Genomic DNA, 72,089 nt, shown 5'->3' on the forward strand with positions numbered 1-72,089 from the left:
CAATGTATTTCAGGGGTTCATCCCCTCCTTGCCAAGGAGTACTAAAATGAGACTCACACAGCCCTTATTTGTTAAAAATATAAAGCAAATATTGGGGGGAAGGGGGGTGTTAGTGTTGTAGGGTCTATTTTTAGGGAGGGGTAATTTTTTTGCTAGGGCTTTTTTTTCCGGGTGCATAATATACACCTGACACAGGCAAAGCTGCCCTTTGTGTGGTTTGCAGCACATTACTGCATACACAGTGTGTACAACAAAGCAGTACATATTTATTTCCTCTATAGCCATTGAGCCATTAAAGCATTTCTAAAGGCATTTTTTTTTATTATACAAACATGTTATACTTACCTGCTCTGTGCAATGGTATTGTACAGAGTGGTCACAAATGTCCCCACTTTCAGGGGCTACCAAACACCCACTGCAGATGTTACAAATAAAATCAATACATTTATTTTTTATAAGTTAGGGTAAGGAAAAATCAAACACTTTATCTTGCCATTTTTGCTGTTGCTGCTGACATTCCTTCCTTCTGGCAGTTCGCCTCCATCTTCTCTTTCCCTTCCTCTTTGCCAAAAAATAACTGACCTCTCAAGTTAAAAAAAAGAGCCAAAGCTCTTATTTTTAGAGAGAACTCGCTGTGCCTTTGTCTCAACATTTGGCCCTGTACTCACTGTGTTGTGTCTGTACATTTAGGCCTGTACTTGCTGACTTGAAAATATGGTGCCAGTGGTTAATTTACCCAAGACCAAAGATGAAGCAAATAAGGAGCCATCAATAAGGAGCCTCCCACAAAAAGTGAAGGACTGCTGCAGAATTGATCCCAGCTTGCGGTCCTCAGTTACTGTACATCGTGTCACTGTACAGTGAGGTGATACAATTAAAGGTCCCTTTTGAAAGGACTGTCAGCAACAACTACCTGATGAGATCTAATCCTTCAAAGCTAAAAGTTTTAGTCTTATACTATAAAAAAAAATGAAAAGACCAAACGTAATGGAAAAAGTAGCTAATGTGTTGACAATTGAAGAACTAGCTATCAGTCAGTTGTTGCAGACAGATATTGGCCCTTAAAGAGGAAGTAAATTTCCTTTATTGCCTTTTACCTATAGGTAAGCCTATAATAAGGCTTACCTATAGGTACTGTAAATATCTACTAAATGTACACCGTTTAGGAGTTATTTACATTACATGCAACCAGTGACATCACTGATGCAATCTGAAGGAATGGCCACCAGTGCCGTTCCTTCCGAGCCCTGTGCCGCGACGGCCAGTCATAGAGCCGGAGCCCGCGAACCCGGAAGCAAGACGGGTGAAGATGGGAGTGGCTGAAGCGCTGACATTGCAGAGCTGGAACAGCTTTGTTTTAAAGGGGTTCTAAACCCTTGAGGTAATAAAGATAGCAGCAGAGTTAGTGAGATAAGACAGAGGGAGAGCTAGGATTTGCACAAGGATTTTTAATCCGGAGACCCTGTGGTATGAGATTCCTCTTTTTGCATCCTAGCTCTCCCTCTGTCTTATCTCACTAACTCTGCTGCTATCTTTATTACCATTGATTTGTATGTGTTTTGTTTTCTTTTTTTTTTTTTTTTTCCTTTTTTTCTTTAACATTCTGCTTAAAAATGTGTGAATCGGTACTGCTTGGACCTTGAAGAAGGGGACATACCCCGAAAGCTTGTCCTGAAAAATTGTATGTTAGTGCAAATAAAAAAAGTATCACGGACAGTACTCAATTTTTTTTTGCCTGTAAATGCTCTTCTCCTAATATGCCTGTAAACACCTATGTGGGTATGGACACAGACTTACAAAGAGGTGATTTAACAGGCTGGAAAAAAAAAAAAAAAAAGCTCTGTGGCATTTGTTAAGCTCTGTGTGCATAAGCCCTTAATGATATTACTTGGAAAGCCTATTTTTCTTTGATCACTGTCATGACAATAACAGATGGTTATACTGATATAAAGTTCCTTGTCTGTGCACTTTGGGGGTTATTTAATAAAGGCAAATCAATCAATTGTGCACTACAAGTGCACTTGGAAGTGCAATCGCTGTAGATCCAAAGGGGAAGATCTGAAATTAGGGGAATCTCTGCTGATTTTATCATCCAATCATGTGCAAGCAAAAATTTCGTTTTTTATTTTCCTTGCATGTCCCCGTCAGATCTACAGAGACTGTAATTGGAAGTGCACAGTGGATTTGCCTTTAGTAAATAACCCCCCATGTGTTATAGGGTGGCAGTGCTCTGCTCCTGTTTCCCACAATCTCTTGCCTGTAAATCACCATATCGAATTCTCTATAAAAGAAAAGTGTAAGATGCAGTGCTAATGCATTTTGCCCAGGAAAATTGCACTGTTGTCACTATTGCCACACAAAAAAAGCATGCATACCTTCCAAATTTTGAAATTGAGAATGAAGGACACTTTAAGGAGACGTAGCTGAATGCTTAATGCTAAGGTGTGGCCTAACAGCCTGTCTAGAATCAAGAAATAAATCAAACCAGTGAATTATCCCAAATTAAATGTAACCCCCATACACACTGTCCAGCCTCTGTGTTTGGAGATCAGTGCTGATGTGGATTGGCTTGCAGATGGATGGTTTGATATTGGCATCTGATGCTGGAACAAGCATTATAGCGCCTGGTGCCGGGACATGGGGTGGGTCTTCGGGATGCCAGCTTTTAGTACACATTCTGGGAGAGTCCCACAAAAATTGGCACAATTGGGAGGTATGGGTAACAAAAACAATTGCAGGAAATATGTCCTGTGAAAAAAAAAATGCAACCGGCATCACTGTAGTGCATGTGTACAGGGACAGGCTGCAGCACATCATCAGCATTAAGATATAACAAGGAATAAAAAGTTAACAAACCCCTCCCTTACCCCCCGATTCACCACCCAGATACACAGTATTTTGCTACCTTCTTGATATTTAGTCAGGGTTTATATCTACTTTAACAGACCTGCCACTGTCTACAAACCTTACACCACTCTCTCCCTATGCATTTTTTCAGCAGTACTCCCTGTGATTTCACTATCACAGCTAAAACCCAGTGAGGTCACATTTAGTACGACTGCTGTGACCTCACCCCTTTACGGTGAGGAGACTGGCCTATCCAAAAGTTCCCTAATGGCCCCTGAACTAAGTTCAAAGGCCCAGCAGTGCATTATGGTCACACAAAAATTCAGTCTGGCAAATTTCTGCATTTATTTGCCGGGAATACCAACCCCGAAAACATGGTGGTGGTGAACCCAAACCTCATGCCTACTAGCAAACATTCATAAATCCTTCAGCAAGCTTCAGACAGCATAAAAACTGGCATACGAAGTTAACAATCATTCGCACAGTCACAATAAAAATCCCTATATTTTTCTAATATGATTATTTTTTATGATCTTTAGTGGCCATAATGCAGTATGTTTCTTGATTTAGGTATTTAACCATTTCAATTTCCCCCCCTTCCTGCACAAGGCAATTTTCAGCTTTCAACGCTGTTGCTTTTTAAATGACAATTGCGCAGTCATGCAACACTGTACCCAAACAACATTTTTATCATTTTGTTCCAACAAATAGAGCTTTCTTTTGGTGGTATTTGATCACCTCTGAGGTTTTTATTTTTTGCTAAACAAATAAAAAAAAAAAGACCAAAAATTTTGAAAAAAAAAAAAGTTCTTCTTCGTTTCTGTAATAAAATTTTGTAAATAAGTAAGTTTTCTCCTTCAGTGATGGGCACTGATGAGGTGGCACCAATGAGGTGGCACTGATGGGCACTGATATGCAGCACTGATGGGCACTAATAGGTGGCACTGATATGCGGCACTGATGGGCATTGATAGGCGGCACTTATGGGCACTGATAGGCGACACTGATGGGTGGACCTGATGGGCATCACTGTAAAGGAGGCACTGGCAGGCATTACTGATGGGCACTGATTGGCATTATTTTTGGCCACAGATTGGCATTCCTGGTGGCCATGATTGGCATACCTGATGGTCATCAGTTGTGGGCATTCCTGGTGGCATCGCTGGTGGTCCTGGTTGGGCATCCTCTGACAGACGCGAGTAAAGGAGAGCCGATCGGCTGCTTTCCTGACAGGGGGGGGTCTGCGCTGATTGATTATCAATGCAGACCTCCCCCTGTCAGGAGAGAAGCCGATCGGCTCTCCTCTACTTGCGTCTGTCAGATGCGAGTGAGGAAAAGCCGATACACAGCAGTTTCTGTTTATACTGTGATCAGCTGTGATTGGACACAGCTGATCACATGGTAAAGAGTCTCCGTCAGAGACTCTTTACCGAGATCAGTGTTGCGGTGTGTCAGACTGACATGGCGCAACACTGATCGCCACGCTGCATGCCCCCGTGGGCGTGTGTGGCTGTTATCCCGAAAGACGTCATATGATGTCCAGTCGGGATAATGGAACCACGGCCCGGCCTTCATTTTGCTATAGGACGGGCGGGAAGTGGTTAAGGAAAAAAATATTGCATTATGGGCACTAGATAGGGTCTATTTTTTCTATGATGATTATTTCCTGCCAGACCTACTGTAAGTCAAAGCAAATAAACTTAAAGAGGAGCGCCAGTCTCCCACAAAAAATACTGTAGCTGCTGACTTTTAAGAAAAGGACACTTACCTGCCCCTGTATTCAGCACTGTGTTCATCCAAGCCATTTCTTTAATTGGCTTCAGGTGCAGGCGCCAGCATCTTCAATAAGGGAAACTGGCCTTGCGGCTTCACAGCTGGCTCCCAACTTCGCATGTGCGAGCTGCGTTGCACTTTGTGATTGGTCCCGCAGTCATCTGGGATCTGTGATGTTTCCCAGAAGGTCAAGGGGAAAATAAAGGGGGCAAAACTTCTTCTCAGATCGCTGTGGTGATCTGACTAGAAGTAGGGAAATGGGTACCTGTCAAAATCAGGTACCTGCACCCCCTCCCCCTAAAAAAAAGTGCCAAATGTAAAGAAGGAGGTAGAGGCATAACTAGAACCTTAAGAGCCCCGCTGCAAGGAACCACGAAGGGCCCCCTGACCTCTGGTCCTGGGCCCTTTCTAATGATCCTGGTGTCCTTTTCTCCCATCGTGAGGCCCTTGATTATGGTCCTGCAGCAAGACCCCTTTTTTTCTGACGTCTTTTACACATTTGAACTGATCGGACCACCCATTGTTTTGTATAGGGAGGCGGATGTAAACAGACATGTCCATTTAAACCTGCCTGCATCTGCTCCAATGAAAACAGATGGATGGAGATCCATTCCCCATCCGTCTAGTGCATGGATCTTCAAACTATGGCCCTCCAATTGTTCAGGAACTACAATTCCCATCATGCCTCGTCAGCTGGAGGGCCGTAGTTTGAAGATCTCTGGTCTAGCGGATTGGATGACAGTCAGACCGGTCCATAGAGAACTGCAGTCTGTGTCCACTCTGCACAAGTGGAGCAGACACGGACCTGTCATCCGCCTGCTCAGCGGGGATCAGCGGAGAGATCCCCCACTGAGCAGGTAGATTTGCTTGGCAGAGTCCGCCCATGTGAAAGGGCCCTAAGGGGGAGCTCTGTGGACTGTAATGTGAAGGGAAACTGATGTAAGAGGTGCTCTGGGAATCCTGATGTAAGGGGGTCTCTGCTCACCAAGGCCCCCCATGTACATCAGAGTCTCCCTTTACATTACAGTCCACAAAGCTCTCACCTACATAAGTGTGCTCACAGGCTGCCAAGATAAGAGAGGAGGGGGGGGGCACTTCCCTTACCATAGAAGTAGGCTTGGGCCCTGGATTGGTCAGCAAACAAGGCCTACTAGCCTGTGCTATACATACACATAGGCTGACAGAGCATGCTGGGGCTTGTAGTGCATCACATTAGGGAACCCCAGTGGGCTGCTGTCTTGGTTGAGGGACTCTGGAGGTGACAACACACTCTCTCCAGTCCCATCAATGACTGACCCACCTGTGTGCTGCTTTCTTTTCAATCACTGAGAAGTTTCATTAGGAAGCAAGGCGATTGGCTGACCTGGAGAGCTGTGGATCCTCTGTGGAGGGTTGCAGCATCCATAGTACAAGCTGGCCTTTCCTCCACTATCTACCTGCAGGCTGCTGGAGTTTCTCTTTGCGAAGAATGGAGCTGCCGAGGATTGGAATGTGGGCGGGCCCGCTGAGACACACAGGGCAGGGGTGGGAGGAGAAGGTCTTGCTCTCTGTATCTCTCTCCTCTCTTGTCCGACTCTGTGCAAGGAGGGGGCAGGCTGTCAGTGCGGGATCCGAGCAGTGTGACAGAGAGTGTAATAGACACATCCTGGGCTTTTGGGCCCCCCCACATGGGCAGAACTCCAGGGCCCAGTCGCAATCGCGACTGTTTCAACCCTGGTAATTCTGCCACTGGAAGGAGGGAGGGGGAGGTGGAAGAGCAGAACTTCCCCTTTTGAGTGAAGTTCAGCTTTAAGTGACATATGTCAATGCATGTCAGCTCAAGTGCCCAAACAAAATTGACGTCCTTTTTTTTCCCCACAAATAAAGCTTTCTTTTGGTAGAATTTGATCACCTCTGCGGTTTTTATTTTTTGCGCTATAAACAAAAAGAGAGCGACAATTTTGAAAAAAAAAGCTTTGTTTTTTGACTTTTTGCTATAATAAATATCCCAATTTATTTAATTAAAAACAAATGTATTCATCAGTTTAGGCCAATATGTATTCTTCTACGTCTTTTTGGTAAAAAAAAGCGCAATAAGCGTATATTAGATTGCGCAAAAGTTATTGCTTCTACAAAATAAGGGAAAGATTAATGGCATTTTTATTATTTATTTCTTTTTTACTAGTAATGGCAGCGATTTGCGATTTTTAGTGGGACTGCAACATTGCGGCGGACAGATCTGACACTTTTGACACTTTTTTGGGACCATTGATATTTATACAGCGATCAGTGCTAAAAAAAATGCACTGATTTACTGTGTAAATGTCATTGGCAGAGAAGGGATTAACACTAGGGAGCAATAAAGGGGTTAAATGTGTTCCCTCGTGTGTTTCTAACTGTGGGGGCAGTGTACTGACTGGAGGAGGAGACAGGTCGCTGTTCCTAATAACTAGGAACAGCAGATCTGTCTCTCCTCTCCTGTCAGAATGAGGATTTTATGTGTTTGCATACACAAATCACCGTTCTGGCTCTCGTGGCCCGTGATCGTGGGTGGCCGGTGGACATCGCACCCACCAGCCACGCGCATCTGGTACCCCGCCGTGCAGCGGGCGCACGTGCGCCTGCTATGGCTCTTAATGGAGCTGACATACAGGTACGGCGATTCGCGCAGGGAAGCCAACCTGCCTCCATAAATGTATGTGAACCGGTGTCTTGCTGAGAAAGTTCCCCCGGCGCATAAGGACCCCCCTGTACTGCTCAGGCGCAGCGCTTGCGCAATACGAAGGACTAGCAGCCACCAAAAATAGCCGAAGCTGAAAAACTTCAATCAGCTGTACACAGCGCCTGCGCCCTGGGTCCAGGTTGAAGCCCCACCATCCAAGTGGACCTAGAGGGAGAATAAAAAGGTGCCGAGCGAAGCGAGGCCGTGCCCGAAGAGTGGCGAGCGAAGCGTGGCGAGCGAAGCGAGCCCGCGAGGGGCCCTCTTACAGGCGCCGTGTACAGCTGATTTCTATTCTATTCGGCTTCGGCTATTTCCGCCAGCTCCTACTGCGCAGGCCCAGCGCCTGCGCAGTAGAGGGGGGTCCTTATCCGCTGAGAGGAACTTTCTTGGCAGAACACCGGTCGAGAAGTGGTTAAAGGAGATGTGAAACCCTCACGGTTTTTCACCTTAATGCATTATGCATTAAGGTGAAAAACCATTTGTGCTCCAGCACCCCCCCCCCCCCGAGCCCAATCATACAGCAACGAGGATGAGCCCAGCAGCTCCAGACGCTGTCTCGGGTCCTCATTGGATAGATTGATGTCTATCGCTGCTGTCAATCAAATCCAGTGACATGGGAGCCAGGGGCGGGGCCGAGTCCTGCTGTCAGTGTCAGTGGAGACCCAGGAGTGCGTCCACATGAGTGCCCCCATGGAATTCGGCTCTCCGTGGGGGCACTCAAGAAGAGGAGGAGCCAGGATCGCCACGGGGGGACCCCAGGAAAGGATTGTGGCCGCTCTGTGCAAAACCCTTGCACAGAGGAGGAAAGAATGACATGTTTGTTATTTTTATTTTTTATTTTTTTAAACCAAGCTTTACAATCACTTTAAAGGCATTTATTTGCTTCATTCCAATAATTTGTAGTTATTGACTTACGATTTATGCAACAGTCAAAGCCCAACTCTGGGCAAATAAAAAATGATAACTTGCAGTGGGGCTATGCCCACACAGTTGTGGTTAATTGCTTGTTTATGTCTATGGAAACAAAAAAAGGAGATATACTTACCCGATCCAGCACTCCTCCCTGCTGCTAGCAGCTTTATTCAAACGTTCATCCTTCAACTGTCATTTTACAGTGCATGTTGTTTGTACCTAATGACATGCATACAGTATATCCAGTCAGGTAGGCCTACATACCATACTACATAGTTCTTAGTAAATTGTTTAGTTATTTTGTAACAATTGTGGGCAGCTTACAGGGTCATGTTACACTAGCAACTTTGTAACAGTGATTATCATTATTTGTTCTGCTAATTTGTAACTAGGTGCAGAGATACCGATGAAGGCGGTAACAGTGCTTGTTTATGCAGCTAAAAATCATTGGTGCACCATGGTCACTAGCAACTGCAATGGATAACATGAGCAGTTATTGAACTGAGAATTCTGTAGCTAACCTTCAAGATAAAGTTTAGACATTTATTTTTTGGGGATACAGCACCAAACACATGTGTTAAAGTGTTACTAAACCCAGGACCCTACATTTACTATATCTGATCTCCTACAGTACACAGAACATGGAAATGTAATTCATTAGCTAAATACCTTTTCTCATCAGCAGTATATAGCAGTCTTGTGAGTTCTATCAGTGTCCGGCCGAGCACTGGTTAAAGGTTGTAGCAGATATTTTAATTCTCCTCTGACTGTCCTATGAGGCTGCATGACCCCGACACTCTGCATAATGCTGATTGGCTGATGAACATGCACCCTCCCAAAAAAACCTCTCTAGCAATACACACCAAACTGAGCATGTGCAGGGTGCTTCCTAGGGTTCTGTGCTATCAGGATATGGACTGGGGACAGTAAAAAAAGAGGAAGATCAGAGAAGACAGGATCTAACCCCCTATTTACACAATGTGAAGGATTACCCCTTAGGTTCCACAGTGAGTATAACAAGCATGCTTTACTGCATATAAAACTGATTTTACTGTTGTGGGTTTAGTAACACTTTAGGTTTTCCTAATCAGGTCCTAACCTGTGACCCAGAGGTGAAAGCATATAACTTCTGAGTTGGGGTTTCCAGCGATGCCAGAGTGGCGAGCGCATGAGATCTTATTGCATTGCCAGAAGAAGAGGATAAGAACTGTATGTGGCTGTCATTAAACAATACAGCCACTATCAAGGCTGTGCTGGGAAGTGCAGCTATGGTGTATGGGCATGTTCTGTCGTAAAAAAGCCCTGATACTATAGATGGTTAATGAGAGGTAGCATCAAGTTCTGACTGCCTAGTGATGAAAATACCTGGTACATCTGGGTATGGGTCAACTCAGGGCTCACTCCTCTTCTTCAGTGACAGCTATGATGGTTGGTGACTGGCTCAGTGCTGTCAAATAGGCCCTTTTGAAATCTCTGTCCAGGATGACTTGGTTTCCTTGCTCCTGGTGGTGGGTAAGAACAGAGGTGGATTCAGGATAAACATGTTGCTTCTTCCTGCACGGACAAAGCACAGATTTCCTTTAAAGAAAACCTTTACTATCATTCATGATTGTCTTAAGCCTCGTACACACGATCTGATTTTCCAACGGGAAATGTGTGATGACAAGCTGTTGGTGGAAAATCCGACCGTGTGTATGCTCCATCGGACAATTGTCAGATTTTCCATGGACAAATGTTGGATAGCAGGTTTTAAAATTTTCCGCAGACAAATGTCTGTTGTCAGATTTTCTGATCGTGTGAACACAAGTCCTTCGGACACAAGTCCAAAGTACAAACACACATGCTCAGAAGCAAGGACGAGTCAGAAGCAGTCGGTCTTGTAAACTAGCGTTCGTAATGGAGAATTAACATTCGTGACGTGGCAAATTATGAAATCTTGAAATGCAGCGCACATTCTCTTCTTTAATGGGATAATAATAATGAAACTGCTTTGCTGGTGATACTGATGGAGTTATTGCAAAAGAATTTTCAAAGGCTTTTTTTTTCTAGTGATATCATGAATAATATTATTATGCTTGTTTTCAAAGATACAACTATGTTGGTGTCCCTATAACTCCAATGCCAATAATAAATAACACGTTATCTCCTCCAATTCCGCAACATGTCTGGTTGATGAGAGTATTTGTTGCTGAAGCTTGACCGGGATCTGCATACACCATCCCCTGCCTTTATCCCTGTGAGGGAACTGCTTAACTGACCTGACTGATAAACTCAGGGGTCCATCTGTAGAGGTGAGCGGCTGGTGTTATCGAAGGTGGAGGTCCATTTCACTACAGTCACCCAACAAGCTATTGCATGTCACGATTATCACTGGAGGAATTGCTGGATTTTAATTGGATCTTATCTTTATATGGACAATTATTGATTGTTGTATTTAGGATTTCGTATGCGCTGTACTGCCTTTTTTATTTATGTTTTTGGGATTTGATTAATTTTTCCCCCAGTACTACAGCTGCTCATAGTTAGGTTGTACGGTTTGCGCTGGTCGACTCTGTTTATATATGTCTGGTTGATGAACGGCCATTCAGAAACTAACTGAAAAGCACGAAATGAAAAGCATGAATCAACACTCGCCAAACTTCTACTAACGCGAAATTAGCAGAAGGAGCCCAAAGGGTGGCGCTAAAGAGCTGAAAAAACAGCTCGTTTGTATGCAAGACAAGTTTGGGCAACGCCCTTCGGACAAAAGTCCACAGTTTTGTTGCCCAACAATCAATCATATGTACGAGGCTTTACCTCGTATGATAAACCCCACATTTCATGGTTTGGCCCTATAAACGTAATCAAAATGGATATCTTGCCCAAACTCTTATATATGTTTCAAACCGTACCGCTTCCTCCACCCCCAGCGTTTTTTTGCGCCATTCACAAAACCATTCGTTCCTATATTTGGCAAAATAATAAACCAAGGATTAGCCAGTCCACCCTCTCTTTACCCAAGTGCTGAGGAGGCGTGGCTTTGCCTCACATCTCCTGGAATTCTCAAGTGGGTCCCTACTTCGCATTCTGGACTGGTACCATAGTAAATCGTCGAAACTGTGGACTCATGTTGAGGATGCCTTACTTTTCCCTGACATCACTTCTTTACTATGGATAGAACCCAGTCATAGGCCTCTGAGGGACCTTTTACCGACCCTTACTAGCGCCACTTTACATATCTGGGACAGGTATTTGCGTAGGGGACTGCTCTCATCGAGATTGAACTCCTTGACCCCCTTGTTTGGCAATGCTTCTTTTAACTCAACCCTGTCTAGATCTGCATTTCTTTCTTGGAGGAAAATAATAACCCACTACTGTGCCATGTCTTATCTGGTGGAAAACGGGTACTGCTTTCCTGAATCCTCCTGAATCCACAGAGTGCGTGGCTGGAATATACTCAGCTAAAACATTTCCTTAAACAGTACTCCTCTCTGGATACCCTGACTAGACCAACTACGGAATTTGAGTCATTGATCTCCCAGTTTTCCAGACCTGACGACCCGCTTTCCCTGCTATATCAAATCTTAGTACGGGAGTCCTATTCAAATTCACCTTTATATCAATCCAAATGGGAACAAGAATTAAATATACCAGCAGAGGAATTGGATTGGCCTAAAATATTTGTGCTTTCTTATAAGCTTTCAGCATCTTCCATTGCGCAATTACCATATACTTTCCAGTTGGTATCGCTGCCCTTCCATTCTCCATAAAATTGATCCTACCATCCCTGACCTATTTTGGCACTGTTTGCAGGCTCCTGGTACTATGACTCATTATTTGGGGCACTTGCCCACATTTTTGGGAAAAGATTTTGCAATTGTATGCTGACCTGGTGGGTGATACCTTCCCCAACCAACCCCAACTCACAGTCTTATCCTTAATTCCGGGGTCCTATAAACAGATCAAAAAGAGTCTGATTAGATTTTTCTTGACCACAGCTCATTCTGTTATTGCCAAATGTTGGCGCCAACCCGACCCACCAACCTTAGCCACTTGGGCTTGGGAAATGAACCAAATTGAATACTTGGAGAATATGGTAGCATGGAATGAAGACAAATACGACTTTCATGAAGTAATTTGGACTGTCTGGAATCATTTCTGTTATTCTGTTATTCATCTACCTTGATGCGTTTACCTCTACCCTGCTGTAGAATGTTGGGTCATCCCGGGATCCTCTCATCAGCCTATGTTATCTTCTGTTGTTTCTCTAGATCAGGGGTCTTCAAACTATGGCCCTCCAGTCATGTCTGTGAATGTTAAGAGTTTTACAATGCCTCATGGGACGTGTAGTTCCTGAGGCATGGAACAGCTGGAGGGCCATAGTTTGAAGATCCCTGCTCTAGATACTCATGGCCTTTCTTCCCTTTCCCTTATTTTTTATTAATCATATATCAGTTTTGTTTTCTTTTTTCTTCCCCTTTCCTCTCCCTATCCCTCCTCTCCTTTGTTTTTGTTCCTTGTTTTTTGCTGCTCCTGGATATACTCATTTTGCTGAGCTGTCAAAATACTTACTTCCAGTGGTGCTGTTACGGGATTATATGTGTTCCCACCATACCCCTAATACATAGCTATGGGTTTTGTTAGTCTCCCCCCCACCACTATTAAGACCCATGTCTCTGTATCTTGTTTGATCTTAAATATATTATGGAAATGTGGGATGCTTCCTAATCCATATGTAGTTGGCCTTCATATTCTTGATATTTGTATTCTTGCTATGCACTACCTACAATTGTGAGCACTGCTGTGATCAAGCTCCTCTGACCCGTTTGTATTTATTGACATGCTATCATTTTTGTCGATTTGTCTTGTTTTATTGCAATACCAATGAAAAAGATTAAACAAAAAAAAAAAAGAAAACCTTTACTTTGCCCATGTCCAAAGTTGAAACTTTAATTTAGGGGAGAGAGGGTAATCCACAAAATCAATTAGCTAGTTCACTGCCTAATTTTTGGCATATTTTTTGTAAAGATAAGAAAAGTTATGAGTTAAAGTGAAACTCCAGTTTTGTTGGAAGTAAGTATTCCCTTTACTGTATACATGTATGCTGTTGATACTGAGACAGGTCATCAAATTACATATGCTGAAATGTCAAACTGAGAACAGTGGAACGTTCTGTCTTTTCAATAATCATATAATCATTTCCAGAGCTGTCATAGGAAACATTACACATACCTGTAGATATGCAATTATCAGGCCAAAGATGAAACTCGGTCTGCAGTAGGCCTAAACCTGAACAAAGGTAGATATAAAAAATATTAGTTAAAACAGTAATATTTTACACAAATCTGACAGATACTGTATACATCTTGATATCAGCCTCCACTAATCCCGTGCACAGCAGGACTTGGCAGGCTATGAGAAGAAGAACTCTGAGTCAATCAGGCTGTTACTATTCACAACAGTGTCAGTCTAACAATGTGAATATACTTGCAGCGGGGAAGAACAGATGGATAACCTCATGAGTGTGCTGCTGTTCCTATACTGTTCTGTCCAGTGAACCTAACTTAGAGTGGTTGTTAACCCACAGGGTTAAATTTACATTATCCTCTTGGTTGATTCATATAATGTCCCTCTGTGACTGTGCTTTATAAAACAATGCAGCTATATATGCAATCTCGAAACACCCAATACGAGGACAATATGCGACCGGTCTAAACTATGTGGCATGTTCACCAATGCCAGGAGCATGGCGGACAAGATGGGTGAACTAGAGATACTGTTGTACAAGGAGGATTTGGATTTTGTGGGAATTTCAGAGACCTGGTTCAACAGCTCTCATGATTGGCTGGCAAACATTCAAGGGTATACCCTATACCGCAAGGATAGAGGGTAAAAAAGGGGGAGGGGTATGCCTATATATCAAGAATAATGTACAAGTGAATGTGAGAGATGACATCACTGAGGGAGCTAGAGAGGAGGTGGAATCCTTATGGGTAGAGCTCCAAAGGGATGAAGCCAAGGGGAAAATAATACTGGGAGTATGCTATAGGCCCCCTAACCCGAGGGAGGAAGTGGAGACGGATCTCCTATCACAAAATGGATTAGCAGCAAGGATGGGAAGTGTTATCATAATGGGGGATTTTAATTATCCAGACATAGACTGGGCGGAGGGAACCGCGCATTCATTTAAGGCTCGCCAGTTCCTTAATGTCTTGCAGGACAATTTTATGGGTCAGATGGTAGACGCACCAACTAGAAATAAAACATTACTGGATCTACTGATTACCAACAATACAGACCTGATCACGGATGTGGAAATACGGGGCAATTTAGGTAACAGCGATCACAGGTCAATTAGTTTCAGTATAAATCACACAAATAGGAAACATAAAGGGAATACAAAGACACTGAATTTCAAAAGAGCCAACTTCCCTAAACTACAAACCTTGCTAAAAGGCATAAATTGGGATAAAATATTAGGAACAAAGAATAAGGAGGAGAGATGGGTTTGCTTTAAGAGCATATTAAATAAGGGCATTAGCCAATGTATCCCATTGGGTAATAAATTTAATAGAGCGAACAAAAATCCTGGATGGCTTAACTCCAATGTAAAAATGCATATAAAAGCAAAGGAGAAGGCCTTCAAAAAATACAAGGTTGAGGGATCATCCTCAGCATTCAGACTTTATAAAGAATGCAACAAGAAATGTAAGGGTGCAAGTAGGACGGCTAAGATAGAACATGAAAGACACATAGCGGAGGAGAGCAAAAAAAATCCCAAGAAATTCTTTAAGTATGTAAACAGTAAAAAAGGGAGGACAGACCATATTGGCCCCATAAAGAATGAGGAAGGACATCTGGTTACAAAGGATGGGGAGATGGCGAAGGTATTGAATTTATTCTTCTCCTCAGTCTTCACGAGTGAATCGGGGGGCTTCAGTAACCAAAACTGCAGTGTTTATCCTCATGACACAACACAGGAAGCACCCCCATGGTTAACAGAGGACAGAATTAAAATTAGACTTGAGAAACTTAACATTAATAAATCACCGGGACCAGATGGCTTGCATCCAAGGGTACTTAGGGAACTCAGTCAAGTGATTGCCAGACCGTTGTTCCTAATTTTTACAGATAGTCAACTGACTGGAATGGTACCAGCTGATTGGAGAAAAGCCAATGTAGCACCAATATTTAAAAAGGGCCCAAAATACATCCCTGGGAATTACAGACCAGTTAGCCTAACATCAATAGTATGTAAACTCTTGGAGGGGATGATAAGGGACTATATACAAGATTTTAGTAATAAGAATGGTATCATTAGCAGTAATCAGCATGGATTCATGAAGAATCGTTCTTGCCAAACCAATCTATTAACCTTCTATGAGGAGGTGAGTTGCCATCTAAATAAAGGAAGGCCCATAGACGTGGTGTATCTGGATTTTGCAAAAGCATTTGACACAGTTCCCCATAAACATTTACTGTACAAAATAAGGTCCGTTGGCATGGACCATAGGGTGAGTACATGGATTGAAAACTGGCTACAAGGGCGAGTTCAGAGGGTGGTGATAAATGGGGAGTACTCAGAATGGTCAGGGGTGGGTAGTGGGGTTCCCCAGGGTTCTGTGCTGGGACCAATTCTATTTAATTTGTTCATAAACGACCTGGAGGATGGGATAAACAGTTCAATCTCTGTATTTGCAGACAATACTAAGCTAAGCAGGGCAATAACTTCTCCGCAGGATGTGGAAACCTTGCAAAAAGACCTGAACAAATTAATGGGGTGGGCGACTACATGGCAAATGAGGTTTAATGTAGAAAAATGTAAAATAATGCATTTGGGTGGCAAAAATATGAATGCAATCTATACACTGGGGGGAGAACCTCTGGGGGAATCTAGGATGGAAAAGGACCTGGGAGTCCTAGTAGATGATAGGCTCAGCAATGGCATGCAATGCCAAGCTGCTGCTAACAAAGCAAACAGAATATTGGCATGCATTAAAAGGGGGATCAACGCCAGAGACAAAACGATAATTCTCCCACTCTACAAGGCTCTGGTCTGGCCGCACCTGGAGTATGCTGTCCAGTTCTGGGCACCAGTCCTCAGGAAGGATGTACTGGAAATGGAGCGAGTACAAAGAAGGGCAACAAAGCTAATAAAGGGTCTGGAGGATCTTAGTTATGAGTAAAGGTTGCGAGCACTGAACTTATTCTCTCTGGAGAAGAGACGCTTGAGAGGGGATATGATTTCAATTTACAAATACTGTACTGGTGACCCCGCAATAGGCATAAAACTTTTTCGCAGAAGAGAGTTTAACAAGACTCGTGGCCACTCATTACAATTAGAAGAAAAGAGGTTTAACCTTAAACTACGTAGAGGGTTCTTTACTGTAAGAGCGGCAAGGATGTGAAATTCCCTTCCACAGGTGGTGGTCTCAGCGGGGAGCATTGATAGCTTCAAGAAACTATTAGATAATCACCTGGATGACCGCAACATACAGGGAAATACAATGTAATACTGACACATAATCACACACATAGGTTGGACTTGATGGACTTGTGTCTTTTTTCAACCTCACCTACTATGTAACTATGTATGTAACTATGTAACTATATACCTGTTTACAGAGCGCAGATCGGTGCTCACGTGACCCACCTCCTCTCTCAGCTAGACAGCTACAGTGGGCGGGGCCTAGGATCCCTCGCTGAGGTCAGTCAGGAGGGGAGGCGAGAGAGAGGCGGCGGGTCATGTGAGCGCCGATCTGCACGCTGTAAACAGGTATATAGCTGCATTGTTTTATAAAGCACAGTCACAGGGGGACATTACATGAATCAACCGAGAGGATAATGTAAATTTAACCCTAATCTGAGCAGCAGGAGAGGAGGGGGCAGGCACGGACACGGAGCTGACAGGCAGGGAAGGTAGGGGGGGAGAGGACGGAGGAGAGCACAGAGGAGAGACAGGAGACACAGCGGATGACGGAGGCACGTAAACTGACCATGGTGTCAGGGCTCAGCAGCCATTTTACAAAGGCGAGGGTAGAAACTGGCAGGATCAGCCAAGTATTTTAGGTGATACAGGGGGCCAAATTACACAGCACAAGCACTGTGCTGTATACATGCTTTAAAAGAACAGGATCTTTATTTTATTTTTTTTTTTTAGGTTAACAAACACTTTAATGGTTAAGTCCTGTCAGCTGACATTTCACTATCCAGTGATTAAAGATGAGATGGTGTAGCTCTTGAAATTATCAGAAAGGGGCACAGAACAAGCTTTTTTCGGATAATAAAGTTGATAGCAGACATCTTGTGATAACTGTTGTTCAGTGGCTTGTTTACATTGATTGTATTTAAAATGGAGAACAGGTTCCTAACTACTGTTAAAGAGGAATTGAAATCTGGAAGCTGTCTCCCAAAAAAGACAAGCAGAGGGCAATGAGCTAGTCATTAAAAATGCGCATGGTCTCCCTGCAGCTAATCTTTTCCCTATTACTGGCCTACTATGCTTTATTCTGCAATGTGGCTCTGTGTGGAAGAGGCTTGATAGAGGAAGGGCTTGGCTTCCTAGGTCGGAGCCTCCAGCAGAGAACAGTAGGCATCACAGTGATGACATCAGCAAATCTCACCTTAAATCTCCTGAGATGCTTCAATACCTTAGATCTCACTCTACAGATATACAGCTATGGGGTTGTAGTTACAGCAATGCCTAGATACTCTCATGTACCGGAAAGTGCAAAAATATTTTTCAGGGGGAATTCCAAGCAAAAACTCTGAGTTCACATCCAGTTTACCTTAGTCATGCTTACCCCTAAGGCAGGTGGTCAGGTCAGACACTATAGCTGGCTACTGTGTTCTTCACCTTTAGCAGCCCCCTTTCCCATAAGGCAAGCAGGTCTGCCAGTACTTGGTTGCCCCCAAGACTTATACACAATGCTATAGTGCCTGACTACAACGCCAGGGCAGACTGAGAAAAGCAAACAGGTACTTGAGTTTGGCAGACAGGCAGAGTGATACAATGACAGTCTGGGTAAAAAGCAGGCAGAGTTCAGAGAATAGTCGTTATCCGGTCCGAGGTCATACACAGGGAAATCCAATCTAGCAGAGCAGGGCAGACAGACAGGGAGCTTGATCAGATATTACACACATTATCACACTCTATCATAAGCATGAGACTGAACATTTGGCTGACTTTAATCAGGTCTGGTCTCCACCCAGGGACTGGCCACATTAATCACTTTGCAGGTGGACAGACAAATGAGGAGAATGCCATAGCCAAGACCAGGATGCTGGAATGAGGAGCATTTGTTAGGCTTCAGACTGAAGTTTGACTAGACAACTAAAACTTTGTCCATTTCAGTGGCGGCTGGTGGTAATTTTTTTTGGGGGGGGGTTCACCCACAGACACCCCATCCTTCGGTCGGGTAACCCGCACCACTACCCCCCCTCTGGTCCGGTCGGTCGGGTCTGGAGCACTTACTCCAACTATGGCGGGCAGCTCTTCACCCGGGCGACAGGCGGCAGGCTTCATGGCGGCTTCTGTCTCCTCCCTCCTCCTCAGCGGCCAATCGGAACACTTCTCTTTTCGGCCAATCGGGAAACGGGTCTCGGACCCACTTCCTGATTGACCTGGAGGAGAATCAGTGTGAAAACGGCGAATCACGTGGCTGTAATTACGTGCTTCAAAAAAACATCCCCATTGGGATTCATGCATCCGGCATCTTGTATGGGAGGCCACATGGATGGAGGGGCGGCACACGTGTGCCCTTAATGGATGGGCCCCCCCTGGTCCATTTTCAGATGACAACTTGTCATAATACAGAATTTTAGGTGAAGTTGATGTGGGTTCCCATATGGTACAGTTTTACCAGGGATTTCATTCAGGTATGATTCTATATCCCTCACCGTCAATGTTTGGAATTCACAGTTTGTGGCTGTAAAGCCACCCACAGCCATAAGGCAACCGTTCCTTAATTGGCTAACCATTCTAACTGATTTATCAAGTTATTAAACTTACTATGATCACTCTTATTCCTCCTGAGATTAGCATTACCGACACCATATGCTGGCACTGGTGTCTTCCTCACCTTTGATATAAACACAAATGTTTGAATAAGCTAATTGTTCATCTTTATGTAGTAATCACACTACACCGTTGCTGGAAAAAGAAGGGACCGTGGTTGTGCAGGTCACTTCTCTTCTATATTGATAATCACCTGTCATCACAATTAGTGGTCAGCATTTAGTGTCGGTTTGAGCTGTGTAACATACCACTTTCAAAAAATTATTTTGGGATTCATTCTAGAATTATGTGATCTCTACAAATGTACCTTGAATGCAGCCTTGGGTTCATCCAGAATTTCTGGATGTGTGCCAACATGTGGTCACACCCCTTTGGACCCGATGGATTATATACGAGTACAAGCTATTGGAATATGAGCACAGGTATATCATATTTAGGTTGCATTGCAAGTCAGTGACCAGATCTAAACCTTGTAGCTCTCCCCCACTTTGTGTCTGTTTGCCCCATGTTGGCATTGTGACCACTGTAAAATTTGCGTTGGCAGAGCAGAGTAGGACTGGCCATAAGAGGGATTACTTTGACGCAGTTGACCAGCTTAAACATGTATTGCAATATGTGTGAACTAAAAATCCATGTTGTCATTGAAAAGTTTGCCAGAAAGGGTATATAGCAGTGTGCAGAGGCATCATCCAGGATTTTGAAAGCAGACTTGGTCACTTATATGGCCCCTGAACTCCTTTTTGTTTTCATATAATGTGGGGACTCCACAGCATGATTTATATGTTAGAAGATCTGTTTAAAATACACCTAGTTATCAAAGATTGAGTGATATCAATTTAATAGAGCCAGAACAACAATGTGCTACTGAAGCAAAGTGCCCCTTTATTCACCATGTGCAGATACAGGAGTGTAGCTCCTACAAGCTCCTGGGCCCATGCCCGAGTATATAAGTTGCTCCCTCTCCTCCCTTCTGGTGTTTAGACAGACTGCATTTGATGAGACAGCAGTGACTGTGCATGTAACCTGTTGACAGGTGACTGGTCCTCCTACGTTAATCTAGGTGTGTGGGCCACCTAGTTTGAACACAAGAGCATGCCAATTCCTTCCAAACCCCAGTCACTACATAAAGCACTGTGCCAGCTGTGTTTACAGTGCCGGAATGGGGTGATCTTGTGCGTGCAACCATTATCCTGTGTATCGGGAGCAGATATGCTTCCTGCCATTACCCTGTGGAACAGGTCCATTGATCCCTTCAGCTGCCTACCTGGACCACCAGACTGTTCCTACATCTCTATGAGAGGGGTGTTGCCTTAAAATGTATCTATCGCCAAATTTTAAACCATATATAGTATACATTTCCACGTTGCATTTCATTTATTTTAACCTACTCCTATTAATCTAAACAATTTTGAAGTTTGCAAACAGACTGAATAGTGGATCCCACACATTTACTCCCTTGAATTCTGTGACATGTATTCACTATACCCTATGTGAATATGCACTGCTGTGTCAAAGAATTCACAAACCCTGCCTTCTGAATAACAGAGGTGCTGAGATGAGGAGTTTTAATGAGTCAGTACAGGAATCACTACCATTGGGTGTGGTGTCCATAGAAATTGGAAGTAAACAGCAGAGGATAAGCTGCAAAGCATGCAGGGAATCCAGAAAGTTGTGGAAAAATATACTAAGCAGACAGGCAACACCAGCAACATGGAAGGAGATCGTTCAAGTAAGCTTATATTGGATTGTGAAAAGTAACCATTGTTTGTATTGTTATTAGAATGCTAATGTTTTATAATGAATTTGTATGCTGTGACTATAGAACTTATTTTAAGTAATTCCAAAGGCTGTAATTTTTTTTTAAATAATAATAAAACAAACTTATTATACTTACCTGCTCTGTGCAATGGTTTTACACAGAGCAGCCTCAATTCTCTTCTTTTTGGGTCCCCCGCCGGCAGTCCTGGCTCCTCCCACTGCCGAGTGCCCCCAATAGTAAGCATCTTGCTATGAGGGCACTTAAGCAGGCTTGCTCCCGAGCCATTGTCCATTCACACACAGAACGTGGCTCCCGCCCCCTGCTCTCTTCTCGTTGGCTAGCTCACTGGCTGTGATTGACCGGAGCAGGAGCCAATGGCTCCCACTGCTGTGTGAGCAAATGAGAAAAGAGAGACCCAGGAGAGACACTGTTCCCATGCACATCACTGGATCGAGATGGGGCTCAGGTAAGTATAACAGGGGCTGGGGGAGCTTTACCCAGAAGGTTTTTTACCTTGATGCAGAGGTTAGGGTAAAACCTTTTGCTTTTAAAAACCACTGTAAGGGAAGCGCTAGTAGCCATTAGTACTGAATGCTTATCTGTTTCTACTGAGTGTCTCATTGGCTTTGCTGCCACCTAATTAACCTTTAGGAAAATTGATCCTAGGCAGCCCTGTTATTGCAATCTCTTCATTTTCTGTTGTCTATTGTATTGTGCTATGTGCATCTTTCTTTGCTACTCTGACTCTATTGGCATTGTCAGTGGGTCTGTTCTAGTTAATTGAGCAAGTTTGCCAAAACTGTGTGGTCTGTTCCAGGTTGAAGTGGGCTTCAGACCGAATGACACTTGTATGAAGTTAAATAATTTTTTGAACAGCGGTTATGGGTGAAACAGAGTCTTGGGATAAATTTTGGTGTTCAAACTTCTGAGGAGCTTGTCCCAGTCTGTAAATCAAAAGCATATCATCCACCAAAGATTCTGGTACAATAATTTTTATTGAAAGATTAGCGATAACAAATCAACTGGTCACCCACACAGGGGAATCATAATAAGAAAGCAATAAATAGTGACATAGGTTAACACACATGTAACGTAAAAAATTAGTAGAGTAGATGCCTATATTTTGACTTTGCAGCACAGGCTGTGGGTCTGTGAAGGTGACCTAAGTCTGAGGGCTTAGGAACGTACCATGGCAGCCACCAAAAATTCAGTAGGTGCTACCTCCTTTACCACCCAGACCTCCAGGAAGAACCATGGAACTTGATAATGTTGGTGAATGGTCTTCCTACATTAATCCAGACGTGTGGTCTGCCTGGTTTGAGGACCTGAGTATCGGCTTCCTTCTAAGCCCTCAAAGCACTGAGTCAACTATTTCTAGAGTGCCAAGTCTAAATTGGCGCAATCCTGTCCATGCAGCGTTACTCCATGGAGCAGGTCAGGGGTCAGCTGCTCACCTAGGCTTCCATACTGTTCCTGTCTCCCTTTGAGAATAGCTGCCCTAAGGAAAATAGAACTGCTTATCTGTCTCTACTGAGTGCCCCATGCCTCTACCAGTGACCCTTTAAGGAAACTGCATCCACGCAGCCATGTTATTTGCAATCATTTTAATCTCTGTTGTATATTATATTGTGTTTTATTGACCTCTCTGCACTACTCTGACTCTGTTAGCATTGTAAAGATTTTATTGCATGTAATTCAGGGTTTTCATTACTAAAAGCTTTACTTAATGTTCTGACTTCTCATTCAGTGGCAAGAGAACTGGAAAGTAGAACAGTGAATGGAAGGTAAATAGAAGCACTGGATGGTGCCTGGTATCCAAAAGATCTTTTACTTTGCCAAAAATGTTACTTTGAACTTTTACATTACAACTACAGGACACAGTAGTGATGTAGCAGCTGCCTGGTAATACCACTGTGTATGGTGAGCGACATGCTATCTCAAAACCCCTGGAAGTGCTGGATAGCAATAGTGCCCATAGCTCGGCAAGAGAATGAAGAATTGACTCACCACTCTTGGGACAAAAAAGTGTTTACAGGGGTTTCTGGTTCGAATCATTTATGCTAGTGACAGGGTTGCTTTACATTTCTATTTTTTCAAACTATGAAGACATGATCAAACCAAACCAATCGACACTATTCTGTACTCCTACTCCTGGACCTCTCTGCTGCCTTTGATACGGTTGACCACCCCCTCCTCCTCAAAAAACTCCACGCCTTTGGTCTTCGTGACTGTACTCTTCACTGGTTCTCTTCCTACTTATCCAACCGCACCTTTAGCGTTACTTATAACTCTACTTACTCCTCTCCTCTTCCTTTCTCGGTTGAGTCCCCCAAAGTTCTGTTCTTGGACCTCTCCTATTTTCAATCTACACCTCCTCCCTGGGTCAGCTGATAACCTCCCATGGCTTCCAATACCACCTCTACGCTGACTACACCCAAATCTATTTCTCTACCCCTCAGCTCACTCCCTCTGTCTCCTCATGTATCACTAATTTACTATCAGATATATCAGTCTGGATGTCACACCACTTCCTCAAACTCAATCTATCCAAAACCGAACTTCTAATTTTTCCTCCCCCATATGCCCCTTCCCCTGATCTCTCTGTCAAAATCAATAGCATAACTATAAGCCCATCCCCGCATGCCAAGGTTCTAGGTGTAGTCCTGGATTCTGAACTCTCCTTTAAGCACCACGTCCAATCACCGTCCAATTCCTGCCGCCTCAACCTCCGCAACATCTCCAAAATACGCCCCTTTCTAACCAATGACACAACAAAGCTCTTAATTCACTCACTGGTCATCTCTCGCCTCGACTACTGCAACTCCCTTCTCATTGGCTTACCTCTACATAGTCTATCACCTCTTCACTCCATCATGAATGCTGCTGCCAGACTCATCCACCTTACCAGTCGCTCTGTGTCAGCTACCCCTCTCTGTCAATCCCTCCACTGGCTTCCACTCGGCCAAAGAATTAAATTCAAAATACTAACAACTACTTACAAAGCCATCCACAATTTAGCCCCCAGCTACATCACTAGCCTAGTCTCTAAATACCAACCTACTCGTTCTATTCGTTCCTCTCAAGACCTCCTGCTCTCTAGCTCCATTGTCACCTCCTCCCATGCTCGCCTCCAGGACTTTTCCAAAGCCTCTCCAATCCTATGGAATGCCTTACCCCAATCTGTCCACTTATCTCCTACTCTATTAGCTTTTAGATAATCCCTAAAAACCCTTCTCTTCAGAGAAGCCTACCCTACCCACACCTAACAACTGTATTTTCATTTTCTCCATCAGCTCACCCCCCACAATTAATACCTTTTGTTTCCACTTGACCCTCCCTTATAGATTGTAAGCTCTAATGAGCAGGGCCCTCTGATCCCTCCTGTATTGATTTGTATTGTAAGTGTACTGTCTGCCCTCATGTTGTAAAGTGCTGCGCAAACTGTTGGTGCTATATAAATCCTATATAATAATAATGACTCCTATAAGTAAAAAAATGCTAATGGTAAGACATAATTTGTACTTTTTCTGAAGTTTCTCCCTTATCACTTGACACCAAACGCTGTTTAGGTAAAGGTGGCTGATTGGCCTGCAAGATCTTATGGAACCTCGCAGAAGCTATGCTTTTGTGCACACTCACATAATATGTGCTGCCTACACTGGATATGCTCAGGCAGCCCAGAGGAAGAGAAACCAATCACATCATGACCAAGTGGACATGTGTGAGAGTGCTAGAAAAGATTGGACATGTAATTCTAAGGGGCAAATCGTGTAATACTAAGGGGGCTGGGAATTGAGAAGTGAATAATATGTGAGTGATAAGCAGTACATAATTACTAATTGTCCACTGATTAATAGGTCAAGAGAGCTGTATTTCTAATAGAAAAGGCCAGGGTTTAGTAGTACTTTAACTAGAGGGAGTGTGAGTTTCCTGAGTTAGTGAGCTGTTATGTATTTACAAGAAGTAGTCTTCAGTAGTTTAGTAAAACATACAAACAATTCCAGCTAATTCCATAAATCCAACATGAGTGTAAAGACAGAAACCTTGAGTTTTGAGTTGGAGCAGAGTATGAGCTTGGCTAGAATGAGCTCATTGATGGGATGGTGAGTGGTAATGGCCTCTCCCCTCCCTGGCAGTGTGTGGGACTGGGAGGCAATGGGAGCAGCTCTCATCCAGGCCCTGCCCTCACATTCATTACACAGAGGCTATTTTGGGAAGCTTTATAAGTCACAAAGGATCTGAGCTGTTCCCTCCTTCTCCAGATATTTCCAAATCCTTTACAGGCACAGTCTCTCATGAATGTATTTGGCTTGGAAGATTGTACAAAGAATGCTCACATCAGGAAGTATTTATTTTTATGTTTTCTTCTGTACAGTGCGTATACAGCGTATATCACGGACTTGTTTGTCAGCAGCCCTTCTTATACCATTGTCTGCCATCATATTCCTCTTGCCTGTGTTCCCTGTGCCCCTCCTCCTCCTCCTTGTTATCCCTTTCCACCCTTCCCCCTCCTCTGATTCTGTCTGTGTTCCCTCTCTTCTTGTCTCCCATTCCTCCTACTCATGCCTTATAATGTTTCTCCTCCTCTGTGTAGCTTTCATCTGCACCTCCCAGCCCCCCCATGCAGATACATTCATCCCACCATTTCTGATTCCCCAATCTGTCTCCCTGGTAACATTGACCCTGCAGCCCCCGAGGAGGCAGGCTGGGCAATGGGGAACAGGACAGTTGCCATAACAACCATCTGCCGTGACATCTCACCACTCCCCTGGCACCAGTTCCTGTGGAAATGCGCCCATCACCTCCCCTTCTCCCCCCTCCTTCCCATTAACCACTAATGCAGGCTTTAACCCATTCACTGACACTGTGACCAGTGTTGGCGAAACCTGTCAACTGTGTGGAATCTTATGCTGTTTGTGGCATCCAGTATTTGTATTCTGATAATAGGGTATTTATTATGTGTTAGAATATTTTTATTCACAGTATAGAAAAGAATAATAATAAGATTTTATTATCTAAAAATAATGCTTGTTCTAGTGCAGTCAATCTATCGCCTGTGTTAACCACTTGACCTCCAGAAGATTTACCCCCCTTCCTGGCCAGGCCATTTTTTGCGATACGGCACTGCGTTACTTTAACTGATAATTGCGCGGTTGTGTGACACAGTACCCAAAAAAAAATTATGTCCTTTTTCCCCACAAATAGAGCGTTCTTTTGGTTGTATTTGATCACCTCTGCGATTTTTATTTTTTGCGCTATAAACAAAAAAAGGGCGACAAGTTTGAAAAAAAAAAAACAATATTTTTTCCTTTCTGCTATAAAATCCATCCAATTAAAAAAAATCGAATTTCCTCATCAATTTAGGTTGTATTCTGCTAGGTTTTTGGTAAAAAAAAAAAAAATCCCAATAAGCGTATATTGATTGGTTTGCGCAAATGTTAGCGTCTACAAACTATGGGATATATTTATGGATGTTTTTTTTTTTTTTTTTACTAGTAATAGCGGCGATCCATGACTTATAGTGGGACTGCGATATTGCGGCGGTCAAATTGGACACTAACTGACATTTTTTGACACTTTTTGGGGACCACTGACACTAATACAGTGATCAGTGCTAAAAAAATTTGCACTGTCACTGTACCAATGACCCTGGCAGGGAAGGGGTTAACATCAGGGGCAATCAAAGGGTTTACTGTGTGCCTAGCCAATGCATGTGTACTGTGTGGGAGGTGCTTTTACTAGGGAAAGACATTGATCCAGGTTCCTGCTTTGCAGGAACCTGGATCAATGCCCTTCCTACTGACAGAATGTCAAAATTGTGAAACAAAATATAATCAGCACAATATTCAAACAAAAATATTCAGTGCAACACAATGTTATACAAATCAAATGTCAATAGCCTACAGCTAAGCTTAATGTGATTGCTGCCAACCCCTCTCAGAGTGTATCCACATGTGACTCTCAGTTTAATACTAATATACAAAAACTGGTGTAGCGCAACCAATGTGAAGTAAAAACAATAAATAAAATCCAAATATTGTAAAAATTCCACCGTTGTACAACTCTGAAGAAGTTCAACAGACAGAGTAACGCGTATGGGTGTGAGGTGCCGCCATTCAGGATGTTTTTTCAGTTTTTATATTAACGTGGAGAGTTGATGACATGCATGTTTTTCACATACTTATGTGAGTATTTTAATCCCTGTGTACAGTTTTAATAAATGTTTGTAGCAGAGAGCAAGGTTTGCCTTTGTCATTTTATGGCCACACACAATTGATTGAGATCCCAGGAGGAGGTCAACGTGATCCAGGGACACCAGGAGGAGGATTTATTTCCCCATGGCATTCTGAGACATAATACCAGGCGTGTGTGACTCTATAGTGGGGTCATTATCTGGAGGTGAGCAGGCATTTCAGCTAGAGGGGTTGCTCACTGAAGTCAATGGATAATACAAATGAATAATTCTATGAACTATCACCTAGAGTTGCACAACGGTGGAGTTTTTACAATATTTGGACTTTATTGTTTTTACTTCACATTGGTTGCACTACACCAGTTTTTGTTTATTAGTATAGAATCGCAAACGGGCCTGTTTACATAGGCAGATCACCATTCTGGCTCTCTGACTAATGATTGGCGGGTGCCGGTGGACATCGAGTCCACGGTACCCACAGATCAGCTCCTTCTGTGTATAACCACAGCGGGAGCGTGTCACCAACAGCGCGCATGCACACCCCAGACCCTAAAGTGTAGGATCACATACTAGGTATGTAATCCTGCGCAGGAGAGCTGCCTTGCCAATGTATATGTAAGTTATACAGTTGGCAAGCGGTTAAAGAGGCCTTAGGCCTTTGCTCATGGAATCGTAAGCAGGATCCAGATTGCACTCTTAAGTATAATTCATAAAGAGGACCTTCAACCTACCCAGTTAAAACTAAGGCCCCTTTCACACTGGGGCGGCGTTGGCGGTAAAGTGCTGCTGTTTTTAGTGGCGCTTTGCCGTCATATTTGCGGAGGTATTCGGCCACTAGCGAGGCACTTTTAACCCCCGCTAGCGGCTGAGAAAGGGTTAAAACCACCTGCAAAGTGTTGCCAGCGGTATAGTCGCACTGCCCCATTGATTTCAATGGGCAGGAGCGGTGGAGGAGCGGTATACACACCACTCCAAAGATGCTGCTAGCAGGACTTTTTTTACCGTCCTGCCCTCGGGGCTTTCACACTGAAGTGATAGGAGCAGCTCTTTCAGGGCACTTTGCAGGCGCTATTTTTAGTGCTGTATCGCCTGCAAACCGCCCCAGTGTGAAAGGGGTCTAAATGTCAACTCTGCATACACACGGTCTGAATTTCCATCAAAAAAGTGTGATGGGAGCTTTTGGTCGGATATTCCGACTGTGTGTATGCTCCATCCAACTTTTTCTGTCTGAATTTCTGCCAGCAAACGATTGAGAGCTGGTTCTCTATTTTTCTGACGGAAAAAGTTCTTGAGTTCCGTTCGTCTGTATGCAATTCTGATGCGCAAAAAAGACACGCATGTTCGGAAACAATTCGACGCATGCTCGGAAGCATTGAACTTCATTTTCTCGGCTCGTCGTAGTGTTGTACGTCACCGCGTTCTTTAACGGTCGAAAGTTCAGAGAACTTTTGTGTGACCGTGTGTATGCAAGCCAAGCTTGAGTAGAATTCCGTCAGAAACACCATCCAAGATTTTTCCGACGGAAATTTCGCTCGTGTATACGGGGCATAACAATTGTCCCTGTGTGATATTAACCACTTGCCGACTGGCTCGCGCCGATATACATCGGCAGAATGGCATGGGTGCGCAAAACCACGTAACTGTACGTCACTCCGTCATCGGCGGCTAGCAGGCGCCTGCCCGCGGCCTGATGTTTGCCGGTGGCCTGCGATCGTGGCACGGAGAGGCAGAACAGGGAGATGCCTATGTAAACAAGGCATTTTCCTGTTCTGCCTAGCAACATGACAGGGATCTACTGCTCCCAGTGATCGGGAGCAGTGATCTCTGTCATGTTCTAGTGAGCCCATCCCCCCTACAGTTAGAACACACTGAGGGAACACAATTAACTCCTTGATCGCTCCTTAGTGTTTAACCCCTTTACAGTGACATTTACACAGTAATCAGTGCATTTTTATAGCATTTATATTGGCATTTATTATTTTATAGCATTTTTTTAATAGTCCCAAAATTGTGTCAAAAGTGTCCGATCTGTCCACCGCAATGTCGCAGTCATGATAAAAATCGCAGATCGCCACCATTACTAACAAAAAATAAATAAAAATGCAATAAATCTATCCCCTATTTTGTAGATGCGATAACTTTTGCGCAAACCAATCAATATACGCTTATTGCGATATTTTTTTTTACCAAAAACATGTAGCAGAATACATATTGGCCTAAACTGATGAAGAAATTTGTTTTTTTATATATATGTTTTGGGGATATTTATTATAGCAAAAATTAACAAATATTGTGATCAAATACCACCAAAAGAAAGTTCTATTTGTGGGAAAAAAGGACGTCAATTTTGTTTGGGTACAACGTTGCACGACTGCACAATTGTCAGTTAAAGCGATGCAGGGCCATATCACAAAAAAGGGCTTGGTCAGGGAAGGGGTAAATCCTTCCGGGGCTGAAGTGGTTAAAAAAAAAAGACCTAGTCCATGCAGTCCAGCGTTGCCTTCCTTGCAACCAAAGTTCTCCTTGCACTGCTCTGCTTCTGTGCCACCATCTTGAACTCCTGTACCAGAAAATCTCACACACGCTCTGATGTGGCCACAGGTCTCTGCCAGATCCTATATACCTGACAGAGACCTGCTGCATGTCTGTACGTATGCCAGATCCCATGCTGGAACACTTTTGTCTGGGAAGTATGATGTGGGCATCCCAGGAGGCAGCAGGCGGACCCGACTTCATCCTCAACTAGGTGAGGAATCAGGAAGTGACACTATTATTAAATAAAAAGGTATTTACTTTCCCCAAAATAAAAAATAAAAACTGCAATGGTGTAAGAGGCAGGGGGAAGGAGCAGATGAAAGAAAGTTAATTTCATAGGTGAAAGGTCCAATTTATGCAAACTGATTGCATATTTTTCTATTGATCTTGGAAAAGCCTCCCGTGCTGGTTTATAGCATTGAAAAACTGGGAAGCTGGACACAATTTTTATACCTGCTTGACCTGATCTCTCACCTCCCAAGACTTGCTGTTCTGGGGTTTGCGCTGGTGTCATTGACAATAAATTGTGGCTTGATCCGGTCTTTTTTACATTTAAAGAGACACTGGGGTTGATTTACTAAAGGCAAATCCACTTTGCACTACAAGTGCACTTGAAAGTGCAAGTCGCTTTAGATCTGAGGGGAAGATCTGAAATGAGGGGAAGCTCTGCTGATTTTATCATCCAATCATGTACAAGCAAAAATGCTGTTTTTTTATTTTCCTTTCCCCTCAGATCAGGAGCCCACCTCACCAGCTGTCGATCATAAACCTTGACTGGGAGCTGTCCGTGACAGTGCAGTCCCTGTGCTTAGGGCAATGAGTTTTCTACATCCACCTGCCAATAAACTTACATGGGGCTTCCGATCAGGTCTGCCTAAAAAACAGATAGGCTGACCAGATCCAAAAACCCATGTGAAAGGACCCTTAAGCCAGCCATAGATCAATCTCAGTCAGTTCAGCAGGGATCGGCCAAGATTCAAACCATGTGCAGGCTGATTGTATCCAAGCTGATCAATCAATCAACTTGGGCACAACCAGCATATCTGATTTATCATGTGATTATTAACAGCAGCTATAGCCGCTAGCAATAATCACTGTGTGTTACCCAGGCAGGGACGGCTCCCCCTGACCCCCACCGGGAGAACACAATAGCTCCACAGGAGGGATTCCCCCATCAACACTGACTGCGTTGATAGGGAAACTTGTGTTTGCAGGAAAGAAAATCGCACTGTCTATGGCCAGCTTTAGAGCCACTAGGCCAGTAAGGGCACTGTCACTGGACGATGGGATAACAGTTGGTGGAGCATAGACCATGAAGTTGACAAAAGTCAGGTACAAGGAACAAAGTGAAATATAGTCAAATGGAAGCACAAAATAGATCTTACTGACTAATTAGTGTTATAGCAATTTTTGTGGTCTCTGCTTTTGGACAAGACTTTAACTTTTAAAAGTTTAAAATTGACTCCGTGGGGTACAGGTTTACTTTAAGGAGCCAAATATAAAATTCACACTAAAACACTGCATGTGCCCATATATAGAACCATAATGCTATTTACATCTTCCCCAACCTAAAGCACATGCGAATGCAAGTATAGGCTGGGTTCACACTGGTCCGACAAACGCTCCGACATTGGGAGCTCATGTCGCATGACGTGTGAAATTCAATGTTTCCCTATGGGAGCCGTCCTAACTGGTCCGACACAAGTCGTTCCGACTTTAGAAATGCTCCCTGTACTACTTTGGTCAGACTTTGATCCTACTTCAGCCCATTGACTATCATTGAAGTCGGCTCAAAGTCGGATCGCCGTCTCGCATGATCCGACTTCGGCATGCGACTTGTGCTCGATGATCTTGAGGGGGAACTCCGGCCAAATTTTAAATAAAAAAACGGCATGGGTTCCCCCTCCAAGGGCATACCAGGCCCTTGGGTCTGGTATGCATCTTAAGGGGAACCCCCTACGCTGATAAAATGGCGTGGGGGTCCCCCCCAAATCCATACCAGACCCTTATCCGAGCACGCAGCCCGGCCGGTCAGGAATGGGGGTGGGGACGAGCGAGCGCCCCCCTCCTGAACCATACCAGGCCGCATGCCCTCAACATGGGGAGGTGGGTGCTTTGGGGCAGGGGGGCGCCCTTTGGCCCCCCCACCCCAAAGCACCTTGTCCCCATTTTGATGAGGACAAGGGCCTCTTACCGACAACCCTGGCCGTTGGTTGTCGGGGTCTGCGGGTGGGGGGCTTATCGGAATCCGGGAGCCCCCTTTAATAAGGGGGCCCCCAGATCCAGGCCCCCACCCTTTGTGAATAAGTATGGGGTACATCGTACCCCTACCCATTCACCTAGGGAAAAAAAGTGTCAATGAAAAAACACAGTACACAGTTTTTAAAGTAATTTATTAGGCAGCTCCGGGGTCTTCTTCCGACTTTGGGGGTCTTCTTCTGACTTCGGGGGTCTCTCTGGCGTCTCCTCCCGTTGTCCTGATCTTCTACCGGATCCTCCGCTATCTTCTGCAGCTCTTTTGCTAGCGGTGGCCCGGACTTCTGCCTTCTGCCTTCTTGTCTTCTTCCCTCTTCTTCTGATGTTGACACAATGCTCTCTCCAGCTGGAATGCTCTCTGAGCCCTCCGCAATGGACTTATATAGGCGGTGACCCTGCCCCCTTATGAGGTCACTGTCCTGGGGCATGCTGGGACTGTGCCGTCATAAGGGGGCGTGGTCAACATCACCTGGTGACCACGCCCCCTAAAACGTCACAGTCCCAGCATGCCCAGGGACAGTGACGGCATAAGGGGGCGGGGTCACCGCCTATATAAGTCACATCGGATCGTGTCAACATGGGAAGAAGACAAGAAGACAAGAAGACAAGAAAGCAGAAGGCAGAAGTCTGGGCCACCGCTAGCAAAAGAGCTGCCGAAGATAGCGGAGGAGCCGGCAGAAGATCAGGACACCGGGAGGAGACGCCGGAGAGACCCCCGAAGTCAGAAGAAGACCCCCGGAGTCGGAAGAAGACCCCGGAGCTGCCTAAAAATTTACTTTAAAAACCTGTGTACTGTGTTTTTTCATTGACACTTTTTTCCCTAGGTGAATGGGTAGGGGTATGATGTACCCCATACTCATTCACAAAGGGTGGGGGGCCGGGATCTGGGGGCCCCCTTATTAAAGGGGGCTCCCGGATTCCGATAAGCCCCCCGCCCGCAGACCCCGACAACCAATGGCCAGGGTTGTCGGTAAGAGGCCCTTGTCCTCATCAACATGGGGACAAGGTGCTTTGGGGTGGGGGGGGCCCACATGTTGAGGGCATGCGGCTTGGTACGGTTCAGGAGGTGGGGGCGCTCGCTCGTCCCCACCCCCATTCCTGACTGGCCGGGCTGCGTGCTCGGATAAGGGTCTGGTATGGATTTGGGGGGGACCCCCACACCGTTTTTTTCGGCAAAGGGGGTTCCCCTTAAGTTCCATACCAGACCCAAGGACCTGGTATGCTCTTGGAGGGGGAACTCATGCCGGTTTTTTTATTTAAAAAAACATACCAAACAGTGCTGGGCATTGGCGGGGATCCAAGTCGGATCCCCGTTCATTGAAAGTCGGACGCATGCTGGCTTCATGTCGCAGGGCAAAGTCGGATCCAAAGTAGGACGGCTGTCGCGACGCACCAGTGTGAACCCAGCCTAATAGTTGTGAATATATCTATATATATATGTATAATAGGTGTGCTTGATGTCAGCATATGTACAACTCTTCTCTTGGCCCTGTCAGTTATATGGATCATTCATGTTTTCTAGCAACAAGTTTTTTTACATTTTTGCTATGCTGCCCAAGTTCACAGGTTTTTTTGACCACACAGTACTCTATATAAGTGTAGCTTTTTTTGTGATAAATATTAACACATTGTTTCAAGCAAGGATCCTTATGCCTCCTTGCTGAAATCTTCTCTAGCCTGTGTATCATTTTTTACAAATTCTGATGTTCATGGCCTGGTCACAGGAGATGTTTGAGTTGATCCTTTCACAAATCCTGACCTAACTGTTCTCTTTGCTGGAGTAGAAAGGAAACAATCCAATTATCACTTAATTAGGCAAACACATTGGAAATCCTCTGTGTGTGACAAAGAGCAGTACTGATGCTTGTGGCAAAACAGATGAGTGATTTTTTTCACTGTTTGCTTTCAAATATCGGTCTCTATATAACAAACTTTAGGTTGGTCACATATGGACAATTTCTCGATTTAAGAGGCAAAAAGTCACTCTGTTCTGCATATTTTACATCAGCAAGAACCCACTATATTGTTCTACACAACAACAAACCCAAACCCAATGAACAGAAGAGGAATATCCTTATTAAAAAGAATGATTGTTATCATTGTGATAAATCTTTGTGTAACCATAAAGAGCGCTTTATTAGATATGAGATTGCTGCTTGATATGGTAAACAGACATAGAAGAGTGAATAGATGAGCAGTCCAATAACAAGTGGGGCAGGTAGGGAACTGGCCAGCAGGTTCACCTCACAGATGTGTGTAGGCAGGTTACCTACTGTAAATTTAGTTAGCACCCGGCTGCCCAGGTCAGGGGGAAATAGTAAATGTTCTGCCGCCTTTTCTTATGTGTTTGCCAGCTTTCTCTTGGGTCCAGCCTCCCTCCCGTGTTCTATAAAAGGGAAGAGGTCCAGTTCCTGAGGGGGACACACGCAACTAGGGATACGTGCCAAGACTTGCCCAGACCTGTGGTCTGCTCTGGAATGCTGATTTTCGGGAAGACCCCAAGGACATGGACTTCTCTGTTGAGCATTTCCAAGTATGGACTTTTCCCAAAGAGGCTTTACCTATGCAGGTAACCTGGGGCAGCCACAATTAGGTTTAGTTAGAAGAAAGATGTTATTGCTTGTTATACATGTTGTGCCAAGTTTAAAATAAAAGTTGATTCAACTGAGAGCCTGGTCTGAAGTCTTTCAAGGGGGGCATGTGAGGTCTTGGCGTATTACTAAAGGACTTGGGTCCATAACAACCGTATGGGGTATGTGTAACATTAATACGACAGAGGTTCACTCAGCAAGACAAGAAGGAAGAGGTAGTTGCCATAAGTAGTTGTAAGAAAGAACAGCAACCAGTCATTGGCGTGGTAACTAGTTAGGTGACAGGTTCTCTGGTAGCGAGTGGGTTGGTGCTTCGACTTCCTCTCTAGCTGTCTGTCTTTGCTGGTCACCAGGAGTGTGGACTAGCGTTACAGAGATCTATGGCCTGGTCACTAGGTACAGGAAGAGAAGAGTGAGAGCACATGAGGTCCACGCTCAGCAGAACCCCATTCTGTTCCTTGAAGTGAGGTAACAGAGGTACCCTGACTGGTGGAGTGGGCATCGGCTCGGCCTGTCACTTCAAATGCAACACAAACATGAGTACAAGTGTGTAGGACATGGAACAAAGCTGCTGATGGAGAAACTCCATACTTTGGGTACTGCACAAATATGGCTCATCCCTGAGTTGGGAGGCCGCCTTAATTTTAGATTCTTCACATGACTGCAGCTTCAGCCTAGTCCCTAGCATTGATGAGCACACCTTCGGGTGAAGTGTTACCCCACGTGCAAAGGTTAGTGACCTGGTTCAATGCCTGGTATAGCCTAAAGAACCCCTGGGGGTATGTAACTCGGAATAGCCACCATGGGTACACCGCCGTCCATCATGAAACTCTCTGCATGTGAGATTGTTGCCTGATATGGCCAATAGAGAGAAAAGGGTAAGGATAGAGCTGTAGCATAGCATTTTGGGTAGGTAGGTAACTGGCTATCAGGTCACAGATATGAGATTGTTGCCCGATCTAACCAAAAACAGTTGGGCATGTCTTTGTAGGTGTGTGCATAGCTGTCTATAATTTAAAAGCTTAGCAGTTGAGCAGCCAGCATTTATAGTGTAAGCACACTGTCTATAAAGAGAACTCAGAAAGAACAACTGGATTGACTCTGAAGCTGTCATTTCTTTTATTAGTCCACCACGAAAATTAGATGTTGAGCTCAGTTTTCAGGGACATTGTCTGGAACAGCTTCCTGTAAGATAGATAACAGGCTGGACCTTGTATATCCAGACAGCACCACTGGAAATAGGACAATGTGAACAGGCTGCATTTGGAGCCAGACAGCAAGGAGACACATGGGTGGAGCGATGGAATGATATGACCACAGACTAGAAAAACTTCTTTGTGAAACTGTGAATGCAGTTATTGCAAAATACATTTCAGCACAACGTTGTGCATGTGCTTGATTTGCAATTTATGCCTAAACATTTTCCCCTTCACAACAACAAAGGGAAGCTAAAGAAAAATCTTTCAGGTGTGCATATGCTATTTTTAAAAGTTAGATTGCCTATGCTAAGCAAAAATGGAGGTTCTGAGACTCAGAGAGGTTTCTTTGGCATGTGGAAACATCTTGAAGGAAGAAGGAAAAAAGTATTTTTCTTGCTGTCGCAGCTTGCCTGGACTTGGCGGTGTTTACATTTGCTGCATTCCAGTGGCTCTGTGGTAATTGGCATACTCTGGCCTGGCCATAGAGAGTGACAGCTGCCTGAAATAAGATTTAGTTACCCTGCTGTCCTAGGCACACCTAAAAGATGATGCCTTTTGTAAATCTCTGCCTCTTTTGTCGTGATTATTTTAGTAAAAACTAATCCTACAATTTTCTGTTTGAAAAAGCAGGTTGTCTATGTTCTCATGAGCACTTCTAAACCTCCTGCATTGTCGGGCAAGCTTTTGCAATAAAAATCCTGTATTATATTAACCACTTAATATTAATAATTCTTTAGCAGTACAGACTGTCAAAGAAGAGGGAACAAGAGAGAATTTCACTTGAACTAAAAAAAGATCCTTCTGATTTCTCTCATCATACCATTTCGCCCACTTCCCCTTGCAGTTCTCGTTTTATTTAGTTAAAGAAAAAAATCAGAAGAGGGAAACAAACTATGGAAAGCACAGTCTGTAAATGTTGAGGCTTGGTGCTGCCCTATCTATCCCAAGCATTGGCTTACGTGCGATTATTCTAAATACAGCTAGACCTGCAGGGCATAATGCCGACAGCCATGTGCATGGCAAGTAGAGACATTCTCCGAGCTCACCTCTATCTGAACTTCACTGTTGTGCTGTTTTTTAGTGCAGTCATCTGCAGGCTGGGTCATTCACCGCCCTGGCATCACATGTAAACATGCTGATGCCATCAGTGCCCTTATATGGACACATACCCATATAAAGACAATGGCATTCACCAAATGTCACTAAATTCACACAGATGATTGGATTAAAAAAAGAGCAGGACTTTTAAGTTAAGATAGAGTTGAGTTTGTAGGATGCCCAAGCTTATCTCTAATGACATATATTTTAAAGCAGAATTAAACCCCAAACCAAAAATGTATTGTATTGCAGCTTACCAATCCTTAGATGTGGTGGCTGCACCAGTTTTCTTTTCTTTGGCTTTTTTCCCTCAGTTTTCCCCTGGTGGTCTGGCCACTAACACACCATGGAGGAACGAGCACAGGAGGCACAGCAGACAGCAGCATTGAAGCCAGGGTATAGGGCGTTACTACATTTTTTTTTTTGTGAAAGGGTAAACTTAGGCCCCTTTCACACGGGCTTTTCGATCAGGTCTGCCTGTCAGTTTCTCAGGTGGACCTGATTGGACCCTTCATTCATTCCTATGGAGAGGCGGGTGTCAGTGGTGGAGACACCTGCTGCTATCCGATCCGACAGGCGGTCCGTTTTCATTGGATTTCCCCATAGAGGAGAGCAGGGCTCTGACAGGTCCGTCACTGCACAGTGAGCGTAGACGGACCCGTCATCCGCCTGCTCTATCGGGATCAGCAGAGCGACCCCCCCCCCTGAGCAAAGCGGAGTCCGCCGGGCGGGCGGACTGTCTGTATGAAAGGACCCTAACACTTTAAACCCAGGATCGGCAACCCTCTGATCACGATCCACCAGTCAACTGCGGGAAGCCATCAGTTAGAGCACTGTTGATGCTTCCCCCAGCCTCCTCCACTCTCCTTTTAGGTGTCATGCACACTGGTTTCTTGTAAACGCTGTTTATCCTGACAGGAGAAAATCTGCGTTATAAACTCACCTAAGCTGCATTTTTTCAAGAAACAGTTTAGGGGAGTTTAGCAGTGTTTGGCTTTTGAGAGTTTATTTATTTCAACAGCCAGAATTTTTATTTATTCTGGCCATTGAAATTAATAAATGCTGAAGCGCTAAATGTGCCTAGTGTTTACACGCTTTTAACAGCGTTCAGTGTTTTTTGTGGTCAAAACTCCCTCTTTTGAACGCAACTTTAGGGCGTTCAGAAAACATCCTCTAAACTCCCCTGCTACTAAAATGCTAAAAGCGTCCATCTGTGCATGGACACATAGGATAACATTAGGGGAGTTCAAAGGCAGAAAAAAAAGTCTAAACTCACATAAACATGAGTTTAACAGCAGCACTGTGCATGAGGCTTTAAAGTGCTTGTAAAGCCTTAAGGTTTTTCACCTTTTCTTTTTTAAGAACAAAGGCGACAGCTTGCATTGGCTTGCTTATATCTACCCTGCCAATCAAAGACTTCAAGGAGTCTAGGGAGTGGCACAGGTGCAGAATGACCTCGGCCTTCAGTCACAAATGACCGAGTGCTGAGGCTAGTCTGCGCCATTGCTGACTAGGGAATAACTCATTCCAATCATTCAAGGCACGGGGGGGATCTAAACATCAAAAATGAGTACAGGCGCACAATGACCTCAGCTTGCAGTTTACAAGGTCATTCTGCCCCGGCTACTGCCTACACATTACTCATTATTATACAGGATTTATATAGCGCCAACAGTTTACGCAGCACTTTACAACATTAGGGCAGACAGTACAATTACAGTACAATTCAATACAGGAGGAATCATAGAGCCCTGCTCGTTAGAGCTTACAATCTAGGAGGGAGGGTCAAGTTATACAAAAGGGTAATAGCTGTGGGGGATGAGCTAATGGAGAAAATAGTGCAGTTGTTAGATGGAGGCAGGATAGGCTTCTCTGAAGAGGAAAGTTTTCAGGGATCACCTAAAAGTGGATAAATTTGGAGACAGTCTGACAGATTGGGGTAGGGAATTCCAGAGGCTGGGCGAAGCTAGGGAGAAGTCCTGGAGGCAGATATGGGAGGAGGTGATGAGGGAGCTAGACAGCAGGAGGTCTTGGGAGGAACGAAGAGGGCGTTTAGGTTGGTATTTTGAGACTTGGCTAGTGATGTAGTTGGGAGGCAGAGTTGTGGATGACTTTGTAACTTATTGTTAGTATTTTGAATTTAATTCGTTGGGCGAGTGGCAGCCAATAGAGGGATTGGCAGAGAGGGGTAGCAGACACTGAGCGGTTTGTAAGGTGGATGAGTCTAGCAGCGGCATTCATGATGGACTGAAGGGGGGATAGTCTATTTAAAGGTAAGCCAAGGAGGAGGGAGTTGCAGTAGTCGAGGCGAGAGATAACCAGGGAGTGAATCAGGAGCTTTGTGGTTTTATTAGTTAGAAAGGGATGTAGATTAGAGATGTTGCGGAGGTTGACGCGGCAAGCTTTGGAAAGTGATTGGATGCGGGGCCAAAAGGAGAGTTCAGAGTCCAGAAAAACACTTAGCACGCTGACATGTGGGGATGGGTGGATGGTTGTGCCATTACTCTTGACAGATAAGTCAGGGGAAGAGGCACTTATATATCTCCCCCCTCACTAGGTCATGTCCATTTTTTTAATTAATTCATTTTTATTGAAGAAAAATGTGCATTAGGTATGTTGCAACATATAACATACGATATACATTACAGAGTAGATCTGAACAGATTGGTCATATAATCTTGTAATACCAAGGCATTCCGTAGTAACACATTATAATGTCATCTATAACTAGGGTGACCACGTGTCCCGGATTGCCTGGGACAGTCCCGTATTTTGCAGGCCTGTCCCGGGCACCTTCATTCCAGGACAATACAGTGTCCCAGAATGAAACTAAAACTGACACAGCCACCCCTCCCCCCTTCGATCCGATGCCCAGAATAAGGCACATCGCCACTCTACTCACTAACGGTACTTGTCCTGGCCAGAAATGTCTGGAGAGGCACAATCTCCACCCCCTACTTGTGATTTGAGAAATCATAAATCCTGCCTCTTATGTCTAATCACTGCAGAGCAGTGTAGAGCCAGCGTTGGAACAAGGAAAAACTGGTCTCGGCTGACCAGGACAAGTACTGCCAGCAAGTAAAGTGGCGATGCGGCGGCCTTTTTTGGGGCGTGATCAGTGCTTCTGGGTAGAGCATGCACCCGCTGCCCTGGCTGTGCTGTGATTCGTTACAGTACAAGCTGATTTTTGGGATGGGGGGTGTCCCGGAATGGCAGTTTGGAAATGTGGTCACCCTATTTATAACACTTATCAAGGTTCAGAGTGCTCAACTTGGAACGGCTTAATAAGAATAACTATAAGCTCACCAGACCAAAAGTGTAAATGCCAATATCTTCTCTGTAAATGACCTTTATTGAGGTATACATCTTTGAACGACAGAATGTAGATAAAGGAGAAGAAAGGGTGGAGGGTGAAAGAAAAGTGAGGACAAGGATGGGGAAGGTGGGGGGGAGTGTATCCGCCTTGGTCCAAGCTCACTTATGCAATACACCTATCTAACAGCACGTTAGGCCATGTCCATTTACGTATTACCTGTGTAAGGGCTCATTCACGCCAGTAGCTTTGTTAGAAATTTGCAATTTGCCAGTAGTGGCGCTGATACACTAAGAACAGAACATAGCACTGCAACCTTTTATATTTGTTTGAACTTTAAAGCAGAGCTCCACCCAAAGTTCCGCTTTAAGGACTCGTTCCCCGCTCTGCTTAAACAATTGCCACTTTTGAGGAGTGAGGGGGAGGGGAGGACATGTTCCCACTTCCGCAGCAGTCAGAAACAGAAGTTCTCCTTCCTCCCTGCAGTCTTCTGGGACGCTGACAGGTCCCAGAAGACTGCATCCACCATTCACGATGTGCAACACGACTCGCGTATGCACTGTGGGCACCCGGTTGTGAAGCCGCAAGCTGTCACAGCCGGGTTCCCATAGTGAAGATGCCTGTGCCCGGGGACCGAAGACAGCAGGTTAGACCGACTGGGGTGAGCACACCGCTGGACAGTGGGACAGGTGAGTGGCTATTTTTTCAAAGTCAGCAGTTACAGTTTTTGTAGCTGCTATTTTTATTTTTTCCACAGGTGACTGGAACTCCGCATTAAGCTTTGACCAACAAAAAAAAAAAACCTGGAAGTTGATTGGTTTCTATGTAGAGCTGCGCCAGATTTTGCACTCTCCAGTTTTAGTAAATCAACCCCAAAGTGACATTTCTTTCGGTTTTATGCACTACCTCTGCACTGCAATGCAATGGGGGGGGGTGCCGCATGCCATACTTAATTCAGCTCTTGCCAATGCAGCGTGATGATATGAACTGACCTAATTGCAAACAAAGCGAATTGCCTTGTCTTTGTGTGAGGACTGCGCCGGGGAAAGGCTTCCCGCTGTGAGCAGGCCCTATAAACCCACACAAACGTTTCCATGTGCAGAATTTGCACAATATCGCAGACTTTTCTCCTTTCGGTTTAAGCGGCTAAACACTGCGAACCAAAATGCCCCTAAACACGGTATGGCTGCATGTTTTCTGTCATGTGCGCCTTCCATTGAGTACACAGCGTGAAATTTAGGCGGGACATTCGTTTGTTACAACATAAGCCTGTCCCTTTGTTTAAAATGTGCACATGGTGTGAAATATGAACACCAGGGCTGTGCAGGGTGGAGATGACAATCGGTGTGTATTAATAATGTGTACACAGGAGCCTTTCCATCTTCATTATTATACTGAGCAGCCGCCGCCTGTGTGTCTCTGCCCATCCCCCTCTTCCCTCCCTATCAGCAGGTACTCTGCAGATGGCGGGCAGAGAAGGGAGGGGGAGGGAGGGGGGAGGAGGGGGGAGGAGGGGGGGGGTGTGTACTTCGATCCCTCCCGCTCTCTCTGTCCTACTTCTTCCCGATAAAAATGGTGCATTTGACAAAGCAGGTTTTACAGCACAAGAGGATTTCTTGGTAGGCTTAGCGAACGTTAACCCCTTTCTGAGAAACTGCTGCATTTCAGATGATATTGGCTCCCATTAGGATTATAAAGCGTGTGAAGCTCAGTAAAGGCGGCAGTACGCCTCATACGTAGTATTTCTGTTGTATAATAATGATAAATAATAAAAAAGATGTACAATCATAAGAAAGCACGCTCCCCTCACAGCAAACACAGCCGCCTCCATTTCCCGCCCGTGTCCTTCTTCCCCTCACAGCTTCCTGTTCTCCCGCCATTTTGAGCCATCCATGACTGTATAGACCGAGTCTCTCTGCCTGTAGCCCCATCCTGCTCTGTGTGAACACCGTGCTATGTCTGCTGCATCTTCTCCCTGTTTTATATACCACTATTTTTTTTTTCTCCAGACCTTTTCACTACACCCTCCCCCCCCCCAAAAAAAATAGGGGGGAGCAGTGTCTACATAACCAGCAGGAGAGGGAACTGGCTGCAGAGACAGGGAAGGTGCTAAAATGGCGTGTTGTAGTTGTAGAAGAGAGGGATGGATATAGAAGACAGAGAATGGAGAGGTAAAGTAAATAAAAAATGTGCAGAGGAAGAAATAGAAGGAGGAGGAGGGGTGGAGAGCTGCCAGACAGAAGATCTCTGCAGAGGAGCCTGACTACTGTACTACATAGCTGGAAGGACACAATATATACAATGTGACATATGCTGTGCACTGAGGAGACAGCCATTGCCAGGTAATCTTTTCACTTCTTTCTTATGAGCTCATGTTTATCCAGAGCTGTCTTAGTGTGCATTATCCTGTTGTAGGCTTCTATTAGGTAATGCTCTATGTGCGATGGAGTAGTGTTCTTTGTAAATATGCGTGTTTGCATGTTTTTAGTTTTTTTATCATTTCAGACTATGAGGAAGGAGATTTGATGTGACTGAGAGGAGGACCTGACACCACAAAGCTTGCAAGATTTCTGTCCTCATTGGTGACACATGCACACATACAGTATATTTATATCTTGTCACTAAAGTAACATACCCAGAGACAGATAAGTATGCATCCCAAGTATACAATAAAGGTCTGATTCTTCCAGTTTTATCAAGGACAGAAACCTTTCTGACATTGCCAACAGCAGGACTTGTTTTCGGGTTCTTCTGTGAGGAGACTTCTAAGCAGCTACACCACGCTCTTCTAATAATTGTAAGGTTGTGGCCGAGACCCATGTCACGGAGGAGCGCCTTTGGATACATACTGTAAATACCTCCATGCAGATGTGGATGAAGGGGAGGGTATCTGGAACTGCACCCTTTGTATACCACCATGCAGATGTGTGTTAGGAGGAAAGTAGCTGGGACAGCACCCTTCATATACCTCTATGTAGAGGTGTAGTAATGGCTGGACAGCTGGAACATTGCCCTATGTATACTTTCATGCAGATGTGGATGAAGGGTCGGGCAGCTGAAATTGCACCCTTCGTATACCTCCATGCAGATATATATTAAAGGTGGACAGCTGGAGCACTGTCCTTCATATACCTCCATACAGATATATATTAAAGATGGACAGCTGGAGCACTGTCCTTCATATACCTCCATACAGATATATATTAAAGATGGACAGCTGGAGCACTGTCCTTCATATACCTCCATACAGATATATATTAAAGATGGACAGCTGGGGCACTGTCATTCGTATACCTCCATACAGATATATATTAAAGATGGACAACTGGAGCACTGCCCTTCATATACCTCTATACAGATATATATTAAAGGTGGACAGCTGGAGCACTGCCCTTACTATACCTCCATGCAGATATATATTAAATGTGGACAGCTAGCACACTGCCCTTCGTATATATCTGCATGCAGATGTATATTAAAGGTGGACAGCTGGAGCACTGCCCTTCGTATACCTCCATGCAGATGTGGATGAAGGGGAGGGCAGCTGGAACTGCACCCTTCGTATACCTCCATGCAGATGTATATTAAAGGTGGACAGCTGGAGTACTGCCCTTCGTATACCTCCATGCAGATGTGTATAAAAAGGTGGACAGCTGGAGCACTGCCTTTCGTATACCTCAATGCAGATGTATATTAAAGGTGGACAGCTGGAGCATTGCCCTTCGTATACCTCCATGCAGATGTGGATGAAGGGGAGGGCAGCTGGAACTGCACCCTTCGTATACCTCCATGCAGATGTATATTAAAGGTGGACAGCTGGAGTACTGCCCTTCTTATACCTCCATGCAGATGTGGATGAAGGGGAGGGCAGCTGGAACTGAACCCTTGGTATATCTCCATGCAGATGTATATTAAAGGTGGACAGCTGGAGTACTGTCCTTTGTATACCTCCATGCAGATGTATATTAAAGGTGGACAGCTGGAACACTGCCCTTCGTATACCTCCCTGCAGATGTGGATTGAAGGAAAGTATACCTCCATGTAGATGTGGAACACTGCCCTTTGTATACCTCTATGCAGATGTTTATTATGGGAGGACAACTGGGACAGAGCTCTTCATAGAACTCCGTTCAGATATGTATTAAGGGAAGGACAACTAGGACCAAGATTTTCGTATACCTCAATGCAGGTGGGTATTAATGCTGAAGTTATCTGGGGTAGCATCTTCATATACAAACCTGGCTAAAAAGTTTGAGAATGCCCCAAATAATAATTTTCACAAAGTCTGCTGCTTCAGTGTTTTTAGATCTTTTTGTCAGATGTCACTATGGTATACTGAAGTATAATTACAAGCTTTTCATAAGTGTCAAAGGCTTTTATTGACAATTACATTAAAGTTGGATACACACTATACAATTCTCTGTAGATTTTTTCCTTTAGATTTACCAAAACCATATAATATGAGGTCAAACCTTTAGGCCCCTTTCACACTGGGGCGGTTTGCAGGCGGTATTGCGCTAAAAATACCATCTGCAAACCGCCCCTAAACAGCTTCCGCTGTTTGTTCAGTGTGAAAGCCCGAGGGCTTTCACACTGAAGCGGTGCGCTGGCAGGACGGTAAAAAAAGTCCTGCCAACCGCTTCTTTGGAGCGGTGAAGGAGCGGTGTATTCACCGCTCCTAAACCGCTCCTGCCCATTGAAATCAATGGGACAGCGCGGCTATACCGCGGCAATACCGCGGCTATAGCCACGCTGTACGAGCGGATTTAACCCTTTTTCGGCCGCCAGCGGGGGTTAAAATCGCACCGCTAGCGGCCGAATACAGCCGCAAAAACAACGGTAAAACAGCGCTAAAAATAGCGCTGTTTTACCGCCGACGCCCCACCGCCCTAGTGTGAAAGGGGCCTAAAAGTTTCAATTTGTATGCAATCAGGCAGGCCCTTGCATTACATGGTTTTGGTAAATCTAAAGGAAATTGGACTAAAGCGCTGCGTAAACTGTCGGCGATATATAAATCCTGTATTATAATAATAACAAAAGTTGTATAGTGTGTATGGGGTCTAAGGCTGGCCATACATTATACAATTTTCTTGTACAATTTTTCTTTAGATTTACTAAAACCCTATAATATGAGGTCAAACCTAAACACTTTCAATTTGCATGCAATCAGGCAGGCCCTTGCATTACTTAGAGTATATATAGAGCAAATCTGCGCTTGACTATACAAAACCACTAAAGCCGTGTCATGATATGTGACAAATTATAAAACTTGAATACAAACAGTGCAGCGCTAAACCTTATATACAATAAGTGAAAAAACTGTACAAAAAATCTGTGATAATAGTGAATTATGCTCAAAAGGAAATGAATATATGCAAATAAAGTCTCAAATCTCCAGAGTCTGAATGATTAAATAGACTGACAGTCCCACAAGCTGTGTTCAAGTGGTGGAAAGCAATAGGAGGAAAGCCAGAGTGTTACCAAAGAGAGCTCCTATTGCACTTAACAGAACTTGTGTGACGCCTTAATTAAAAGTGGTCAGATCACGCTTAACATACCCAGATTGCTAACATACCTGGACACCTGAGACATTGTGGGTTAAATGATAGCGAGCAGATACTACGTCCCCCATAGCATTCGATTGCCTAGAGGAGGAGAAGGATAGGAGCTATTTGCAACCTGGAAGGTACACTTAGGTCCCTTGACTTTCAGCATGATCTGACCACTTTTAATTAAGGGGTCACACAAGTTCTGGTAAGCACAATAGGAGTGCTTTTTGGGGACACCCTGGCTTTCCTCCTATTGCTCTCCACCACTTGAACACAGCTTGTGGGACTGTCAGTCTCAATGGGATTAAAGGAGAAGTATAGCCAAAGCTTGTTTGGCTGTATTTCTCCTGTGAATCACAGGAGTGCAATTCATTTTGCACTCCTGTGACCCGTTTTCTGCAGACAGCGGGCTTTAGTCCTCTCTCTGCTGACGTCACAGAAGTTCTGCGTCATCACGACAATGCAAGTCGGGATCTGCCAGGTCCCTGGACCGACCCCCGGCTCAGCCTCTCAGCGAGCCCCTGAGGGCTTGAGCCACTGCTCCACCCCCTCCACAACTCAGTGCTCCAATGAGCGAGGAGAGGGCAGAGCAGAGAGCTGTGAGAACCGAGTGATCGTGGTGTTCAGTCTCTCATTTCTTAGTGTAGAGGCACCAGGGGACAGATGCAGCATTGGACCGATGCTGCATCCACATAGGTAAGTATGATACTGGAAAAAACCCCAACACTTCTCTTTTAGGCTGGGTTCACACTATTGCGAATTGGATGTGGGTTTCTCCGCATCCAATTTGCATGTAAGGAGATTGTGGCCGGCTCTCTATGAAACCGGTTTACACTTCTCCAGACCGGCTCCGGTGCAAATTGCACGGGAGTCCTGTGCATCTTCTGGTCCATTTCAGGTCCGAATTCAGCCCAAAATTTGGACTGAAATCGGACCTGAAACGGTGAACAGGGACACGCTGGACCCCTGCTGTGAGCCGCTCCGTGCGGCAGTGTGAACCCAGCCTTAAGGTCTGGTGAGTTTCCTGGCCATGGACCCAAAATTTCCATGTTTTGTTCCCCAAGCCACTTAGTTATCACTTTTGTCTTATGAAGGTGCTCCATCATGCTGTAAAAGGATTGTTCATCACCAAACTGTTCTTGGACGGTTGGGAGAAGTTGCTCTCGTAGGATGTTTTTGAACCATCCTTCATTCATGGCTGTGTTATTAGGCAAAATTGTGAGTGAGCCCGCTCCCTTGGCTGAGAAGCAACCCCACACATGAATGGTCTCAGGATGCTTTACTGTTGGCATGACATGGGACTGATGGTAGGGCTCACCTTTTCTTCTCTGGACAAGGTTTTTTTCCGCATTGCCCCAACAATCGGAAAGGGGATTGATCAGAGAAAATGACTTTACACCAGTCCTCAGCAGTCTAATTCCTGTACCTTTTGCAGAATAATAGTCTGTCCCTGATGTTTTTCCTGGAGAGAAGTGGCTTCTTTGCTGCCCTTCTTGACACCAGGTCATCCTCCCCAAGTCTTCTCACTGTGTGCAGATGCACTCACACCTGCCTGCTGCCATTCCTGAGCAAGCTCTGTACTGGCAGTGTCTCGATCCCACAGCTGAATAAAATGTAGGAGACTGTCCTGGAGCTTGCTGGACTTTTTTGGGCGCCCTGAAGCCTTCTTTACAACAATTTAACCTCTCCCATTTGAAGTTCTTGATGATCCAATAAATGGTTGATTCAGGTGCAATCTTAGTAGCAGCAATATCCTTGCCTGTGAATCCCTTTTTTGCAAAGCAATGATCTCTGCACGTGCTTCCTTGCAGGTAACCATGGTTAACAGAGGAAGAACAATGATTTCAAGCACCACCCTCCTTTTAAAGCTTCCAGTCTGGTACTAACTCAATCAGCATTACAGAGCAATTTTCAGCCTTTTCCTTGTTAACACCAATGCCTGTGTTAACGAGAGAATCACTGATATGATGCCAGCTGGTCCTTTTGTGGCAGAGCTAAAATGCAGTGGAAAGATTTTTTTGAGGGGGTTTAAGTTCATTTTCATGGCAAAGGGGGACTTTGCAATAAATTGCAATTCATCTGATCACGCTTCATAACATTCTGGAGTATGTGCAAATTACTATCATAAAAACTGAGGCAGTAGACTTTGTGAAAATTAATATTTGTGTTATTCCCAAAACTTTTGGTCAGGGCTGTACCTCCATTTAGATGTGTATTAAGCGGAAGACAGCCGGGACAAAGTTTTTTTTTTTTTTTTTTTTTTTTTTTTTAATATACCTCCATGCACATGTGTATTAAGGGAGGACAGCTGGGACAGAGCTCTTCGTAGACCGCAATGCAGATGTGTAATACAGTAAGTGGAGGACAGCTGGAACACTGCCCTTCATACAGCTGGGACACAGATTTTCATATACCTCAATGCAGATGTGTATTAATGCTGAAGGTATCTGGAGTAACACTGTTCATATACCTCCATTTAGATGTGTATTAAGGGGAGGACAGCTGGGAAAGCACCCTTTGTATACCTCTATGCAGATGTGTAAAAGGGTAGGGTAGTTGGAACACTGTCCTTTGTATATCTTCATGCAGATGTGTATTAAGGGGAAGGCAGATGAGCCAGCACCCTTAGTATACCTCTATGCGGATGTGTATAAGGGTAGGATAGTTGGAACACCTTTTTTCCTTTGTATTACCCCTTGCAGATGTGTATTAAGGGGAGGGCAGCTGGAACAGTGGCCTTCTTATACTTCAGTGCAAATATGTATTAAAGGGAGGGTAGCACCTTTAGCACACCTTCATGCAGATGTGTATTAGGGGAGGGCAGCTTGGACACTCTTTCATATGCCTCCATGTAAATTGATGTTTAGTTGAATGCGGCTGGGACAGAACCCTTCATGGCTGAAACAGTGGCTTTGGTATACTTACATGCAGGTGTGTATTAAGGGGAGAGTGCTGGTACAGCACCTTTCATTCACCTTCATGTAGATGTATATTAAGAAGAGGACAGCTGGGATTGCTCCTTTCTATACCTGGATGCAAATGTATATTAAGGGGAGGACAGCACCCTTTGTATACCTTTGAGTATACATGTGTTTTAGGAAAGGACAGCAACCCTGATCAATGGCTGCAATATCACAGGATGAAAAACGCTAGTTCTATTTTTTTTACTGCAACTGTCCTTGTTTTAATAAACCTATCATTCACAAAGATGTGGCTTAATAAACATGGCTTCAGCTTGGCTAAAACGGGGGTGTAGCATGTTCATTTCTGGTAGAAAATCCCTAGTTGTATCAGTGTTCCATAAAACATTTTATAATGGTTTATTTGGGGTTGATCTACTAAAATTGGAGAGTGCAAATTCTGGTGCAGCCAATCAGCTTCTCGCTTCAGTTTGTTCAATTAGGTTTTGACAATAAAACCTGGAAGCTAATTGGTTTCTATACAGAGCAGCACCAGATTTTGCACTCTCCATTTTTACTAAATCAACCCTATTGTTTTTAGAAATCTATCATGATGTAGTCAAATGATGATTTTGCAGAGCTAACCATCAAAGTAGAAAAAATCTAGTGCACCTACTGTCTGTTATATGAAGTATTAACAGCAACATTATCTCAACTTTAGCCTTGTTAATGGTCTTCAAATATTAATTTCAGTAATGCTTTCTGTACTTAATAGGCAGAGGTAATTGTATTATACTTGTTTACAAAAGCAATAAAGAATCGCCTTATAAAAAACGAAACTGTGTTTGTTATAGTACTTTGATGTGAGGAGAAATGTTACCAGCTTTTTTCAGCAGGAAAATATGTCAAGAAGAATATAATTCTGCGTGGATTAAAAATAACATATGTGAGAGGAGACTGTTTATCAGTGGCCATTGTAAGGTTAGCAGGTGACCTTTCGTACACACATGGGTCATTACTCCCATAAAAAGCACACCACTAGAAGAGAATGTATGTGTTCTAGAGATGAGTCAATATGACAATGAGGCAGATTGGGCAAAACTGACCTGAGGTTTGTCCACTATGCAAAGAATCAAACCATTTCTTCAGGTCGTTTTGTATTGTATTTGCCCTGCTGAAATCTGCATGTATGTACACAGGAGTTTCAAAGACTCTCCAATCTTCTGGAAGAGATTTGATTAGTCTGTTCTACCTCATTTGTAGATCACTGCATGCCATTTGCCAAACAAAATATATCTGTGCTCAAATATGAGGATATGCATATCGGGATAGACAAGACTACTGTTTGGCTCTAAATAAGTTGATCCAAAATGCATTGTGTTGCATGATCTCAAATCTTATATATGATTTATTTACTTAAAGTGGCCCTGCATACAGCAAGGATATCAGTAAAATACACTTGTTACAAAAATATATCAATTTCCTATTTTTGGTGTATTATGTTAATGGTGCCTGACAAAAGATCAAGTTCAGTCCTGGCTATTCTGTACTCTGTAGAGGCATCCCAGAGTAAACCTGTACAGAATGTCCTGGCTTGGTAGCAGGCACCATAAGGTACAGCTTCTGTTCTTAAATTTAGCACACTGCCTCACCGATCCAATGCCAGATCCCCAGTAAAACAAAGCTGTAATTTGGGTATAGGATAATACATCATACACCTTCTGTCGGTCACAGTTTAGGGTTCAGTGTAATTAACAAGGCCTAAGCATTGTCATGTGAGGGATAGAGTGTGTGTGGGGGGAGGTAATTCCAGCAAGGTAGTAGTAGTAGTAGTAGTAGTAGCACAGAGATTATGGAAGCATTCAGCCGTGTTAGGGGTAAAGGTAAGAGCAGGTAACCTCGTGCTGCTTTTTTACCAAGCCATGAAAAACTTCACCCTCCATATAAATCCCCCCCACTTTGATGGGTAATCCTCTATAAACATATTCACGTGCCCTGGAAATACAGTATTGTTCCACTATAATCCACCACTCCTCTGCCGCACTTCCAGTCCTGCACCACCATCCTCTCTTCTTACATCATTGGAAGCCAGCTGTCTGTCTCTTTTGGGTTTTTGCAGTCGGCCCCCGATGGCACATTTGAAATGTGTTCTAGATTTCCCCAAAGCCTCCTGGGATGCATGGCATGATTATCCCAGGAGGCTACAGGCAGCTGAGGTCATTCTTGCCTAGGTGAGAAACCCAGTAGTGCGGTGCCTTACACAGTGAAAAAAGTATATATAGAGATTAGAGCTATGGTCATTGAATTATTTTTTATAGGACTTTGGATTTTGGTTAAACCCAATGAAACAAAAAACACTGGGGTTGATTTACTAAAACTGGAGAGTACAAAATCTAGGGCAGTTCTGTATAGAATTCAATCAGCCTCCAGGTTTTCTTGTCAAAGCTTAACTGAACAAGCTGAAGTTAGAAGTTGATTGGCTACCATACACAGATGCACCAGATTTTGCGCTATCCAGTTTTAGTAAATCAACCCCTCAAGCTCAAGACCTAAATTTTGCTAGGTAGGGGAGCTTAAACCCTTAGCCACGCCGCTGCTTAGAGCCGGTTCACACAGAGGCGGCACGACTTGCAGCGCGACTCACAGAGGCGACCTGCACACGACTTCAGTGGCGACTTGCAAAATGACTTCTGTATAGAAGTCAATGCAAGTCGCCTGAAGTCACCCCAAAAGTAGTACAGGAACCTTTTTCTAAGTCGGAGCGACTTGAGTCGCTCCTATTAGAACGGTTCCATTGTACAGAACGGAACGCAACTTGTCGGGAGGCTAAGTCGCCTGACAAGTCGCCCCTGTGTGAACTGGGTCTCAGTGTTTGATGGGAAATGAATCTTTTGTTGCAGTAGTGAGATGCACTGCTTGAATATATGTCCTTTAGTATCACTTTAAGGACCCCCAACTAAAAGTTTTCTATTAACTGAGAATGAGAGATGATCCCAGTGCACATGAACTGCTGTGCACCATGTTGTAGCTGCTTTGCTAATTCATTCGAAATAAATGGGCCGCCTTAACGTAATGCATGGCATACTGGATGTTCAGATGTATGCAGTAACACAATTCACTGCACAGGTGTGAAGGGGCCCTGAAACATTTCCTGAAGTAATGATCTGCTAATTTACATAGCAAATTGTAGCTTTTGGGACCTTGTTCAGTTTAAATACTTCAAGCACAGAGGAATGCAAAGAGATAGGAAGAACCCAAAAAAAAGTTTGACATGCATTCTCCAAAACACAGGATATTTTATTATATATTATTTCATGTAGTTAGTATATTCTGCTTGCCAACATTTCTAAATTAAATTCCTGGATTCGCCTACCAATGTATGTTTTCTGAGGGTGAAGCTCTAATATGTTGTTCTTTTCCAAGCCCAGCTTTTAAACAGTAATGATAATACATGTAGACATTTTCATTCTCTTACCTACTAAACTGTACAACTCAATGCAAATGTTTGTACTTCTAAAGACTTCTTGAAAGAAATAAGTCAACCAGCACATAACTCTTGTTCCATCAGTCCAGATTTCTAAAAATAACTGTTTTTGTTTTTTTAATGAAACCATCTGTTATTGAATTAAAATTTACAGAGGTACAGTTAGTAAAAAATTTTCTTCTGGAATAGGTCTGAATCTCATGTTTGTGCTATAACATTTCACAGCCCCCTTTTTAGATCGGTGTCTTCAGCCTACCCTTCACATCATAGCGCCCTCTTTACATCACTGTCCATAACATCACAGCCCCCCCTTTTACATCACAAACCCACTCCCCTTTACATCCTAGTCCCCCCTTTAAAGCAGTAAAACAGTGTCCTCAGTTCCACTTTACATCACGGTGCCCCCTTATGGCCTCATGTACACTGCTGCTGGTAAACGGATGTTCAGAGGCAATTGGCTGCTTTTTTCAGCTGCCCCTGAACTCGCCCAATGTTATCTTATGTGTACATGTACACAGGTTTGTTTAATGTCGTTTTTAGGCAGTTGAGTTTAGAGGCCTTTTCTGGAAAGCAAAGAAATGAGTTCAGATGCTGAGTTTAGAGGCATTTCAAGCGCCAAATGCTTCTAAATGCAGTAACTCAAGTTTAGCCGCATTTCGTTTACAGGCTTTTTTCATTTTTGGCTATTTTGAAGAAATTTTTTTTCAAGCGCTTCTAAATGCAAATGCGGCAAAACAGATGTTTTAAATGTGGGTTACTATCTGTCAAGTTAAAACGAGGTTGTAAAAACGTCCCGTGTACATTAAGCTTTACCTATCACTGTGAACCTTGCAGTCATAGCCCCTCTCTCCTCCTTTACATCACAGTCCCCCTTTCATTTGCTGCTTCCCCTACACAGTCCTGTGCAGACGGCAGCCGTGCCACTTATTAGCCTGGGTGTTCTCTTGAGTTTCCTACCTGGCTGCCGCTGTCATACTGGCAGCAAGCGGGGGCAGGAGGTGCTCCAGATCAGGAAAGAGGGAGGAAGCTGCCCAAATTATTATGTTAACAAGCGTGTGATTACTGGCTTGTTAATATGAAAAGTCTCCCATTCTCTGTCCTGATCTGCAGCACTTCCCACCCCACCTGCTGTGAGTATGACAGGCAGCTGGGTGGGAAACCCAAGAGAACACCCAGGCTGATAAGTGAGACGGCCGCAGTCTGCACAAGACTGTCGCTCGGTCTGGTCTTCGGTCGGTCATTTAATGAACCCTGGTGTAAAACAACACAAAGCAGGTCATCTAAATCCCAATAATAAATTGCAGTTAAAACCTTCTGGTCAGGATATGCACAGTCTATTAATGAGTGTGACGAAACATCCCACACTCCGCTTGAGTGCTTTCGTCATATACCGCTTCCTCCCAGTCTGAATATAGATATCAGATATTCCAGCAACAAACAAGGCAATACTCATTTGATTGCTGAACATGAATTGATTTATTTTAGATGACACACAAATATATACAGCAGGCTGACAATACAAACAGTAACCAAAAACCTAATTAACATGGGCTAGTTATCTAATCATTTACCCAGACTAGGTGACTCAGAGATATGATCTTTCAGGGTAGACTTGCAGTTACCTCACTCACAACTTACAATACACATAAGTATAAACACATCCCCCAATAGTTTGCTAGGAGACAAAGGTGTGTTAATGAGCCCAATAAATTATTGGGTGAAAGACCCAGGCTTTCCATATCTCATTAATCAGCATTCCTTTCACATACATCTGTCCACTGAGTCCCAAGCATGCAGAGACCATCATGGCCTCCTTAATAATGACCTTTTGCATTACATAACAGAATATCTTCCTAAATGCTTGTAGCTCCCGCAAATGCCAGGGCCCATAGTTGGTAGGCAAGAGGCTAGCACTCAGTCCCCTCCAAAAGCCTCTGTCCCGGATGAGTATTTCACAATGAACACCATCATAAACATTACTTAGTAGAGTCTGGAAATTCAGAGACTATTATTACAGCTCTGTTGTAAATAATCTGGAGGGATTCACATCTGTCACACTGGGGTAAGTGACCTATACTAACAAGCAGATAAGCTGCGCAGAGTTACGCTTCATACCGTTTCCATTATCCTGTCTGATTGGGCTAATCTCATAAAAAAGTTATGACACTGATGTTTGAGAAGATGACAGTTGGACATCAACCATGTCTATATTACTGTGTCCAGGTGAATGAGACATATTACATATCCTAGGGATGTTTGGTGTCTGACAAACCATCATTTCATTATGTGCAATATGTTGGCTGTTACAGTAGATTATAAAACATGGCCATCTGGAAATATAGACACAGTAATTCACATTAAGGGAGTGTCTGCTGAAGTATTATAAAACACTTCAGCTCTCCTACTTCACACTTCTCAGCTCTTTTGATTTTGATTTGGTGGGAGTCAGTGCAACAAAAATCAGCTTGAATTGGATGCTGGCTGCTCGCGTTTTGCATTGGAACCATGTCAGAATGCTAAGAGTCATTTGTGAGGGCCAGTGACTCGGTCAGAATTATACTTTTCATTTTAGGCCCATGTATTTTACAAGTTCTTGCCTGTTTTAATAAAACAAATATGCAGAGTACTATACTATATTTAAAAATTGTTAAGGGGGATCTCTAAATGCTCTAACCCGAAATTGAAAAATCCTTGTCTTGTTGTGAGGGCTGCCATATTTTAAATGTACAGCCCTGCCTGGAAGTGTCTGTGAGCATCAGAAATTTCGTAACATTCAGAATTCCTACAGCTGTGTACATGTGCAGTGAACAGCTAACATTTGTGTGTGTTAAGGGCAAAATGCGGAGTTAACTGTCTCCACTGGTGATGACTCTGTCAGCTGGCAGTTAGAGTGATGTCCCGCAAGCTGGAAAATCCCTGTGCATTGTAAGGATAAGAGTGCAGTCATCACAATCTGGTGGCAGCACTGGGATCTTGCATTGCCACAGCCAAAATGTGCCTGTTCTCAAAATCTTTATATGATGCCTTTTGAGAGGTGTAAGAGGGATGAAAGTATTTTTTGTTTGTTTAACAGAACATGTAATCAGCTGAATGATCAGGCATGAAGTAACTTGTCACTTGCAGTTTACTAAACAGGTGCAAAGTTAGAAGCAATAATGCAAAGCAGGTTGAGGATGGCAAAGAATATGTATGTTTTTATACTACAGACTAATATAAAACAGATTATGAATGTTGCACAAACATGAACTCTTCTGTCTCTGTGATTCGATCATGTTTGCATAATTTAGTGTCTACAAGACTCTATAACAGCAGAGAGTCTAGCTGAGAATCACTACTTCAGTAAAACACTTCCCAACACATACGGTTACTTTTGATTGTCCTCATGAACAGCATCCCTCGCAATGAAGTTTAGGGCATCTCTGATACAACAGGTGAACATCTGGAAGGATCCATGGCCTGAGGATATAGCACCACCCCACTGGAACACTCTGGTAAGCAATCTGGGAGTGGCTCTTCCGGAGAAGTTTTGTGCTAATAGGCTCTGGTCTGGCTGCCAACACACCTGTTCTGACAGTGGGGGGCTTCCCATCTGGCTGCATATCTCTTGCCCAGCTACCTATGCCTCATTATGTGTGCCCTCCCTGAGCTATTGAGGGAGAAAATCACAGAAACATATCTTCCCTCAGAAGGTCCAGGAAACCAGGGAATTGTGGTCAATGAAGGGATCTGCATGTGAGCGTGGTAAGTAAATAGGCCCTCTGCTACAGCTGTGTTTAAATTAGTGTTGAAATACAAGAAAACAAGAACTACTGTGTGTAAATTCAGGTTTGTACTTGTGCAGCAGTGTGTTCATTCCTAGATGACTTCCTTCATCAGGCAGGAACTGTCTGACAATAAACACAACACTGCCTGGCACTCATCATAACCAGGCTTTTGCATCTACCATGTGCTGCTAATGTTCTGTGATTCCTTACAGCTGAAGGGAGAAAATGCGTATCAAAAGCCCCATTTTGTTTTTATGGTGTTAAAGGTACTGTGAAAAGATCGATGGATCATCTTGAAAGCAATGTTTTGTTTTATCTTTAATTCATATGCTGTTATAACAGTAGGGGCAGAATTGTTCTCATGATTTCACAACAGACTGCTCTGCCCTCACTCATGTAGCGCTGGTTCTGTATGTGCAGATGATCAGCATTTGATGGAACAACGTAGACATTGTATAAGCAGAAAATGTTAATGCATATACACACAGCTCCATTATATATGGAATTATTGCTGCCTAAACAATGCAGCGCTCATTCCGCTCTATCGCCATCATCGTAGTGTTTTACATGTTGTATTGTGCAGTCTGTCATGCATGAGTAGAGACTATTGTTTCTCTAAGAATACATTTTTTTTGTTTTTACAGGAGGATTAATCAATCCAAGAGAATAAGAGAAGACTAATTTCTGGGAAAAATACATTTGTAGACAGTGGTAGATTCTTCTTTGCAGGTGACATGCTTCATCTTAATCCAATACAAAAAAAAAATGCAAGATTTTTCTTAACATATCCATCTAGAATGTCACTGAATCTTTCAAGTCGTTTCCTAATACAGTGTTAATTGTTGACCATGTATACTTGAAAAACTCTACCATGCAGGAATAGGATCTGAACTGAAAGGCAAAACCGGTAATGGTACTAAATGAAGATATTCTTTTGTTATAAAGAGCGACTTAATTTGGTAAGTCTAGAGTTCTTGTAGCACTGCTAGCTGCAGCAATAGCAAAAAAACAAATAAACAAGATGTGATGCTATTAAAGGAGACCTGTAATGCAGGGTATGCATGGACCAAAAAATGAAAATAGCATTTTACTGGAAACACAAGAAACTATTTATTTGTAGGATGAGGGAAGGTTAGAATCCCTGTGGGTTTTTTTTGTTTTTTTTTTTATATTTATTTTTTTCCCGGTTGCGTCCCCACTGTAGATTTCACCTCACTTTATTTCACCAGGACAGGAAGTGAACCAAATCCTCTCACTGGGACACAAAAACAAAAGGATGGAAAATATATTCTTTAAAAAAATGAAATGATGTTGTGAGGCACATGGATAAATTAGACAATTCCCTACAACATTAGTGGAACACAACACTTAGTCCTGTCCCATCCAAAATTCTCATGGGACGTTTCTTCCATTAAAAGGATTTTTTCTCTGTCTTGGTGGGGGTATTCTTTTGCCAAAAAAACATACACCAACTTCCTTTTTGAATATGTTCCTTTACCCATCTCTGCGCTTCTATAGCCTGCAATTGCGTGGGCACAGCAGCCCATTCATTTGAATGGGCTGTCATGCCTGCGTTTTCCGCAGAAAAAGGTGAATGCGCCTTTTTCAAAAATGGCCCACAGGGAAATCACATGGTCATTTTGACCATGCAATTTCCCTGCGGTTCCTGCAAACGCAGTGCGTTTTTATATGCGTGGCAGCCCTGCGTATTTTCTCACAGCAACGCGTTTTCACCGCATGTGGTTGCGGGTGCGGGAATCGCGATTCCCGCAGCCACATGCATAGGTGTGAACCAAGCCTTACTAAACATTTGTTCAATTTTCTAATAGTGGAGTCAAATGGACATTCGTTTTTGTAAAAAATTTCAAGGAGCAGGAGAAGAAACATTTTCTCAAACAAACAAAAATCTAATGCCCCGTACACACGGTCGGACTTTGTTCGGACATTCCGACAACAAAATCCTAGGATTTTTTCCGACGGATGTTGGCTCAAACTTGTCTTGCATACACACGGTCACACAAAGTTTTCGGAAAATCCGATCGTTCTAAACGCAGTAACGTAAAACACGTACGTCGGGACTATAAACGGGGCAGTGGCCAATAGCTTTCATCTCTTTAGTTATTCTGAGCATGCGTGGCACTTTGTCCGTCGGATTTGTGTACACACGATCGGAATTTCCGACAACGGATTTTGTTGTCGGAAAATTTTATATCCTGCTCTCAAACTCTGTGTGTCGGAAAATCCGATGGAAAATGTGTGATGGAGCCTACACACGGTCGGAATTTCCGACAACAAGGTCCTATCACACATTTTCTGTCGGAAAATCCGACCGTGTGTACGGGGCATAACTGTGTGATTTTCGTTTGGAGATAATTATATATTATTATAAAACCTGTTTAAATACATCTGGGATTCTATTCACATAGCAGATCTGGGCGTAATTGTAAGGGCTTTTGAATGAAATTAGTTGACTTGATGATGACGAGAATTGTTGATGTAACTCTTGCGCATGCACAGAGGAGGTACACTATTCCTGTCACCCAGCTCCACTGGACAGCTGTAATTTGTGTGAAAAACAAAATCCCCAGCAGCACAGGGACTATGTTTGTTTTTTGTTTTTGTTTTTTGCTGATCTAGCAGTAGTGTATTACACTTAGGCCCTTTTTTTTTTTTTTTCTAATGTAGGTTAGGAAAAAAAAAAAATCAATATCTGTTATGAGTTGAATCAATGTGATGGGCATTTTTAACTTCAACTTCCATCAAACTTTCAAGATAAATCCACTAAATGCATTCCAGGTGCATCAAACCAAAAGTGTGCAAAGTCTTTAGGTTTGTAGGCCTGAGTAGAAAAGCCTTTTCCCTGCCAGCATGCTGCTAAGAAGGACACTTGCTCTGTGGGGAAGCAGTGGTCTCTCTGCAGAGTTATGAGACATCCCCTGTTGAGTCAGACCTAAAGCTTGTGCTCCCTGCTGAATGGAAAGCTGAAGCTTTGACTTAGCAGGGGGTGTCAGACCTCTGTAGAGAACCTACGTAGACCAAGGGCCTGTCTCTGCAGAAACAAATTGTAAAATGTATTTAGGTGATTTAAACAGAAAGTTATGTTGGGCTTTAACACTTTACCTCCTAACATTTTCCAGCCCCTTCTTGTATTTTGCCCAGTTCTTAGCGGTACAGCAAGGAGTTTTTTTCGTTAAATCGAATAGATGGTCTCAGAATCACTAATATATCCACTCATGGACTATGAGCTCTGTTAGCTATTAATGTGCTCTAACCTATCTCTAAACTTGTACTTGACATACCGATATGGTTTAGTAGGATGTTCTGTATTCCACACTTCTGCTTACAGGTTACGTACGGACAAGGTTACTGATTAACTACTTAACAATATTTGTGCCAGACTACATTTCCAGAATTCTGTTTTGATAGTTGAACAAAGGTCAAATGAATTTTTAAATCTTACCAAAAAAAGTCAAAATTGACACACAACTGGTAAAAGGTACTTTGCCATTTTAGCATTAAAATGTTCAGGAATGGGAAAAAAAAAACACTCTTACTCACCTCGATGGCCGAAGCACTGATCTCAGTCTACACCGAGAACTGAGTGGTCAAAGACTGCTGATCGCTCAGTTCTTGGTCTTCACTGAGCAGAGAGCTGGCGAATGTCAGTCAGTGGCTCTCTGCTCTGCCCCTCCAGTGCTCACCAGCTCCCAGCTGTGCTCTGAGAAGCTGTGCCAGCTGCCGGTTCAGGCATCTGGGTGGATCCCAACATTAAAATCAGGATCAATCCAGAGCCTGGACCGGCTGAGTGACATTAGCCGACAACGGACTTTAGCTGAAAACAGGTCATGGCAGTGCAGAACTAAGTACACTCCTGTGATCCCCAGGTGAAGTAGCCAAAAGAGCTTTGGCCCTATTTCTCCTTTAAAGATGACTTTGATGCTGTATATCTTTCCCATACCTGCAGTATGCTTTGTTAAACAGAAATTCCATTGTACTTTTAGAAAGTACATATTGTCAGCTGTCGCAGCATTTTATAACTTGCATTTTTTTTTATGATTGCTCTTCCATGTTATTGGTCTTTAGAATTATAGATTAGCTACCACACTACACACTAATCCCTATCCATCCAGATATACATGGACTTCCCCATATGAATGAATGGACCAAACCACACTCAAACACAGTAGGAGCTACAATGTAGATGGGATCAACTGAGGCCTTTGCTAACACTAAAGCTGTTCTTGAAGAACAAGTCTCAGTTCTGCTCAAATACTTTGGAGCAATCTAACTGATGTCTGCTGGGGATGTATGAATCATCGTTGCCTTACTGAATAATCCTGAATTCCACAAGTAATTACAAATCTGAATTGTCTTTCTCCCATCAGTAGTAGGATCCCAGGTGATCACCACTTTTATCAGTGTTTATGTATTCCCCTGAAGAACAGGACTCCTGTAATCTCTCATCTCATGCATATATGCTCCTCATGGCAGCAGTGTTCTCTATTTGTCTTTTATGATTTGTTTTCTTTATTAGCACTGTATACACAGAACACATGAACCCTTAGGCTTCAAGCTGCATATTTCTGATCTTAAGCAGCATGTAGAAGCATGTTGAAGATGTATTTTTTGTGTTTTCATTTAAATGGTTTAACATGCATACAGTATATATTATTTTACCTTATAGGTTTTGCATACATTTACAGCAGTTTTCTTACAATTTCTACAACATAATATACTTGCTGCCCTGTATGCTGCAGATAAATTGTTCACCGTAAAAGCATAAAGTTGAATGACACTATTTGTTAACTGCAAGTTTAAAAATGTGGGCTAAATGTATAGTACTGTATCCCAATACAGGATAAAATCTCCAATGTTCTTATTTGGTTTAAAAACGGAAGATAGGCATGTTGATTTTCTAAAGGATAATAGATGCTGTATAAATTATTGCTAATTTTTACAGTTAAAAATAATGTTGACAGGTCACTAAAGTTATACTATGAAGATCAGCTGAGTGTATAACATAAAAAAAAGTCAACATCCCAAAAAACAAACAGCGCAGGAACATTCTGCAGGGAACAGTGGCCAGAAATAAGGAGAGTACAGCACTCGAACGCTGTTTCTGTATCAGAGCGACTGTTCTATTGAGTTGTTTATAAAAGTTTGAGGCTCCATTCACACTGTTGCTCATTGGTAATACCTAATATGCTGTACCTTGCATTAAGGCAGGCCATTCATTTGAATGAGCTAAAACATTAAAATGCACCAGAACGGATCCATATACTATTTTCTGCAACACAGCACGCTACAACACACGGTAGTTAAAGACTTTCTAGGGGGTGAAACAGTAAATATCCTTATTTTAAAAAGTTATAATGTAAGCATGAGATTTCACACATGTTTTTATTGTCCAGTCTGCTATACAATCCTAGTGGAGCCACAGAGTAGCTGAGACAAATAATTAAAGTGGTTCTAAAGGCAACACATTTTTTACCTTAATGCATTCTCCGCATTAAAGTAAAAAATGCCCCAGTTATTGTATCGCCCCCCCCAACTCCCGGTATACTTACCTGCAGTGGCGGCCCCCCCCGGGCGGCTGGCCGGCTGCACCTCCCACCGTCCGCTGTCTGCCAGTCGGTCTGGCACGTACCCCATCTAGGTGCCGGGCATCTGGCAGCAGCTCCTGCATCCTCGCCCCCTTCCCTCCTCCTAGGTGTCCAATAGGTTCGCCTGTCCTTCCAGCCAATCGGGTGACCGGTCTCAAGACCCACTTCCTGCCTGATTGGCCGGGAGGAGGTTCAGTGTTACAAATATACAAATAACGAATAATGATTTGCTATTGTAACACACCTGGGTGGGCTCCTTTGCATTCTCTGCACCCTGAGCCCACCCTATTTTGAAGCCTATTAGAGCCACTGGCTCTAATTAGGTACTTCAAAAAAACACCCCCATTGTTGGAGTTCATGTGTCCGGCATCCTGCATAGGGGCCGGTCACATGGATAGGGGGTTGGCGCCTGTGCGCCCTTAATGGACGCTGGTCTATGTTCCTCTCTTCAAAGGACACAGAGGCAGCAGCATGAACCTTTGGCTTCTGCTGCTGTCAATCAAATCCTTTGAAGAGGTAGCAGGCCGAGCTGCTGTTTGTGTATAGACACACACAGGCTAGCTCAGAAGCAAGCCTGCAGGTGTGCGCCCCCATAGCAATTGGCTTGCTATGAGGGCACACAGAGAAGAGGTGGAGCTGAGAGCTGCAGCAGGGAACCCTAGAAGAGGAGGTTTGGGGCCACTCTGTGCAATAGCACAGAGCAGATAAGAATACCATGTTTATTTAAAAATAATAATAATAAGCCTCTACAACTGCTCTAAGATGCTGTATGTCACAACTTCTTCCAGATAACTGTACTTATTTAGAAAAATTAGCTTTGCCTGCTGCCTATCTACGTGCAGGAAAGTGCAAAAACTGGAGGGCAGGCTTAAGCCTAACAGCAGGTTGAACGAAAAAACTGACAGCTCTGGTCGGAGCCGATGAACTAACAATATGATGTTAGTACAGTGATTTTCCCCCCGCTGAGCTCTTGTGCTCTGACAGGGGGGCGGCCCCACCGCCAGAACACTCCAGTCGGTGCTCTCAGCCACCGGCTGAGAGTGCTAATCGGGAGCCAGTAGGCTGCTGGTTTTCCAGCATGCTCATCCGAAAGAAGACCGGCTTCTTGATGGACCAGCTTACAAACACACAGGCCGAGTGTCGGACGGTTTTTATTGAATTGGCCGATGTCTCCCAACATTTGGCCCGTGTGTACAGGGCTTTAGACATACCGTGCAATAATATTAACCACTTGCCGACCAGCCACCGTCATTATACGGCGGCAAGTTGGCACGTTCCCGCAAATCTCTGTAGCTGTACGGCGGCTCCTTCAAGAGCCATAGCAGGCATGGTGGGGGACCTGATGCACGTGGCCGGCGTACGCGGGCATGAGAGCCAGAACGGGGATTTGTGTGTGTAAACACACAAATCCCCGTTCTGACAGGAGAGGAGTGACAGATTGTCTGTTCCTAGTAATTAGGAAGAGTGATCTGTCTCCTCCTCTAGTCAGTCCCATCCCCATACAGTTAGGAACACATTTAACCCCTTGATCGCCCCCTAGTCTTAACCCCTTCCCTGCCAGTGACATTTACATAGTAATCAGTGCATTTTTATAGCACTGATCGCTGTATAAATGTTAGTGGTACCAAAAAAGTGTTCGATCTGTCCGCCGCAATGTCGCAGTCCTGCTAAAAATCGTAGGTCACAGTCATTACTAGTAAAAAAAAAAATAATAATAAAAATGCCATAAATCTATTCCCTATTTTGTAGACGCTATAACTTTTGCGCAAACCAATCAATATACGCTTACTGGGATTTTTTTTTTTACCAAAAATATGTAGAAGAATACATATCGGCCTAAACTGATGAAGAAATTTTTTTTTTTTTACTTTTTTTTTTTTTACTTTTTTTTTTTTGGATATTTATTATAGCAAAAAGTAAAAAATATTGTTTTTTTTTTCAAAATTGTCTCTATTTTTTTGGTTATAGCACAAAAATAAAAACTGCAGAGGTGATTAAATACCACCAAAAGAAAGCTCTATTTGTGGGAAAAAATGGACGTCAATTTTATTTGGGTACAGCATTGCACGACCGCGCAATTGTCAGTTAAAGCGAAGCAGTGCCGTATCGCAAACAATGGCCATTAAGTGGGCAAATCCTTCTGGTCCTTAAGTGGTTAATATACTATAATTTATACTGCAGGACAAAGCGCCTTCATCCTTTAAATCAAACATGACATGACAAAAATATAACAGGCTGCCACTGGTGCCCTGTCTTTGGTTTCATTAGTTGTGAGAATTACATTTCCAGCCAGTGAATTTTGAACTCTGGATCCACATTCATGTTCCACAGCCATGACTCTAAAAGCACTGAAGCTACTGGATCAGCTTGACAGCCAGGCAACTAGCATTTTTAGAAAGAGGTCAGCAATGCCTGCTAATGTACTTATCTCTTTTTTCCTTTAAAGGAATATTCCACATTTATAAAAAAAAAAAATATATATATATATATATATATATATATATATATATATATATATATATATATATATATACAGTATCTCACAAAAGTGAGTACACCCCTCACATTTTTGTAAATATTTAATTATGTAAAAGTAAAGTAGTGAGTGTACAGCTTGTATAACAGTGTAAATTTGCTGTCCCCTCAAAATAACACACAGCCATTAATGTCTAAACCGCTGGCAACAAAAGTGAGTACACCCCTAAGTGAAAATGTCCAAATTGGGCTCAATTAGCCATTTTCCCTCCCCGGTGTCATGTGACTCGTTAGTGTTACAAGGTCTCAGGTGTGAATGGGGAGCAGGTGTGTTAAATTTGGTGTTATCACTCTCACTCTCTCATACTAGTCACTGAAAGTTCAACATGGCACCTCATGGCGAAAAACTCTGAGGAGCTGAAAAAAAGAATTGTTGCTCTACATAAAGATGGCCTAGCCTATAAGAATATTGCCAAGACCCTGAAACTAATACAAGTAAAAAGGCGCAAAGCACAGTTACCTTGAAAGTAAAACCGATTAGTCCAGGAACTGAAAACTGTAAAAATGCATGTGTAAGTTCATGCATATATACTGGGGGTATATACGAGAGGTCAGTCAGGGCGGCCACCAAAGGAGCCAAAAGCAGGGTCCAGCAAGCTAAAACAACAACAAGGAGAGGGGCGCCTCTGAGTATAAATCATAAATACATTTTATTAAAACAACAATATCCACTCACATGGAAGTTGGAGAAGTTGCATTAGGGTCAGTTGGCTGGGCTGGAGAGATGCGGTGGAACTACAGGTCACAGCGGTTCCTGCAGGGCATGCCAGGTCCAGAGAAGATTAGTTCTTGCAGCCGGGTGCAGTCTCTTGCAGCAAACAGTCCAACACAAATCTAGAAAAACGAACCCACCACCCCCATGTTTAGAAAAAAGACATAGGACTATCTGTCGCCGATGAAAGAGTTGTGGTGTACTCCCAGATGATTCCGCTGTACGGCGCTGTTCCGTCACAGGAGCTCCGAGAAGACACCACCTTCCTGCTCGCCAGCGAACTCAAAATGGCACCGGCTCAGCCTTCGGGCGGTTGTCTTTTTTCTAAACATGGGGGTGGTGGGTTCCTTTTTCTAGATTTGTGTTGGACTGTTTGCTGCAAGAGACTGCACCCGGCTGCAAGAACTAATCTTCTCTGGACCTGGCATGCCCTGCAGGAACCGCTGTGACCTGTAGTTCCACCGCATCTCTCCAGCCCAGCCAACTGACCCTAATGCAACTTCTCCAACTTCCATGTGAGTGGATATTGTTGTTTTAATAAAATGTATTTATGATTTATACTCAGAGGTGCCCCTCTCCTTGTTGTTGTTAAGACCCTGAAACTGAGCTGCAGAACGGTGGCCAAGACCATACAGCGGTTTAACAGGACAGGTTCCACTCAGAACAGGCCTCGCCATGGTCGACCAAAGAAGTTGAGTGCACGTGCTCAGCGTCATATTCAGAGGTTGTCTTTGGGAAATAGACGTCTGAGTGCTGCCAGCAATGCTGCAGAGGTTGAAGGGGTGTGGGGGGGTTCAGCCTGTCAGTGCTCAGACCATACGCCGCGCACTGAATCAAATTGGTCTGCATGGCTGTCGTCCCAGAAAGAACCCTCTTCTAAAGATGCACAAGAAAGCCTGGAAAAAATCTTGCTAGAGACAAGCTGAGTAAGGACATGGATTACTGGAACCACGTCCTGTGGTCTGATGAGACCAAGATAAACTTATTTGGTTCAGATGGTGTCAAGCGTTTGTGGCGGCAACCAGGTGAGGAGTACAAAGACAAGTGTGTTTTGCCTACAGTCAAGCATGGTGGTGGGAGTGTCATGGTTTGGGGCTGCATGAGTGCTGCTGGCACTGGGGAGCTTCAGTTCATTAAGGGAACCATAAATGCCAACATGTATTGTGACATACTGAAGCAGAGCATGATCCCCTCCCTTCGGAGACTGGGCCACAGGGCAGTATTCCAACATGATAACGACTCCAAACACACCTCCAAGATGACCACTGCCTTGCTAAAGAAGCTGAGGGTAAAAATGATGGACTGGCCAAGCATGTCTTCCAGAGCTAAACCCTATTGAGCATCTGTGGGGCATCCTCAAATGGAAGGTGGAGGAGCGGAGGGTCTCTAACATCCACCAGCCCCATGATGTCGTCATGGAGGAGTGGAAGAGGACTCCAGTGACAACATGTGAAGCTCTGATGAACTCCATACCAAGAGGGTTAAGGCAGTGCTGGAAAATAATGGTGGCCACACAAAATATTGACACTTTAGGCCCAATTTGGATATTTTCAGTTTGGGGTGTACTCACGTTTGTTGCCAGCGATTTAGACATTAATGGCTGTGTGTTGAGTTATTTTGAGGGGACGGAAAATTTACACGGTTATGCAAGCTGTACACTCACTACTTTACATTGTAGCAAAGTTTAATTTCTTTTGTTGTCACATGAAAAGATAGAATCAAATATTTACAAAAATGGGAGGGGTGTACTCACTTTTATGAGATGCTGTATGTACATTAACACACTTATACTGCAGAAAGAAAAATGTGCATGTATTTTACGTTGGAGTTTGCAAAGCATTGTAAACTTTATTGCTGGTGCAATGCACAGGCTCCTGCAGTCTTTTCCAGGTCCATATAGACTGAGGAATAGACCTTCTTTTATGGGGCTAGAGGTAATCAATGGACTACAAGTGCAATGATGTCACCACACTAGTGCTCCGTTGAGAACTTTGGGGTGGATTTACTAAAGGCAGATAGACTGTGCACTTTGCAAGTGCAGTTGCACTCATTTTGCTCAGAGCTTAGTGAATGTGGTGAAGCTTCACTTTGTAAAGAATACCCAGTAAGGTGCAAGGAAAAAAAAAAGAAATTTTTTGCTTGTCCATGATTGGATGATGGAAATCAGCAGAGCTTTACCACATTTAATAAGCTATGTGGAAAAAGAGTGCAACTGCGCTTGCAAAGTGCACAGTCTGTTTGCCTTTAGTAAATCCACCCTTCTGAGTCCTGGATGGACACAGGGTGGGGACATGGGACTTGTAGTCTTTCCATTAAGAGCTCCTGTGAATGGATGATGTGGCTGAGCAGGTGAAGTCATGTGGAGCCAACTAAGAATGGGGAAAAAAGCAGATGCTGTGGGGAAAAGAACCCTGCAATTCAGGTAAGGAAAAGGTGGGGGCTGCGGAATGGCGCCATGTTTCATGTTATACCTTTAACATGGGTGTTATATGAAGCAAGGTCAGATTATTTTTTTTTTTTTACATATAGTGCCTTGCAAAAGTATTCACCCCCCCTGCATTTTTTTGTGTTTTGTTGCCTCACAACCTGGAATTAACATGGATTGTTTGAGGATTTGCATCATTTAATTTACAGAACATGCCCACAACTTTGAAGATTTTTTTTTTATTGTGAAGCAAACAGCAAATAGGACAAAATAACAGAAAACGTCAACGTGCATAACTATTCACCCCCCTAAAGTCAATACTTTGTAGAACCACTTTTTGCGGATATTACAGCTCCAAGTCGCTTTGGATAAGTCTCTATGAGCTTGCCACATCTAAGCACTGCGATTTTTGCCCATTCCTCCTAGCAAAACTGCTCCAACTCCTTCAAGTGGGATGGTTTGCGCTTGTGAACAGCAATCTTTAAGTCTGACCACAGATTTTCTATTGGATTGAGGTCTGGGCTTTGACTAGGCCATTCCAACACATTTACATGTTTCCCCTTAAACCACTCAAGTGTTGCTTTAGCAGTGTGTTTGGGGTCATTGTCCTGCTGGAAGGTGAACCTCTGTCCTCAAATCACACACATAGTGGTACAGGTTTTGCTCAAGAATATCCCTGTATTTAGCACCATCCATCTTTCCCTCAACTCTGACCAGTTCCCCAGTCCCGACTGCTGAAAAACATCCCCACAGCATGATGCTGCCACCACCATGTTTCACAGTGGGGATGGGGTTCTTTGGGTGATGTGATGTGTTGAGTTTGCGCCAGACATAGCTTTTTCTTTGATGGCCAAAAAGTTCAATTTTAGTCTCATCAGACTAGAGCACCTTCCTTCATATATTTTGGGAGTCTCCCACATGCCTTTTCGCAAACTCAAAACGTGCCATTTGGTTTTTTTGCTGAAAGTAATGGCTTTCTTCTGGCCACTCTGCCATAAAGCCCAACTCTATGGAGCGTACGGCTTATTGTCATCCTATGTACAGATACTCCAGTCTCTGCTGTGGAACTCAGCAGCTCCTCCAGGGATACCATAGGTCTCTGTGCTGCCTCTCTGATTAATGCCCTCCTTGCCCGGTCCGTGAGTTTTGGTGTGCGGCCGTCTCTTGCCATATTTACTGTTGTGCCATGTTCTTTCCATTTGGTTATGATAGATTTGATGGTGCTCCTAGGGATCATCTAATCTAGGGATTAGGTGTTGCAGCCTCTGGGGCCTTTCAAAAAGGTGTGTAGATATAATGACAGATCATGTGACACTTAGATTGCACACAGGTGGACATCATTTCACTAATTATGTGACTTCTGAAAGTAATTGGTTGCACCAGAGCTTTTTATGAGCTTCATAACAAAGGGGGTGAATACATACGCACATGCCAATTATCATTTTTTTATTTCTGAAAAATAGTTTTATGTATATATTTTTCCAATTTTACTTCAACTTAGACTATTGTGTTCTGATCCATCACATAATTCAGATTCAAAAAACCTTGAACTAAAGGCTGTAATGTAACAAAATAGGTAAAAGCCGGGGGGGGGGGGGGGGGGTGAAAACTTTTGCAAGGCACTGTAAAACAGATAATAAAACTTGCATGTATTTGCTTTTATTTCTAAAAAAAATGCTTCTCTGCATTGACTTTTGAAAATGTCCCCTGGCTGTGCTGACACTTCCCTTTCTATATGTTTCCCCTGTGCCACCCGAACCTATGGAGCCCCATAGGAGTGCCCTCTATTACTGTACGTGCAGCGTTCTAAATGCCACACACTGGCAGCACAAGACGGACATAGAACTGCTGTCAATTACTGCTATGGAGGAGGGGGGAGTCTGGCTTATGCTCTGTGTGTGTACGGTGCTTGGAATGCTGCATATACAGTAGTAGAACAGCGCAGGAGCGTGCCTGTAGAGGGGGCCCCATAGGATCCTATAGGTCCCATTGGAACAGGGGAAACATCTAGAATAGGGAGTGTGTCAGTGCAGCTGGAGGACACTTTCAAAAGGTAAATGCAAAGAGGATTTTTTTTTTTTTTTAATTAGCAAATACATGTTATATTATTTGTTTTATGAAAAAATAGACTTTAATGTCACTTTAAAGTAGTTGTAAACCTAAAAAAAAAAAAAAAAACAAGCAAACAAAAAAAAAAAAAACCCTGCAAGACAAAGGCATAATGAGCTAGTAAGCAACGCTTACTAGCTCATTATGAAATACTTACCTTAGATCAAAGCTGTTGCAGCAGTCCCCACTCACCGCTGCGACATGTCTCCCGGAGTTATTTTCAGATTTGCAGGCTCCGGCGCTGTGATTGGCCGGAGCTGCGATGACGTCACTCCCGCGCATACGCGCAGGAACCGCCGGTCACAGCACAGGCACTGAAGAAACGGCACCAGCAAGCTGTTTCTTCAGTGTGCATGTGCCGATGACATCGGCACGTGCGGCTACAGTGAATATCTCCTAAACGTGTTTAGGAGATATTCACGGTACCTACAGGTAAGCCTTATTATATACATTCACGCCAAAGCATTTTTCATGCTTTTTGCAGAAATGTGTGTTACTATGAAACATGTTCACATCAATGCATTTTATGTGCCTCTGCGTTTTTGGAAAGGGTCAGGGACTTTATAATTTGCAAAACTGTGCTTTTTTTCCCCACGTTTTTGGTAAAATAAATGAACGCCCAGGTGCTTGATGCCGTTTAACGCATTTCATTCCACTGCCAGGAGAGTTTGCCAAGTGCCCTGTGTGCATGAGGCCTAAAAATAAATAAAAAAATGGAACCAGGCGTATTTGAAGCCCCGTTAGGAGCAATCTAACACGAGTGGGAATACGGAGAGACAGGGCACAGAATGAGGCTCCTGTGTATTAGAAATCTGTAGGCACCATCTGCTCCTACATCTCAGGGATGCATCTGGTGAAAATGAATACAAGGAGCTGGCTGAGCTGCTGTAATGTGATATATTGTGGGATCGGCATAGAAATCAGCCCAGAACTGACAGCGATCTCTGGATGTGACATGTACGATGAATGGACCTCATAAAATAATAAATACACAGCTCAGACAGAGACTGTCATACACATTAATGCACCAACAACTCGGTGTGAAGTCAAGAGATCTGCTGCTATGAGGATTGTTATTGTGTACCGCACCACACACACACACACAAACATTCCTTCTCGCTACTGTTAGCCACCAGTACTCTTAGCAAGACTCCCCCCGACAGCCCACGCTCTAGTGGTATGGTCTGCCCGCTGTTACCATATTGGGAGAATTTCTTCACGGTCGCCCATGACGGATTGTACCATTTCACCTACATAGGGGAGTCGGAATTTACAGACGGTAAATCATGTTGTGCTTGGCACAGAAGTTCCGCTCGGAATATCCAGCGAGGGAGCGGCAATTAGATGAGGATATGGGGAAGACTGCATGTATGCTTCGTGTTCCGGAGAAGGAAAGACTTGTGTGCGGTGTACATGGTGGGACAATATGTACAGCTGCGGAGATGTCCACAATGCTGCCCCTCCCCCCATCTATAGGAACAATGCTGAGCAGGCTTTATTATAGAAGACCCTCGTTTATTACAGCTATTTATATAGAGCCAGAAATTTACAGATCGTTCACCCATGTCAGTCCTTGCCCTCAAGAGCTTACAATCTAAAGCTGCCCATACACCAGTAGAAATGACATTTTCACAATAGTCCTTCCATTTTCTAATGGTTAGTGGGGTATGTCCACGATTCATCTCAACCATTGTGACAAAAGAAAATGAAATGGGCAGGATAGAACATGTTTAAAATCACCTTGGAACTGTGGATGTGGTTTTGGATCAGAACATTCTAGTCTTTCAAAAATGGAATGTTCAAAGCAAGCGAAATGTGAAGCGATCTGGAATGACATTCAATCTTTGATGTCATTATTGAACGCACACATGAGATTTTTCCTGTTCATATGAAAATCTACCAATGTACAAACAACCAGCGTAAAGTGACATTAAACACTCCATTTTTTTAAATTTAATCGCTTACCACGTATACCGCTTCTTTATCTTTTAATCCATGCCTATGTTCCCATTTAACCTCTTCAGCCCCCCGGAAGGTTTACCGCCCTCCCCCCTTCATGACCAGGCCATTTTTGTGTTACTTTCACTGACAATTTTGCGGTAATGTGACGTTGTACCCAAATAAAATGTATGTCCTTTTTCCCCCACAAATAGAGCTTTCTTTTGGTGGTATTTGATCACTTCTGCGGTTTTTATTTTTTGCACTATAAACAAAAAAAAAGTGACAATTTTGAAACAAAACCAAACCATTTTTTTTACTTTCTGCTATAAAACATACCCAATAAAAAATATAAAATGTCAAATTTCCTCATCAATTTAGGCCAATATGTATTCTGCTACATATTTTTGGTAACAAAAATCCCAATAAGCGTATATTGAATGGTTTGCGCAAAAGTTATAGCTTCTACAAACTATGGGATGTATTTATGGAATTTTTATTTATTTTTTTGTTTTTAACTAGGAAGGGTGGCAAACTGCAACATTGCGGCGGAGACCAGTGAGAATACAGTGATCAGTGCTAAATAATATGCAGTGTAACTGTACTAATGACACTGGCAGGGAAGGGGTTAACATCAGGGACAATCAAAGGGTTAAATGTGTTCCCTGGGAGTGCTTTCTAACTGGGGGGGGGTGGTACTGTAAAAAGACAGAGAACCATGCTCCTGCTTAGCAGAAACACAAGATCTCTGTCTTCTCCGGTCACAAAACAGCAATCTTGTTTACAAAGGCAGACCGCCGTTCTGTCTGCCTCAGGAACAATCGGCGGGTCCTGGCTGACATCGGGTCCGCCAGACCTGATGATTGTCTCCCTCTGTGTCCAATCACAGCGGGAGCT

General features: G+C 43.7%; 2 long non-coding RNA genes across 2 annotated transcripts; one reads left to right on the plus strand and one right to left on the minus strand.

Moving 5' to 3' along the window:
* Positions 1-7,929: 7,929 nt before the first annotated feature.
* On the minus strand, positions 7,930-43,291 carry LOC141139917 (uncharacterized). Its single transcript, XR_012243836.1, has 4 exons — positions 42,809-43,291; positions 13,445-13,501; positions 9,599-9,735; positions 7,930-8,452 (listed from the first exon to the last, which is right to left on the minus strand). It is a non-coding gene; the product is annotated as an uncharacterized lncRNA (long non-coding RNA).
* LOC141139916 (uncharacterized) lies at positions 41,692-49,461 on the plus strand. The gene is made up of 2 exons (XR_012243835.1): positions 41,692-42,515; positions 42,679-49,461. It is a non-coding gene; the product is annotated as an uncharacterized lncRNA (long non-coding RNA).
* The last annotated feature ends 22,628 nt before the right edge of the window (positions 49,462-72,089 follow it).

The sequence above is a fragment of the Aquarana catesbeiana genome, linkage group LG04, assembly GCF_042186555.1.
Source record: "Aquarana catesbeiana isolate 2022-GZ linkage group LG04, ASM4218655v1, whole genome shotgun sequence".
Lineage (NCBI taxonomy): Eukaryota > Metazoa > Chordata > Amphibia > Anura > Ranidae > Aquarana > Aquarana catesbeiana.